General features: G+C 45.5%; 1 long non-coding RNA gene across 10 annotated transcripts; it reads right to left on the reverse strand.

Moving 5' to 3' along the window:
* Positions 1-39505: 39505 nt before the first annotated feature.
* On the reverse strand, positions 39506-45540 carry LOC123160456 (uncharacterized). 10 transcript variants are annotated; one of them, XR_006480226.1, is made up of 7 exons: positions 43406-45540; positions 43244-43291; positions 42616-43155; positions 42098-42240; positions 41775-41853; positions 40791-40932; positions 39506-39910 (listed from the first exon to the last, which is right to left on the reverse strand). It is a non-coding gene; the product is annotated as an uncharacterized lncRNA (long non-coding RNA). The 10 variants fall into 10 exon arrangements; XR_006480225.1 differs by having other exon boundaries at positions 40769-40932; XR_006480219.1 differs by having other exon boundaries at positions 39506-40670; positions 40769-40932.
* Between the last annotated feature and the right edge of the window lie 26549 nt (positions 45541-72089).

Here is a 72089-nt window from a genome sequence, read left to right on the forward strand (position 1 = left end):
GCAGGCGGCCACTCTGTGCCCACGCTCCAGCGCATCCACCAACGTGTCGCTCTGGGGGCCTTTCCAGGCGCGCGTGGCAGGAGGCTGTGCAGCCAGCGGTGCGCGGTGGCATGCGAAGCTGACAAGATCGCCATCGTGGCGAGCGGTGGCGCCCCTGACGGTCCTTTTTTGCACTGTTTGGGCTACACAGACGGGCATTTAATGCCCTTGTCCCCTGCCGTCAGGGTTAGGTAGGAAATACTGTACAAGTAACTGTACCAACCACCTCTCTTTTTACATTTGTACCCTTCTCTGCGTTGCCACCTGTCGGTGACCCCTTTAGCATATAAAAGGAGGCCCATGCGTAACGTAGAGGGGGTTCGGATCGTTCGGAAGCCAGAAAAACACTTAGCTCTCTCTCGAGCAAGAACACAATAGAATCAAACAAGCAGCAGTAGGAGTATTATCTCTCCGGAGAGCTCCGAAGCTGGGTAAACTGCTCGTGTTCTTCGCCTCGATCCGCTCTTCGTGCGACCTCCGCCCCTCGCCGAACCGAAAGGGGCCCGGTCCGCCGGCCCCATAGGTGTTCGTGGATCAGTTTCCCCGACATCTTTGGCGTGCCAGGTAGGGGGGCGTCGAGATTGCGTGAACCTGATCCGGCATTCACACGAGCTAGATCTTCATTTTCCTTCATCAACATGCCACCGAAGAAGAAGGCTTCAGAGGCAGCTGTTCCGTCCACGTCGATCCCACCGCCACCGGAGCAAACGGGTGGTGGGGTAGACATCGGCGGAAGGACGGACGTCGACGAGGAAGCTCACGACGCTGCCAGGTCCAAGGGCAAGGCGGCGCAGACCTCGACGTCCGCGCTTGTTCCGCGCCCATCTCAGGAGGCGCAGGACCGACAGCGTCATGGTACTCGCAGTACCATACGCTTGTTGGGCCAAGATCGAGCTGGTGGATCCCGGGGCGCTCAAGACCAGCATGTGCGCCAAAGATGTCGGGGAAACTGATCCACGAACACCTATGGAGCCATGGCGGAGGTGGTGGGGGAGGTCGACGGCGTTGGTGATGCTGGTGGCAATGGGGGGTGGAGCGCTGCTCTCTCTCGGCTTCGAGAAGAAGGGGGGAGCGGCGGAGGTTTACGAAGATGGAGTAGTAGCAACCAGCGGGGGGGGGGGAACGAACTGCCCCTGTTTCCCCTGCTTATAAAGAGGGAGGGGGCGGATGTTTCGCCCTTCCGAATAAAGAATCCACCCACGATCTCTCCCACGACGTCGCATTCGACGCGTGCTGTTGGGGAGGGCGCGGTGGATACGGAGTAAGATACGGCATGGCCCAGGCCGCGTGTGCCCGTGCCCTGTTTTGGGCCTGGCCCAACAGCGCTCGGCACCGTGTATGGCCCAGGCCCGGGGGCTCCTGTCGGTGTACTAGAATAGGGGTACCCTAGTACCCCGAACTTGTGCACGGGCAGTTGCAGCACCTCGCGGCAAGGCTTGCCGGGCGACCGCCAAGATCCTCCGTGGTTCCTTTGGAGCCATTCAATAACAAAGTATTTAAGCCCAGGAGACAAGGCCCCGGCAAGAGGAGCTTGCCGGGAAGGCCAACCAAGGCATTTCAAGGAACTTACCGCGACGCGCCGCGCGTCCCGGCAAGGCCCGGTGAGCGACAAGCTTCCGGACCCGACAAGGCAACGGCCGCGGCAAGGCGCTTGCCGCGGCAGGCGGCCACTCTGTGCCCACGCTCCAGCGCATCCACCAACGTGTCGCTCTGGGGGCCTTTCCAGGCGCGCGTGGCAGGAGGCTGTGCAGCCAGCGGTGCGCGGTGGCATGCGAAGCTGATAAGATCGCCATCATGGCGAGCGGTGGCGCCCCTGACGGTCCTTTTTTGCACTGTTTGGGCTACACAGACGGGCATTTAATGCCCTTGTCCCCTGCCGTCAGGGTTAGGTAGGAAATACTGTACAAGTAACTATACCAACCACCTCTCTTTTTACATTTGTACCCTTCTCTGCGTTGCCACCTGTCGGTGACCCCTTTAGCATATTAAAGGAGGCCCATGCGTAACATAGAGGGGGTTCGGATCATTCGGAAGCCAGAAAAACACTTAGCTCTCTCTCGAGCAAGAACACAATAGAATCAAACAAGCAGCAGTACGAGTATTATCTCTCCGGAGAGCTCCGAAGCTGGGTAAACTGCTCGTGTGCTTCGCCTCGATCCGCTCTTCGTGCGACCTCCACCCCCCACCGAACAACTGATCCCCGAACACACACCTTCCCTTTTCATGCAAATTCAATGATAATAAAACCTTAGCTTCTTATGCTAATGGTGCATATGATTACTATGATGTGGAGCAAATAGAAGAATTTGTTGCTTTTATGGGTGCTTATGAGATTGAATCTATGTTTAAAGTGTTTGATGATTTTGATGATTCAGTTTATAGACCTGAAAATTTTTCTATACTTAAATATTGTTATAAGACTTATGAATACAATTACAATATTGATGCATTTATTGAGGAAGTCTCCGCTGTCCAAGAAAAGACTAATATTTTGTAGGAAGCTGTGGAAGAAGAAATTAATGAAACTGTGAGCTCATTGGATGAAAAAGATGATGAGGAGAGCAAAGAACAAAAGGAGGAAGAGCGGATTAGCTACCCGTGCCCACCTTCTAATGAGAGTAACCCTCCAACTCATACATTATTTAATGTGCCTTTGTTTTTAACCTTCATCATTATAGAGCATTGCCCCATAAAAAAAAGAAAAAAAAAAAGAGGCCAAAGAAGCCTAAATAAAAAAGGGGGCCAAAGAAGCCCACCCAAAGAAGCCCACACTTGTGCTTCAAAGTAGCACCATGTTCTTCATATAGAGAGTCTCCTATGTTGTCACTTTCATATACTAGTGGGAATTTTCATTATAGAACTTGGCTTGTTTATTCCAACGATGGGCTTCCTCAAATGCCCTAGGTCTTCATGAGCAAGCAAGTTGGATGCACACCCACTTAGTTTTCAGTTTGAGCTTTGATACACTTATAGCTCTAGTGTATCCGTTGCATGGCAATCCCTACTCCTTGCATTGACATCAATTGAGAGGCATCTCCATAGCCTGTTGATTAGCCGCGTCGATGTGAGACTTTCTCCCTTCTTGTCTTCTCCACATAACCCCCACCATCATATTCTATTCCACCTATAGTGCTATATCCATGTCTCACGCTCATGTATTGCGTGAGAGTTGAAAAAGTTTGAGAATGCTAAAGTATGAAACAATTGCTTGGCTGACACTGGGATAGGCATGAGGGGTACCTTGTGTTTAGAAAAGGGAGCATACAAGACTATATGATTTTGTAGGGATAACATTTCGAAGCATTGATATTTTGAAAGACATGATTGTTTGTTGGGATGCCCTAAGTATTATTGTTTTTATGTCAAATGATAGACCATTGCTTTGAATCACTCGTGTCTTAATATGCATGCCTTGATTAGACATATGGTCAACATTATGCTAGGTAGTATTCCACATCAAAAATTATCTTTTTTATCATTTACCTACTCGAGGACGAGCAGGAATTAAGCTTGGGGATGTTGATATGTCTCCGTCGTATCTATAATTTTTTATTGTTCCATGCCAATATTATTCAACTTTCATACACTTTTGGCAACTTTTTATATTATTTTTGGGACTAACATATTGATCCAGTGCCCAGTGCCAGTTCCTGTCTGTTGCATGTTTTATGTTTCACAGAAAACCCATATCAAACGGAGTACAAACGGGATAAAAACGGATGGAGAATTATTTTAGAATATTTGTGATTTTTGGGAAGTAAAATCAACGCGAGACGGTGCTCGAGGTGGCCACGAGACAGGGGCCCACGCCCACTCCAGGTGGGCACGCCCCCCACCCTCATGGGCCCCTCATAAGGCGGTTGATGCCCTTCTTTGGCCGCAAGAAAGCTAATTTTTGGAAAAAGATCCGGGTGAAGGTTTCAATCCAATCGGAGTTACGGATCTCCGGATATAAAAGAAACGGTGCCAGGGCAGAATCTTAGAACACAGAAATAGAGAGAGACAAAGAGATAGATCCAATCTCGGAGGGGCTCTTGCCCCTCCCACGCCATGGGAGCCAAGGACCAGAGGGGAAACCCTTCTCCCATCTAGGGAGGAGGTCAAGGAAGAAAAAGAAGAAGGGGGCTCTTGAGGGAGTCCTAGATTAGGGGGTATCTGGACAGCCGGACTATATGCATTGGTCGGACTGTTGGACCGTGAAGATACAACACTCAAGACATCATCCCGTGTCTGGATGGGACTCTCCTTTGCGTGGAAGACAAGCTTGGCGATTCAGATGTTAGATGTCCTTCTTTGTAACCGACTCTGTGTAACCCTAGCCTCCTCTGGTGTCTATATAAACCGGAGGGTTTAGTCCGTAGGACAGGAACAATCATAATCATCATAGGCTAGCTTCTAGGGTTTAGCCTCTACGATCGTGTGGTAGATCTACTCTTGTAATACTCATATCATCAAGATCAATCAAGCAGGAAGTAGGGTATTACCTCCAGCGAGAGGGCCCGAACCTGGGTAAAACATCGTGTCCGCTGCCTCCTGTGACCATTAGCCTTAGACGCACAGTTCGGGACCCTCTACCCGAGATCCGCCGGTTTTGACACCGACATTGGTGCTTTCATTGAGAGTTCCTCTGTGTCTCCATGAAGTTGTTCGCCAACTATTACTTCTACTACTATGGCTAACGGTTTAGCAATAAAGTAAAGTAATTACATGGCATTTATTCATTGACACGCAGGTCGTACAATAATTAAGACAACTCCTATGGCTCCTGCCGGTTGTCATACTCATCGACATGCAAATCGTGATTCCTATTACAAGAATATGATCTCATACATCACATATATATCATTCATCACAACCTTTTGGCCATATCACATCACAAGGCATATTCTGCAAAAACAAGTTAGACATCCTCTAATTGTTGTTGCATGTTTTTACGTGGCTGCCATAGGGTTCTAGCAAGAACTTTCTTACCTACGTAAAAGCCACAACATGATATGCCAATTTCTATTTACCCTCATAAGGACCCTTTTCATCGAATCCGATCCGACTAAAGTGGGAGAGACAGACACCCGCTAGCCACCTTATGCAACTAGTGCATGTTAGTCGGTGGAACCTGTCTCACGTAAGCGTATGTGTAAGTTTGATCCAGGCCGCTTCATCCCACGATGCCGCCGAAACAAGATAAGACTAGTAGTGGCAAGAAAATTGACAACATCTACGCCCACAAAAAATTTGTGTTCTACTCGTGCAAAGAAACTACGCATAGACCTAGCTCATGATGCCACTGTTGGGGAACGTTACAGAAAATAAAAAAATTATACGCTTCACCAAGATCAATCTATGGAGTCATCTAGCAACAAGAGAGAGGAGTGCATCTACATACCCTTGCATATCGCAAGCGGAAGCGTTCAAGAGAACGGGGTTGAGGGAGTCGTACTCGTCGTGATCCAAATCACCGAAGATCCTAGTGTTGAACGGACAGCACCTCCGCGTTCAACACACGTACGGTTGGGGAAGACGTCTCCTCCTTCTTGATACAGCAAGGGGGAAGGAGAGGTTGATGGAGATCCAGCAGCACGACGGCGTGGTGGTGGAAGTAGCGGCGATCTCGGCAGGGCTTCGCCAAGCTCAGCGAGAGGGAGAGGTGGTACGTGGGGAGAGGGAGGCGCCAGGGACTAGCGTGCGGCTGCCCTCCCTCCCCCCGCCTCTTTATATAGGGGCCCTAGGGGGTGCGCCGGCCCCTAGAGATCCCATCTCAAGGGGGGGGGGCGGCCTAGGGAGGGAACTTGCCCCCCAAGTCAAGTGGGGTGCCCCCCCACCCCTAGTGTTTCCAAGCCTAGGCACAGGGGAGGCCCAAGGGGGGCGCACTAGCCCACCAGGGGATGGTTCTCTTCCCACTTCAGCCCATGTGGCCCTCCGGGATAGGTGGCCCACCCGATGGACCCCCGGGACCCTTTCGGTGGTCCCGGTACAATACCGGTGAACCACGAAACTTTCCCGGTGGCCGAAACTGGACTTCCTATATATAGTTCTTCACCTCCGGACCATTCCGGAACTCCTCGTGATGTCCGGGATCTCATCCGGGACTTTGAAAAACTTTCGGGTTACCGCGTACTAATATCTCTACAACCCTAGCTTCACCGAACCTTAAGTGTGTAGACCCTACGGGTTCGGGAATCATACAGACATGACCGAGACAGCTCTCCGGCCAATAACCAACAGCGGGATCTGGATACCCATGTTAGCTCCCACATGTTCCACGATGATCTCATTGAATGAACCACGATGTCGAGGATTCAGGTAATCCCGTATACAATTCCCTTTTTCAATTGGTACGTTACTTGCCCGAGATTCGATCGTCGGTATCCCAATAGCTCGTTCAATCTCGTTACCGGCAAGTCACTTTACTCGTACCGTAATGCATGATACCGTGACCAACCACTTGGTCACATTGAGCTCATTATGATGATGCATTACCGAGTGGGCCCAGAGATACCTCTCCGTCATACGTAGTGACAAATCCCAGTCTTGATCAGTGTCAACCCAACAGATACTTTCGGGGATACCTGTAGTATACCTTTATAGTCACCCAGTTACGTTCTGACGTTTGGTACACCCAAAGCACTCCTACGGTATCCGGGAGTTACACGATCTCATGGTATAAGGAAATGATACTTGACATTGGAAAAGCTCTAGCAAACGAACTACACGATCTTGTGCTATGCTTAGGATTGGGTCTTGTCCATCACATCATTCTCCTAATGATGTGATCCCGTTATCAATGACATCCAATGTCCATAGTCAGGAAACCATGACTATATGTTGATCAACGAGCTAGTAAACTAGAGGCTCACTAGGGACATGTTGTGTTCTATGTATTCACACATGTATTATGATTTCCTGATAACACAATTATAGCATGAATAATAGACAATTATCATGAACAAGGAAATATAATAATCATTTTATTATTGCCTCTAGGGCATATTTCCAACAGCTATATAGTAGCCCCACCGTCAAACTCCTATGGCTAAGTGAAAGTGTTTAAGCTATATAGTCTGGTTGCCTAGTTTGACGTGCGATCACCTCCTTAATGGACCAAGAAGTTGGATCAAGTGTGATTACGCACATTTTTGCAAACACCCCCGCATTGTGTGTGTGGGGGCTGAAGCCAACTACTGCTAACTTTCAGGTTATATACACATCAAACGGCCGCACAGGAGGCACAATAACACTTTCGGGCGAAAGTATAAACATAGCCTCTATAATTAAAATACAATTGTTTTTACGATGAAAAGATTTGTCACTCGAACATGACACTCTTCGAGCACTGAGCCTATATTAAACAAGCACCTTCTGTTACCTGCTCCAAGTAGTGCTCGGCCGGATCCTGGCTCCCAGCCGGATTCTGGGTTGCAATGATGGTGGCCTCCATATCTGTCCAATATGTTTTAACACGGGCAAGAACCATCAGCGCACCCTCTATGCACGCCGATCTCTTCATGGCATCGATTCACGATACGGCACCAAGGAATTGTTGCACTAAACCAAAATAACTATCCGGCTTCGGCCCCTTCAGCCATAGATGCTCTATTACAGACCTCATTGCAAGACCGGACAACCTATGGAGCTCGGCCACAGCGGCCATCCTTTCACTCAATGGAAACGGGCGCGTTGGAGCACTAAATTGCGACCAGAACAACCTTTCTACTTCACTATATTTTTGATCCTCGAAAAACTTGGTCGCATCAGCCGTAATTTTTGCCAGATCCACATACGCGTCTGCAGTGCTCCAACGCCGATCTAGAGGAGCGTACTTTGGATCCAAGAACTTCATTCGCAACAAAAAGGGGCTTCCAGCCATGATTTCTCCAGCCTGTCGAAGCTCCTCCCGCGCATCCCTAATTTCGGAACGCATCTCCTTTGCCGCATCAAGGGCCTTCTTCAGGTCAGACGACGTTGCCTGATTCTCCTTTTCAAGGAGCTCATACCGGTCGGCGGTGTTTTTCAGCTCCACAGCCATCTCGGCTATTTTATCTTCGCTTCGGCGATGAGCAGCCTATTCGGCTCTCAAATCTTCGGTCACCTTTAGGGCAGCCGCATTGCTAGCCCGAGCTTGTTCCTTGGCCAGGGCAAGCTCCGCCCTCAGGGCCTCCATGGCAGCAGCTCCACCTACAGTCGAAGCATATCACATTAACATTATGCTCCTCTTAATATTTCCTATAAAAACAAGGAAAACAGAGCATATACTCTATGACTCGTTAAGCCGCTCATTCACAAGCATGATGTCGGCATCCACAACTTCAATCTGTCGCCTCAGTTCGACGACTTCAGCGGACCGGTCGGCCGCCGGACCCTTAGCCACCTACGCATGAATATAGTGTGACCATTACTTAAGAATGTGATCCTCCGTTCGCCGCCTAGGTCTGGCAACCAGAGTCTCAGGGGCTACTATCTATATGGAGCACACCTAGCGTGTGCACCACAACCAAAAAAAATCGTATTTCATTATATACCTCAAAGCCTTTGAGAAGGCTCGTAAAAGCTTCATTCAACCCGCTTGTGGCGGATGAAATCTTCTCAAGCACCGTGCTCAGTAATGAACAGTGATATGCTTGGACTTGTTACTTTAATATGTTGCCAAGAACTTGTTAGTTTTACTAGTTTATGTGTAATTAAATACGTTGCCAAAACTGGTTAGTTTTACTAGTTTGATGTTAGTTTCTTATGGCCCTTGCAACACTTTATTTATGATTGCTAACAGTCAAGTTTGTAGGATCCAACTGAAACACCGTTGGCACAACAGGTATGTTTTCAGAAACTTCCTTGCTTACCTGGTTTGCTTGTGTAACTTGTTGCTGTAATCATCTTACCAACTTCAAGTTTTCAGGATCCAATTGGAAGTCCAATTGCACAACAGGTACATTTTCAAAAATATATTTGTGTAATATGTTTGCTGCTGTAACTTGTTGCTCTAATCAAGCTACGGACTAGTCAACTTTTCAGGATTCAAGAGAAACTCCAATGCCCCAATAGGTTCCTTTTGCAAAATTTGTTTGTTTAACTGCTTTGCTGCGGCAACCAGTTGCTCTAATCAGATTACTGCTACTCAAGTTTTCAGGATCCAAGAGAAATTCCAATGCCACAATAGGTACCTTTTGCAAAACTTGTTTGTTTAACTGCTTTGCTGCTGCAACCGGTTACAATGATGTTAATAACTACTTTTCAGCATCCAATCGAAACTCTTTAATTCCTTGTTTGTTTAACTGGTTTGCTGTTATAACTCCCAGTTGAGATGTTTTGCTAGCTTCAACTTTTCGGAATCCAATAAGAACTTTAATGGCAAAATAGGTTAGCCCAAGATCAAGAGCGAGGTCCCCATGGATGTTGTATCATCCCACAGCAGTGGCACCGGCCAAATCGTGCATCATGAATTGCTAACAACTGATGCTCTAGAGGCTAAACTATCGGCAGAAAGAGATTCTGCTTCTGCACCTAGAGATGAAGTTGACATATTGAGGAAGCAAATAGCGCAATCACAAGCAGTACTCAAGACAACCATTAAATATTTGGTGGATTTCCAAATGAAGCAAGCTGAGACTGACCGCATTGTTAAGGTCCTGAAGGAAAAAAGGAAATTAATTTACCACTTGGTAAATCATATGTGAAATGTTTTTTCCATCATTGAATAACCTTTGTGTTGTTTGTTCATGTTATCGATCAAACCATTTGTTTTAGAGATCATGTAACAATTGTTTTTTGTTTTTTGGTTTGTAATTTTTTTCTAGCAGAAGTCTATATTAATTGATAAGACTCTGAGACATTTCATTTTGATAGTTGTGCCAGACCTACAAATATGCCAATCGGGCTGAATGTGCACTCAGGAATAATAGTAGTATAGATGGTCCTTAAGTGGCACACATCTGAAAGGGCCAAGATGTTGTACTAGCTTCACTAAAAAATGATGCTCTTCTAGCAAAAAAAAGTACAGCAGCCTCGCTTATGTATGTTAGTTGATATTATTGATCCATATACTCTATAAGTGTTTATATGTCTATTAGTTTTGTATAGTATTTGTTGTTTGACTCAGTATATTTGAATCTTGAGACATCGCTTGTGTACCTATCTAAATGGGAGTACACATTATGTTGCGTCACTCATACATGTTACACTTGAGTTGGACATAAAGTGGTTTCAAATATTCGAATTCACCTTAAACTGGATTCTAGCTTCTGAATTCGAGTATCGACATTTGTAATCTTATTCATATATGACAGTGGAATATATCTTTTTTGTTATTTTCAAGATATATAAAAAATATAGAATGATTTGCAAAGATTCGTATAAGAATACAATACGGATTTGAATTTAGTTGCCAGGGTAAACATGGATGCTTATTGTCCCAAAATTGCAAAGAAGCAGCAAAATATCCACTCCCTCGTTAGCTGCCCAAAGCCAGTGTTTGCGAGATGGAAATTACTGTCTACACCTTACACGGACAATCCATCGGCCCGATTTCCACTCCTCTCAATAGGGGTAGGTTAGTAACTTCAATTAGACGTGACACGACTGCTCTGAGCCCATTCAGACACGGTGGGAGCCAAACATGGGCGGCAAAACACATTTGATTCAAGCTCATCAGAAAGACCTCTGTCTCTCCCTCCATTTATCCATTCAGACACGGTGGGTGGCAAAACAAACTCGGCTCGGCCAAAAATCGATGTAGGCAAATATTTTCAATAGGGGCAGGTATGTAACTTCACTCAGATGTGACACAACCACCCTACATGTCAGCCCCGTTGATACACTGTGGGCGCCAACTGTGGGTGCCAAAACACCCTCTCCTCGCCCGAAATTGCTCTAGGAAAATATTGGGGAGACGCAAGATTACTGTCCTATCCCCAACCGATGAGACGTCCAAATTTTAAACATGGGCTAAGTTCATAACTTTCCCATAATTCATACATGAGCGTCCCAAAGACATGGTTCCCCGTACCTCTCCCTCTATTTTCTCATTCATACATCGTCTGCGCTAGAACACCATCCCCACACTAGCTTCCTTCGTCCGCCACCCCATCCATTGCAGCTGTCCTCCACCCCATTCATCACCGTCATTCTCCACCATGCTGGAGCACCTACCAAGACCGCGTGGTCCAATGTAGCAACCCGACCCAAAATGGATCGAAGCTTCTGTGCTTAAGTATCATCCCTGGATCAGTATGCTGACACACACAATACTCGAGGAATTATAACAGAGTTCAATCACACACTTATTACATAGAGGTCCTCAAAAGAGTATTTATTACATAAATATGGAAGACCAACTAAATAAAATAACTGCGGAAGCTCCAAACGTATATGAGTCCATCCAACTCCACGACAAACTAAGTGTAGAACAATGACCTATCGCACCTTAATCCTCGTCGGAAAAGTCTCCAAATGAGATGTTCCATCCATGTAGGTCAGCACATAGAATATGCTGGCAATTTCACACCATAGAGTAATAATAAAAAAACTATCTCTATATGCAAATTTAGCTGGTGGAGGCTCTAAGTTCAATTTTGCATAAAGCTAATTTTTCCCTACAACAAGGAATACATTTTTATTTACTACTAAGATAAAATGCCATTATGGAGAAGCTTCCTCCAACTCAATCCCAAAATTCCCAAGTCATTAGTAATCCAATAATTTCATTAAAAAGAGTGATGCGATCAACCAACAATTCACTTCTAGATACTCAAATTTGACCATAACCAGGGACACGGCTAATCATGATTAGTTTGTACACTCTGCAGAGGTTTGTGCACTTTTCCCCACAAGACTCCACCACCTCCATGAGTGGAAGATCGATACATAGCCTGCCTGAAGTATTTCCTCTAAACCCTAGGTAGACCGGTATACCTACTTTCCCCTACATCAGCTAGTCTACCATAGAAAGAGGTCACACAACTTACTCAACTATGACAGAGTCCATAATGGCTTGTGGCTGCACATGGAAGTTTATAGGCATGAAATATCATATGATCCCTTTGAGCCTGGGTGGCGGACCTAGGGTAATCACATGGGTACTCCAGGATCCCCTTGGGTAAGCACTAGTTTCTCCAGGTGCCCCAAACATTCCACCCAGATGTGTATTAAAGTTGCCACCTTATGTTCTCCCAAAATTATTATCTCTTGCAACTTGCATGGATCACACATACCAATCCTCCTCCATCTTCTTCATCAACGGCCTCAGGGAAGGGTTGGTGATCTTCTCAGAGAGTGCTACGTCTTGAGCTTGCATTGGTTTTCCCCGAAGAGGAGAGGGTGATGCAGCAAGTGTAGCGTAAGTATTTCCCTTAGTTTTGAGAACCAAGGTATCAATCCAGTAGGAGGCTCCTCAAAAGTCCCATACACCTACACAAACAAACTAAGAACTCGCAACCAACGCGATAAAGGGGTTGTCAATCCCTTCACGGCCACTTGCGAAAGTGAGATCTGATAGAGATAGTATGATAAGATAAGTATATTTTTGGTATTTTATAATATAGGTGCAAAAAGTAAAGATGCAAATAAAAGTAGATTGGAAGCAAATATGATAAGAGATGGACCCGGGGGCCATAGGTTTCACTAGAGGCTTCTCTCGAGATAACATAAGTATTACGGTGGGTGAACAAATTACTGTCGAGCAATTGATAGAAAAGCGAATAATTATGAGATTATCTAGGCATGATCATGTATATAGGCATCACGTCCATAACAAGTAGACCGACTCCTGCCTGCATCTACTACTATTACTCCACACATCGACCAACTCCTGCCTGCATCTAGAGTATTAAGTTTATAAGAACAGAGTAACGCTTTAAGCAAGATGACATGATGTAGAGGGATAAACTCATGCAATATGATATAAACCCAATCTTTTTATCCTCGATGGCAACAATACAATACGTGTCTTGCAACCCTTTCTGTCACTGGGTAAGAACACCACAAGATTGAACCCAAAGCTAAGCACTTCTCCCATGGCAAGAAAGATCAATCTAGTAGGCCAAACCAAACCGATAATTTGAAGAGACTTGCAAAGATAACTCAATCATATAAAAAAATTCAGAGAAGATTCAATTATTATCCATAGATAAACTTGATCATAAACCCACAATTCATCGGATCTCGACAAACACACCGCAAAAAGAGATCACATCGAATAGATCTCCACAAAAGAGGGGGAGAACATTGTATTGAGATCCAAAAAGAGAGAAGAAGCCATCTAGCTAATAACTATGGACCCGTAGGTCTATGGTAAACTACTCACAACTCATCGGAAGGGCTATGGTGTTGATGTAGAAGCCCTCCATGGTCGATTTCCCCTCCGGAAGAACACCGGCGAAGGCTCCAAGATGGGATCTCGCGGATACAGAAGGTTACGGCGGTGGAAATTGTGTTTCTGGTGCTCCCCGGATGTTTTCGGGGTATGTAGGTATATATAGGAGGAAGAAGTACATCGGTGGCCACCCGAGGGGCCCACGAGACAGGGGGGCGCACCCTACAGGGGGTGGGGCGCCCTACTATCTCGTGGCCACCTCGGCTGCTTCTTGGCTTGCACTCCAAGTCCCCCGGATCACGTTCGTTCCAAAAATCACGCTCCTGAAGGTTTCATTCCGTTTGGACTCCGTTTGATATTCCTTTTCTTCGAAATACTGAAATAGGCAAAAAAACAGCAATACGGGTTGGGCCTCCCGTTAGTAGGTTAGTCCCAAAAATGATATAAATGTGTAAAATAAAGCCCATAAACATCCAAAAGGGGTAATATAATAGCATGGAACAATCAAAAATTATAGATACGTTGGAGACGTATCAAGCATCCCCAAGCTTAATTCTTGCTCGTCCTCGAGTAGGTAAATGATAAAAAGAAATTTTTGATGTGGAATGCTACCTAGCATAATTCTCAATGTAATTTTCTTTATTGTGGCATGAATGTTCAGATCCAAATGATTCAAAATAAAAGCTTATAAAACATAAAAATAATAATGCTTCAAAGCATACTAACAAATAATCATGTCCTATCAAAATAGCATAGCCAAAGAAAGCTTGTCCCTACAAAATCATATAGTTAGGCCATGCTTCATTTTCGTTACACAAAATACTCCCATCATGCACAACCCCGATGACGAGCCGAGCAATTGTTTCATACTTTTTAACGCGCTTCAGCTTTTTCAACTCTTACACAATACATGAGCGTAAGCCATGGACATAGCACTATGGTGGTATATGGTGGTTGTGAGGACAAAAACGGAGAAGATGGTCTCACGTCAACTAGGCGTATTAACGGGCTATATGGAGATGCCTATTAATAGATATCAATGTGAGTGAGTAGGGATTGCCATGCAACGGATGCACTAGAGCTATAAATAAATGAAAGCTCAACAAAGGAAACTAAGTGGGTGTGCATCCAACTTGCTTGCTCAGGAAGACCTAGGGCATTTTGAGGAAGCCCATCATTGGAATATACAAGCCAAGTTCTATAATGAAAAATTCCCACTTAGTATATAAAAAATGACAACATAGGAGACTCTCTATCATGAAGATCATGGTGCTACTTTGAAGCACAAGTGTGAAAAAAGAGATAGTAGAATTGTCCCTTCTCTCTTTTTCTCTCATTTCATTTTTTTTCTCTTTTCTCTTTTTTTCTTTTTTTCTTTTTTTTCTTTGGCCTCTTTTTTCTTTTTGTCCTTTTTTTGTAAAGTCCGAAGTCTCATCCCGACTTGTGGGGGAATCATAGCCTTCATCATCCTTTCCTCACTAGGACAATGCTCTAATAATGAAGATCATCACACTTATATGGATTTACAACTCAAGAATTACAACTCAAAGCTAGAACAAGATATGACTCTATATGAATGCCTCCGACGGTGTACCAGGATATGCAATGAATCAAGAGCGACATGTATGAAAATTATGAAGGTGTCCTTGCCACAAATACGATGTCAACTACATGATCATGCAAAAGAGCAATATGACAATGATGGAACGTGTCATAATAAATGGAACGGTGGAAAGTTGCATGGCAATATATCTCGGAATGGCTATGGAAATGCCATAATAGGTAGGTATGGTGGCTGTTTTGAGGAAGTTAAATAAAGGGTTTATGATACCGGCGAAAGTTGCGCGGTAATAATAAAGGCTAGCAAAGTGAAAGGATGAGTGTGCATATATCCATGGACTCACATTAGTCAAAAAAGAAGTCATATACTTATTGCAAAAGTCTACTTAGCCCTCGAAGCAAAGTACTACTACGCATGCCCCAAGAGGGGTAGATTGGTATGAAAAGACCATCGCTCATCCCTGACTGCCACTCATAAGGAAGACAATCAAAAGAGCACCTCATGCAACAAATTTGTCACACAACTTTTACTATACGTGCATGCTACGGGACTTGCCAACTTCAACAAAAGTATTTCTCAATTTCATAATTACCCACTAGCATGACCCTAACATTACTACCTTTATATCTCAAAACAATTATCAAGCATCAAGTTGATCATAGCATCCAATTCTTTTTCTATGATAGTTTTTATTATACCCAACTTGGATGCTCGTCATTCTAGGACCAAATTATAACCATAGAAAATACCATGCTGTTCTAAAAGACTCTCAAAATAATATAAGTGAAGCATGAGAGACTAGAGATTTCTTCAAAATTAAGACACCACCGTGCTCTAAAAGATATAAGTGAAGCACTAGAGCAAAAACTATCAAGCTCAAAAGATATAAGTGAAGCACATAGAGTATTCTAGCAAATCCTAATCAAATAGGCTTCTCCCAAAAGGTGTGTACAGCAAGGATGATTGTGGTGAACTAAAAAGCAAAGACTAATATAATACACAATGCTCCAAGCAAAACACATATCATGTAGCGAATAAAAATATAGCTCCAAGTAAAGTTACCAATGAACGAAGACGAAAGAGGGGATGCCTTCCCGGGGCATCCCCAAGCTTAGGCTTTTGGCTAACCTTGAATATCTTGGGGTGCCATAGGCATCCACAATCTTAGGCTCTTGCCACTCCTTATTCCATTGTCCATAAAATCTTTACCCAAAACTTGAAAACTTCACAACACAAAACTCAACAGGAAATCTTATAAGCTCCGTTAGTGAAAGAAAACAAAACCACCACATAAGGTACTGTAATGAACTCATTCTTTATTTATTTTGGTGTTAAACCTACTGTATTCCAACTTCTCTATGGTTTATAAACTATTTTACTAGCCATAGATGCATCAAAATAAGCAAACAACACACGAAAAACAGAATCTGTCAAAAACAGAACAGTCTGTAGCAATCTGTAACTAACGCAAACTTCTGGAACTCTAAAAATCCTACCAAAATATGAAGTACTGGAAAACTTTTCTATTGACCAGAAGAAAAATGAATCAATGCAAAAGCACGTTTCTGTGATTTATTGAATTTTTTCTCGTGAGCACAAAGCTTCTGTTTTTCAGCAGAATCAAATCAACTATCATCATAGTTTATCCTATAGGTTCTACTTGGCACAAACACTAATTAAAAGATAAAAACACATCTAAACAGAGAGTAGATGCAAGATTTATTACTAAACAGGAGCAAAAGCAAAAAAACATAAAGAAAAATTGGGTTGCCTCCCAACTAGCGCTATCGTTTAACGCCCCTAGCTAGGCATAAAAGCGAAGAAAGATCTAACGAGTGCCATCTTTGGCACTTGATTCATAAGTAGCACGCATGATAGATTCATAAGGTAATTTGACTTTCTTCCTTGGAAAGTGCTCCATGCCTTTCTTTAAAGGGAATTGGAATGTAATATTCCCTTCCTTCATATCAATAATCGCACCAATCATTCTAAGAAAAGGTCTACCAAGAATAATAGGGCAAGAAAGATTGCAATCTATATCAAGAACGATAAAATCTACGGGCACCAAATTTCTATTTGCAACAATAAGAACATCATTGATCCTTCCCATAGGCTTTTTAATGGTGGAATCCACAAGGTGCAAATTTAACGAGCAATCATCAAGATCATGGAAATCTAGAATATCACATAAATTTTTCGGAATCGTGGAAACACTAGCACCCAAATCACACAAAGCAAAACACTCATAATCTTTAATTCTAATCTTTATAGTAGGTTCCCACTCATCATTAAGTTTTCTAGGTATAGAAACTTCCAAATTAAGTTTTTCATCATAAGATTGCAACAAAGCATCAATGATATGTTTGGTAAAAGCTTTACTTTGACTATAAGCACGAGGAGAGTTAACAACGGATTGCAACAAGGAAATACAACCTTTTAAAGAGCAATTATCATAATCAAATTCTTTGAAATCCGAGATGGTAGGTTCAATGTTATTTGAAGTTGTGACCTCTCCAATCTCACTTTTACCAAATTTAGCATCAAGATCTAAAGACTCCGAATTTTTGGGACGCCTTCTAGGCAAAGTTGATTCATCATCAGTCCCATAATCATGAAAATTCATATGGCAAAACATAGGTCTAATAACTTTAAGATCTTCATTATTATTTTGATGTAACTTTTCTGGTTTAGCGGCCATCTTATTGACTAAGGTGGCTTGCTTATCAGAAATTTTGGCTATAGTATTTTCAAGACGGGTGATTTGAGCATTAACCCCATAAAATTCTTTATTCATATCATCAAGCTCTTTGTTCATAAACGCCAAAAAATCTTTTTGTTCCTTAAGCTCTTTTCTAAAGAAATTATTATGCTCAAATTGCAAATTCATAAAGCTTCTAATACTTGATTCAATCTCTTCCATCCTTTTGAGAAGGTGGTCAGGATCCTTAGGCGAAGTCATAAGGACAAACGGGCACACAAGCAAATAGAAAAGGCAAGCGGAAAGATAGGAGGAGATTGGGAAAGAGAGGGCGAATAAAACGGCAAGGGTGAAGTGGGGGAGAGGAAAACGAGAGGCAAATGGCAAATAATATAAACGCAAGGGAGATGGGTTTGTGATGGGTACTTGGTATGTCTTGACTTGAGCAAAGACCTCCCCGGCAACGGTGCCAGAAATCCTTCTTGCTACGTCTTGAGCTTGCGTTGGTTTTCCCCGAAGAGGAGAGGGTGATGCAGCAAGTGTAGCGTAAGTATTTCCCTCAGTTTTGAGAACCAAGGTATCAATCCAGTAGGAGGCTCCTCAAAAGTCCCACGCACCTACACAAACAAACTGAGAACTCGCAACCAACATGATAAAGGGGTTGGCAATCCCTTCACGGCCACTTGCGAAAGAGAGATCTGATAGAGATAGTATGATAAGATAAATATATTTTTGGTACTTTATAATATAGATGCAAAAAGTAAAGATGCAAATAAAAGTAGATTGGAAGCAAATATGATAAGAGATAGACCCGGGGGCCATAGGTTTCACTAGAGGCTTCTCTCGAGATAGCATAAGTATTACGGTGGGTGAACAAATTACTGTCGAGCAACTGATAGAAAAGTGAATAATTATGAGATTATCTAGGCATGATCATGTATATAGGCATCACATCCATAACAAGTAGACCGACTCCTGCCTGCATCTACTACTATTACTCCACACATCGACCGACTCTTGCCTGCATCTAGAGTATTAAGTTCATAAGAACAGAGTAAGGCTTTAAGCAAGATGACATGATGTAGAGGGATAAACTCATGCAATATGATATAAACCCCATCTTTTTATCCTCGATGGCAATAATACAATACGTGTCTTGCAACCCTTTCTGTCACTGGGTAAGAACACCGCAAGATTGAACCCAAAGTTAAGCACTTCTCCCATGGCAAGAAAGATCAATCTAGTAGGCCAAACCAAACCGATAATTCGAAGAGACTTGCAAAGATAACTCAATCATATAAAAGAATTCAGAGAAGATTCAATTATTATCCATAGATAAACTTGATCATAAACCCACAATTCATCGGATCTCGACAAACAAACCGCAAAAAGAGATTACATCGAATAGATCTCCACAAGAGACGGGGAGAACATTGTATTGAGATCCAAAAAGAGAGAAGAAGCCAACTAGCTAATAACTATGGACCCGTAGGTCTGTGGTAAACTACTCACAACTCATCGGAAGGGCTATGGTGTTGATGTAGAAGCCCTCCGTGGTCGATTCCCCCTCCGGCAGAACGCCGGTGAAGGCTCCAAGATGGGATCTCGCGGATACAGAAGGTTACGGCGGTGGAAATTGTGTTTCGGTTGCTCCCCGGATGTTTTCGGGGTACGTAGATATATATAGGAGGAAGAAGTACGTCAGTGGCTGCCCGAGGGGCCCAGGAGACAGGGGGCGCGCCCTACAGGGGGGGGGGGGCCGCCTATCTCGTGGACACCTCGGCTGCTTGGCTTGCACTCCTAGTCCTCTGGATCACGTTCGTTCCAAAAATCCCACCCCCGAAGGTTTCATTCCGTTTGGACTCCGTTTGATATTCCTTTTCCCCAAAATACTGAAATAGGCAAAAAAAAACAGCAATACGGGCTGGGCCTCCTGTTAGTAGGTTAGTCCCAAAAATGTTATAAATGTGTAAAATAAAGCCCATAAACATCCAAAAGGGGTAATATAATAGCATGGAACAATCAAAAATTATAGATACATTGGAGACGTATCAGAGAGCCACCCCTTCTCGAACAAGGGGAACTCGGTCGGCAGCTCCAGCAAGTCCTGCGAGCACTTGGCATCCATCAGAACCAACCTTTTTAGGGCATCCTCCACCTTCTTCCCGGCGCGGGAGATCACGTTACCGCCCCGGGCTGCAACGAAGCCGACGCACCCAGCAGGATCGTCACCGCCCATGCGGAGGAAGAAGAAGTGGCGCAACATGGTGATGGAGGGTATCACCCCCATGAATGCCTCGCAGTAGATGGCAAAGATGGACAGGAGGAGGATGGAGTTGGGATGAATATGGAGCACGTGGAGGCCATAATGGTGAAGAACGACATAGAAAAAGTGGGAGAATGCGGGCACCAGCCCTGAGTAGACGTTGTGCAAGAAGAAAGGGTAGAAGGTACTGCTCGCGGGTTCCGATGCAGCGGCGGTGACCCGGAGCACCGTATCCTTCCACTCATTGTCCCTGCTCACTGTCAGGAGAAGCGCGTTCTGGAGCTTCTCCTCGGTGACGGAGGGCCCAAACAGCACCGGCTCATACCAGGCGAAGCCAGCAGTCGAGGCTGAGGCCTTAGTCTTCTCAGCAGCCATTGGGCGGAAGATTGGAGGTGAAAATCGGCAGATCTGGTGAGTTCTTTCGGAGTTGGGAGAAGGGGATCTGGAGCAAGACGAAGAGGAGGGAATGAAAGCCCGGTAGAAGATGGCAACCCTTTTATCAGACGGAAACAGTTGTCGAGGCAGCATGGGTAAGTGGAGACGCCCATGTCCCATCAATCGCCACGCGTCATCAAGCTACCGCAGGCGGTTAGGGCCTGCGGCGCTCTGCACTTGCCCTTTGACTTCGCCTGGAAGCCAAGTCCGAGCGCACCTTGGGCCCGGGGGCTACTGTCGGCGTTCTGGATATGGAGGTATCCATACTTGACTGCCTACAGCCCACCGGGTGGCTCCACCGATGGCCTGGTATGACCCAACTTCGACATCAACAGTTCAAGACCCTCGCGAGGGGCCAAGCCTCGCGAGGCGAGCGACGCCAAGACCCTCGAGGGGATCGGCCTCTTCATGCTGGCTCCCGAGGGGCGGAGAGTTCTATGCAAGGCATACCTCACGAGGCTCAGCTGACGTGAGCCATGATTACCAAGGCCAGGTGGGCGCCAGTTTCCTCTTTGGTGCAAGGGAGGCAAGCCACAGGCGCGGAGTCCCGAGGAATCAGCCAAAGGTTTCCATTCTGGTGCAACAAGACCAAGACCGCCGGGATGGTAGGACGGAGGTCATCACCGAGCCCACCGCAGTGTCATGACCAGGGGCTTTTCGCAGGCGAAGACTACTTTTGTCAGGATAAGCTCTACTACTTGTCCCCTTTCAAATCTGGCCGTTGTGGGATCCCTTCCCACCGACATTTGGGAAAAGGACCAAGGCCACTATAAATGGGACTTAGCCACCAACCTAGAGGGCGATCAGATCCATTCTCACCCGACCACCTCACCAGCCCTCCTGAGCTCAAGAATACCTCACCTCCTGAGGCTAGTTCATCCACTATACTAGTTCATCCTTAGCCCTTTGAGGAAATCCATCAAAACGCTGGAGTAGGGTATTACACTGCAAGGTGGCCCGAACTAGGATAAACTGCTGTGTCTCTTTGTCTCTTCAAGCTCGATGTGCTAGGCTTAGGAGTATCGTGAGTAGGCAGGCTGGGTAGGTTGAGATTTCCGCACGCACCCCAGAGTTTGAACCTTTCAAGGGTTGGAGGATCCCGTAATCCAACAGACTATGTGGGATGTACTTACGATCGGAACCGATTAGGCCTATATAATCGTATTTGATCGCTCGCCCGTCGCACACGACCTTATTTTGCCGAGCGTGTGTGCCATGACAGCCTATCCCCGACGGTGTTTGGGTCATGTGGGAAGGAGCCCCCCCTATCGCCCACACTCACTAGGCGACAGTTTAAAATGCCGTCACGGAAAGGGGTTAAAACCCGTTTGTATATCACCTCGCTGTACCAGTGGGTGAAGGGAGGAACCATGGCTATCAGCAAGCGCCAAAACTCAAGCCTACGTGTATAGTGATGATTTTTATTTTTTGCTCCATACCAACCATTTTAATAAATTGTATAACGCACATTGAAAAACGGAACCCGTACCCCGCTAAAAATGTATTTTTAAACATCACAGCTCAGTCAGTACCGAGCCACCACTCCCATGTCATTCACTTGTGGTCCCCGCTCAATACCTACGGATCAAATTATGATGCATTCACTTGTGGTCCCCGCTCAATACCTACGGATCAAATTATGATGCGAGCTAACTCTTCATACAAAAGTGCGCTCCATCATGTACCCGGTATGCACACATGCAGAAATAATGCAGCTACTGGTTTATTTGTCTTGGTGCATTACGTAACTCTCTTGTGTGCGAGACAGCCAGCGACCGACTGTGTGTGCACCTCTTCTCTTCATTACTCCAACGTTTGTGTGATGTCCAAAAAATAATAATAATACTACAATGTTCATGTGGGGCCTGTTAGATCGTTGAGCAAACAAACACAGGTAGAGGTGGTAAAAAATTGCGGAAAACCCCTTAAAGAGTCTCATAATTTCGCTCAGGTCCAGATATTTGATCCACGATCCAACGGCTGGAGAGCAGTCGTATCATGGGAGCATGGGAAGCCTTGGAGCACCAGATTTTTCATACAGGGGATTGTCCTATAGACAAATGGTGTGTGCGAGTGGGAGCCGACATAGAGAAAGAGAGTAACCTAGATGGAGAGAGAGAGAGAGAGAGTGCATACGAGCGATCGACCACGAGATAGATCTTGGGTGTGTGGGAGAGAGAGAGAGAGAAAAGAGAGGGGGGAGGGAGTGCGTGTGTGATAAAGACATGAAGAGTGTGTGTGAGAGGTATCGACATAAAGAGAGGCTATAGTGTGTGTGTGTGTCTACACGATCAAGGGAAATAGAGGTACACAAAAGATCGAGGAACATACAGATACATTGGAGTATGCCTGTGTGTGAGAGGTATTAAATAAAGCTTGATGATCGATTGAGTGCGTGTGTGTGCGATAGAGACAGAATGAGAGAAGTCATATGGATTACACATGATGGTTAGGGAGCGAGATACATTGTGTGCATTGGAGGCCCAGAGAGTAGGGTGTGTGAAATGAAGGGGCCTACAAATTATATGCGAGAAAGACCTAGAGAGGGCGCGGGAGAAAGAGTGTTGAGTGCGTGTGTACTTGTGATAGGGAGAAGAGAGTTCTTACACAAAGGAATAGGGATTGAGGGAGAGACTACAAGATAGGTCGTGTTTCAAGCAGAGACAAGATATCTACATAGATACAAGGAGCGCGAGAGAGACCTATAAGAGAGAGGGGAAGCGAGAGTGTGCGATAGATGAATAAACCTAGCTAGAGGCTGGTCGATCAATGTTAGTGAGAGAGACAAATGTCACGGGTGCGAAAGTGACAGTTGTGTGTGTTTGTTTAAAAAAGAGATGGGAGTCGGGAGGGGGCAAAAGCAAGAGTTGTGTGTGTGTGTGTGTGTGTGTGTGAGAGAGAGAGAGAGAGAGAGAGAATTTGTCTTATCAATAAACAGAGGAATAATGTCAGTTTTGGAATAGCGATGAAGAGGGAAAGGAGGTCCCGACAGATGGTGTGTCTGGGAGAGAGAGAATTTTTAGTGGTAGGAGTCATATCTAGAAAGATATAGGGTGTGTGAGACCCCTAGAGAGAGAGGGAGAGAGAGAGAGGCAAAGTGAAAGCCCAGTGAGAGAGTGTGTGTGGAAGGGAAAAAGAATGGCAGATAGCTAGAGAGATACCAGAGCACGATAGAGACATGAGAGATAGTGAAAGCCAAGTGATCTATAAACATGTAGTGAGTGTGCGGGTGAGATGAAGAAAAGAGAGTGATAGCTATATGATAGATCACGTGAGAGAGACCTAGAGACAGATGGGCATGACAGGTGATTCAAATATTTGAGTTGCGTGTATAAAACATGTCGACATAAATTGATTTCAAATACTAGAGTTGAACATAAATTGGTTTCAAATACTTGAATTCAACCTTATGAATTTGAAATCATTGCATTCAAAATCATATTTATATATAAAGGAGCGGAATTATTTGTTGTGGTTTTGAATGTACATATATACATATATATATATATATTCATATTCATATTCAAACGCAAAATGGATCCTGCCCCAAAAATAATAAAGTTTGAATTGAGTTGGCACGGTAAACGTGCAAGCTTATTCTCCAAAAATTTGAACAAAGCGACGAAACACCCAGTCCCTCCTTGGACGTAACCGCCTAAAACCAAATTTTGGGTGATGGAAATTACTGTCTATCCCTGACTGGCAAAACTTCTGGGCTCGATTTCTATAGATGTTGAGAGGGGCAGGGTTGTAATTTCACTTAAACATGACACAGCCGCCTCTTACCCGGATTCATACTTGGTGGACACCAAAACACAGTCTCTCCTCGGGCGAAATCGCCTCTCACCCCGATTCATACACGGTGGGTGTCGGTGTCAAAACCGGCGGATCTCGGATAGGGGGTCCCGAACTGTGCGTCTAGGCGGATGGTAACAGGAGACAAGGGACACGATGTTTTTACCCAGGTTCGGGCCCTCCCGATGGAGGTAAAACCCTACTCCTGCTTGATTAATATTGACGATATGGGTAGTACAAGAGTAGATCTACCACGAGGTCAGAGAGGCTAAACCCTAGAAGCTAGCCTATGGTCTGATTGTCGTTCGTCCTACGGACTAAAACTCTCCGGTTTATATAGACACCGGAGAGGGTTAGGGTTACACAGAGTCAGTTACAATGGGAGGAGATCTACATATCCGTATCGCCAAGCTTGCCTTCCACGCCAAGGAAAGTCCTATCCGGACATGGGACGAAGTCTTCAATCTTGTATCTTCATAGTCCGGGAGTCCGGCCAAAGATCATAGTCCGGCCATCCAGACACCCCCTAATCCAGGACTCCCTCAGTAGCCCCTGAACCAAGCTTCAATGACGACGAGTCCGGCGCGCAAATTGTCTTCGGCATTGAAAGGCGGGTTCCTCCTCCGAATACTACATAGAAGATGTTTGAACACAAGGATAGTGTCCGGCTCTGCAAAATAAGTTCCACATACCACCGTAGAGAGAATAATATTTGTACAAATCTAATCTGCTGACGTACTCCGTAGCGTGAGATCATGCCACAGCCAAGCCTTTATTCGAATCGTTTTACTATCCCACCTCAGCGCGTTTAGTGAGGCGGTTTCCTTGGCACGTCTTGTCAAAGCAGAGATCATGTCCCCTTATTCCGGGATTCTCATCAATACGGGCATGGGTAACCCAACCGCGCCATTAATCATGGCGCTTGGGAGATAAGCGAGTTTTACTAGGCTGGTGGGGGCACATAGTTTCGACCGCCCATATAAGGGGATAAGGATCCACCCTTTCCATCTACGCCTTCCTCCTCCTTCGCTTATCCATTCCTGCGCACTCGAGCTCCAGCGCCCAAGTACGCACTTCCCACCTCGACCTTCTCCAACAATGTCCGGAGCGGGGGCAGGTGGATGGCCTCCTCCGTCATGGAGAGGCACATCAAAAAGTTGAGGAAGGCCGGATACCTATCTTACGACATCGCTCACCGGCTCCCAGATGAGGGGCAGCGCATCCCCACCCCCAGTCCCCATGAGAGGGTGGTGTTCCTCCCCCATTTCCTCCGCGGACTGGGCTTCCCTCTTCACCCATTTGTCCGGAGGCTCATGTTCTACTACGGCCTGGATTTCCACGATCTGGCCCCGAACTTCATCCTCAACATCTCGGCGTTTATCTTCGTGTGCGAGGTCTTCCTCCGCATCAAACCCCACTGCGGCTTATCGCTAAAGACCTTCAATGTCAAGCCGAAGTTTGTGGGTGGCCAGCAAGCGGAGTGCGGAGGCGCCATGGTGGGCAAGATGGCCAACATCACATGGCTCGAGGGCTCCTTTGTGGAAACCATCAAAGGGTGGCAATCGGGGTGGTTCTACATCACCGAGCCGTGTGACCCTGAATGGGCAGCGGCCCCCGAGTTTCGATCTGGCATCCCCACACGGCTCACCTCATGGAAAGAGACGGCCCTGTCGTGGGGTAATCCAGAAGAGGCGACCGGACTCCAAACCTGCGTCCAGAACCTGATGGACAAGAAGGTTAAACTCGTCAACGTAGTCCAGGTCATGCTCTTCCGCAGGATCCTCCCGTGTCAACGGCGGGCTTTTAATCTGTGGGAATTCGACTCGGCCCAGCACCAAACTCTGTCCAGGCTCTTCAACACAACGCACGAAGATGCTTGGAAGGTGCTTTTCAAGAGCTCCGAGGTTCACCCTCCCACTACCGAGGATTGCGGATTCTGCGCGAAGCGCCAAGCCAGCGCGGTAAGCTTAGTTTACCCATTACAGGGTACTTGTTTTTCATAGTTTGACTCTATGCGGGATCTAAGCTCCCATTCCTTTAACAGGACTGGCAGGAGAAGTCCGGACAGATCGACTGTCCGACTCCTTTGCCTGAAGGCCCAGCAGACGCCCGCTTGGCAAAGCTGCTGGTTCTGGCACCTCACGTGGTGCCGGAGAAGAAGGCCAAGAAGAAGGCCACGGGAACTCGAAGGAGCTCCCGGCGCCTGGTGGTGTCGGACTCATCGCCCGACGACCCCAAAGCGCCCTCCTCCTCCGAAGACGAGGAGGAGGAAGAAGAAGCCTCTCCCCCTCCAGCGGGTGGAGGAAAGAAAAGGAAGGCCGCCCCAACTGGGGAGGCCGGAGGGTCCAAGAAGGGGAAGACCCTTCTCCCGGACTACGCCTCTAACACCGACGACGGCGGAGAGGAATGGCCGTCCAGGGCCAAGCCCCTGGCCAAATCGTAATTATCCGGATACCAGAATAATTCATGGTGTTCCTTTATTTGCACAGTACCTTCTGACGCCAAATATAATCATGCAGTCCGCCCAAGGCTCAGCTCGACAATTCGTCGAGTGGCTCCATGGATTCGTCGGATGTGAATAGTCTTTCACTCCCGAAAGATACCTTCCCCTGCCCTATGGACGACGCCGAGGTGGAGTCCCAAAAGATGCTAAACCAGGAGGAGGTGGTCCTGGAGGCGCCGCAAGGTGACCTCCCGGACTCCAGGCCCAAAGGGGATAAAACCCCGGAGGGATCTAAGTCCGGCCTTGGGCCGGACACCGCACCGGAACCTTCAGTGGTTCCGGAGTCCGGCAGGCGGCCCCCTCACAAGAAGGGTGAGCCTACGACGCTGGCGGCCTCCGTCCAACCGAAGGCGCCGGAAAATTTGCTGGAGGTGCTTAACGGCGCCTCCATCGACGAGGAGGACGGCACTGTTATGAGTGCGGTGATCTAGAAGGTTCAGTCCGCCAAGAGCGGACTGACAGAAGCCTGTGACAGTCTTCTAACAGGCTTCGAGGTATGTATTTAAAACATGTAAAAATGTTACTGCATAGACAGTATCCCCTGATGCTCAGTTTGGTGTTCAGAAAGAAAATCCGGACTGAGGATCTAAAAAGATATACGCAAGAGTCTAACATAAAAATGTCAATATGGGAATGCAGGCCACGCTGCTGACCTCTTCCGCATTGACTGCGGAGGTCAATGCATTGAAACAGAGACTCGAGCGGTCCGAGAGCGAGCTCGGCCTTGCCAAGAAGCAGCTCGAGGACAAGGAAGGTAGGTAGTACCTTATGTAAGTGTATATAAAAATACATGGTTGCAAATAGTTACAGGACCAACGTGAATGTGACAGGGGCCACAACCGAGGTGGCGACCCTAAAGGAAGCGTTGTCCAAGGCCGAAGATAATGCGGCCATGGAGCGCACCGAGCGAGAGAAACAAGAGGCGTGGGTGGCGGAGGTGCGGCAAGAGCTCAATGCTCTCGTGAAGAAACATGAGAGTTTAGAGCTTGACTCAAAGACGCGAGAGTCCGAACTTGCCTCGGCACTTGAAAGCGCCAAATCTGCCAAGGCCGAAACCCAAAAAGCCCTCCAGGAGATTGAGGCGATGAAAAAGATAGCGGCGGGTAAGGCATTCTTTATGCAAAGCAAGCATGTGAAAGTGAATTACGTGTTACTTACCCGAATCTGGAGCTCTCCAGGAGCATTCGCAGATCTGCCCCGCAGTGTATCCGATGCCGCCGCATTCTACCAAGCCGAAGAAGGGAGCTCGACGGAGAAGGTGTTCTGGTCCCAGTATGCTGAGGCCGGACACCCGGTGCCCTTGAGCGACCAGCTGAAGCAGCTGGTCGAGCTCCATAAGGTGGCCGAACAGGCCATGAAGGGCTTTATAGGCCGGCTGTGGCCAGGGGAGGCAATCGGACTTATAATGCTTTATCACTCTCACTTAGCCATAGAATTCTATAATTTTAAATTTCGGTGAAGCCCCTAGTATTCGGAAGACCGAGTTCGGGGCGCTATCCACGCCTAGGCCGGACAAAGCCAGCTCCTCTCTCTAAGCGGCATAAGTCTTTAGGGACTCGAAAAACCTCTCGAACAGCGACCGACTCTCGCCCTATCATGACGGTCAGTTTTAGCTTTCTCTACTGAGGTGTTAACCCAGCTCAACTGGGGCACAATCGCAGTAGTTCTCCCAGCGCTACCTTAGCCAATATAGCGGAACGTAAGGTACCAAAACATGGGAGCCGGGCAAACCCAACTATTGACCCAAGACATGATTCGGAGTTGATGCATATAATGCTATAAGTTCGGGGTGCCGCACTCATGAGAGTGTTTGGTCTTCTCACGCCGTATTTTGGGGTACTTAAGCCCTTGGTGTATTGGCCGTACCAAAGTGTACGGTTGCATAATATCATAACTGGACGTATAAAATGAATGCAATAATAGACAAGAGCTATGTATTGTTTAATAAAGGGCTACTATGAAAGCAGAACGATACAAATAGTGCGATAAGCAAGAGATGGGATTATTTGACATGTCCCCCTCCAGGGGCAAGCTGCGAGACTTTAAGTAAGATAGGTATTTAGCTCGTTATAGAGACCACCTGGACATTCGACGTGGCTTGCTGTCTCCCTTGCTGTTGCATCTTGTGTTCGGCGATTGTACTGCCGAACAGGCCTTCCTGAAAGTGGAGTCCTAAAAATAAGAAAAGAGAAATTACAAAATCGGGAGCCCCTAGTGCGGTCGAGCCGCATTCTGGGCATGCTGTGGTTGTGCCCCTCCCCTTATGCCCATGGTATTTCCAGAGCGTAATTATGTATGCGTGGTACTGGTTCCGTGAGTTTGCGAGGGCTGGGGTTGGGGCCGCACTTCTATGCTAGCTCGGAACATGCCAGACAGTCTTGTTGTAGGTTACTCCGGGCATGCTTGACAGTGTCCGGACGCTTAACAGCCGGACTAGAGAGTTGCCTTGAGAGGCTAGTTTGTACTTCCGCCGCGAGAGTCGCCCTGTGCTCCTCTGTTCGGAGAGAGCGTTCGGTGTTTCCATTGACCGTAATGACTCCTCGAGGGCCTGACATTTTGAGCTTGAGATATGCGTAGTGCAGCACCTCATTGAACTTTGCAAATGCGGTTCGCCCGAGCAGGGCGTGATAGCCACTGCGGAACGGGACTATGTCGAAGATTAACTCCCTACTTCGGAAAATTATCCGGGAATCCGAAGACCACTTCGAGTGTAACTGAGCCTATACAGCTGGCCTCTACACCTAGTATGACGCCTTTAAAGGTCGTCTTTGTGGGTTTAATCCTTGAGGGATCTATGCCCATTTTTTGCATTGTATCCTGATAAAGCAGGTTCAGGCTGCTGCCGCCGTCCATGAGGACTCTAGTGAGGTGAAATCCGTCAATGATTGGGTCTAGAACCAATGCGGCGAATCCGCCGTGACGAATGCTAGTGGGGTGGTCCCTTCGATCAAAAATGATCGGGCAGGAGGACCATGGGTTGAACTTTGGGGCGACTGGCTCCAACGCATATACGTCCCTGAGCGCACGCTTCCGTTCCCTTTTGGGGATGTGGGTTGCGTATATCATGTTCACCGTCCGCACTTGTGGGGAAAGCCCTTCTGTCCTCTATTGTTCGGCGGCTGGGGCTCCTCCTCATCATCGCTATGCAGCCCCTTGTCTCTGTTTTCGGCACTTAACTTGCCTGCCTGCTTGAACACCCAAGAATCCCTATTGGTGTGATTGGCTGGTTGTTCACGGGTGCCGTGTATCTGGCACGAGCGATCGAGTATCCGGTCTAAACTGGACGGGCCCGAAGTATTTCTTTTGAATGGATTTTCTGCTGACTGGGTTTAGAGCCTCTGAATCCGGAATTAACTACCGTATCCTCAGTATTGTCGCCGTTAATGCGGCGCTTGTGCTTGTTGCGACGCGACCTGCCATTGTTGTCCTTGGTATCTGAATTACCAGGGATCTTGGTCATGTTATTGCTACGAGCTAGCCAGTTGTCTTCTCCCGCGCAAAAGCGGGTCATGAGTGTCGTGAGGGCTGCCATGGATTTCGGCTTTTCCTGTCCTAGGTGCCAGGCAAGCCATTCATCTCGGATCTTATGCTTGAAGGCTGCGAGGGGCCTCTGCGTCCGGACAGTCGACTATTTGATTTTTCTTGGTTAGGAACCGTGTCCAGAATTGTCTAGCCGATTCCTCTGGCTGCTGAATTATGTAGCTTAGGTCATCGGCGTCTGGTGGTCGCACATAGGTGCCCTGGAAATTGTCAAGGAATGCGGATTCCAGGTCCTCCCAGCAACCAATTGACTCTGCTGGGAAGCTGTTAAGCCAATTCCGAGCTGGTCCTTTAAGCTTGAGTGGGAGGTATTTGATAGCGTGTAGATCATCACTGCGGGCCATGTGGATATGAAGGAGATAATCCTCGATCCATACCGTGGGATCTGTTGTACCATCGTATGATTCGATGTTTATGGGTTTAAAACCCTCGGGGATTTGATGATCCATTACTTCATCTATGAAGCATAGTGGGTGTGCGGCGCCTCTGTACTGGGCTATATCACGACGTAGCTCGGATGAGCTTTGTCTGTTGTGTTCGGCCTGGCCATATTTGCCATATCCGGCGTGACGGTTACCGTCACGTCTCGTGGGGCGCCCACGCGATCCGTAGATCGATATTGTTTTCCTTGCCTTGTCCTCCAATATGTCTTGCAGGTCTGGCGCGTTTCCCCATGCCTTGGTACTTTTTGAGCGGCGCCGGGATGCGGCTTGAGCCGATGGCCGAAAGGCCTCTCTGTCACGGCCACGGGGTGGCCGGTCGGCCGCATCATACGCTGGTGATGTAGGTTTAGTATCTTCCTCCTCTAATTGGGGTAGCAGTCTGCGCTTTGGGTAACTGTTGGAGGGGCCTTCGATTTTGTACTCTTCGGCAGCGAGGACTTCAGTCCATCTGCCAGCTAGCAAGTCTTGGTCAGCTCTAAGCTACTGCTGTTTTCTCTTGAGGCTGCTTGCCGTGGCCATAAACCTGCATTTGAAACGCTTTTGTTCGATGGGGTCCTCAGGCACGACAAATTCGTCATCGAGGCTTGCTTCGTCTTCGGAGGGAGGCATGTAATTATCGTCCTCGACCTCTCTGTCTGCCGCTCTCTCATGAGGGCTGGCTTCTCCATCCTCCTACGATGAATCCTGCTGTAGGGGGTTGTCTTCGGCACTGTCCAGGGTGTTATTGTCTCCGGTGCCGGAATCGCCCTTTTTTGCTTTGGCGGGATTTAGAGTGGCGCCGCTGACGCCGGTGCTTAGGCTGTTTCTTGGAGGGGTCATCCTCCGTTGTTCCATCGCCATCCCCTTCTTTTGGGGTGTCCACCATGTATATGTCATATGACGAGGTGGCTTTCCAGTGCCCTATAGGCGCTGGTTCTTGGTCGTCTCCGTCGGCGTCCATACCGTCGATGTCTTTGGAGTTGAAGTCGAGCATGTCGGTTAAATCGTTGACAGTGGCTACAAAGTGGGTGGTGGGTGGGCTTTGAATTTCTTCGTCGTCCGCATCCAAACCTTGCTGACCATAGTCCGGCCAGGGCTCTCCTGATAAAGAGAGAGACTTTAGTGAATTCAGGATGTCGCCAAAGGGCGAGTGTTGAAAGATGTCCACGTCGGTGAACTCCATGATCAGAGCGCAATTGGGTTCGATCGGGAGGGGTGCGTAAGATTCAGAGTCCGGATCGGAGTCCGGCACCTTGGAGTCATGAGCTTCGCGAAGGACAAGACTAGTGTTCGGCTCGATCGCCGTAGAGATTGCAGCCCCCGAGGCACCGTCCAGCCACCAGTCCTTGATCAGCGCAGTTGGCTCCGAGCTAAGGGTCGGAGCGGACACCTGAGCGGCCCTCTGGGCACTGTCCGGCGGTAGAGCTAGATCATGCCCATCGCGAGAGTGCGGCGCGCTCGGCTATGGCTCGAATCTGTCGAAGATCAAGTCTCCGCGGATGTCAGCCGTGTAGTTCAAACTTCCAAATCTGACCTGATGGCCAGGGGCATAGCTTTTGATCTGCTCCAGATGGCCAAGTGAATTGGCCCGAAGTGCAAAGCTGCCGAATACGAAGATCTGTCCGGGGAGAAAAGTCTCACCCTGGACCGCGTCGTTGTTGATGATCGAAGAAGCCATCGGGCCTAAAGGTGATGACACAAAGGAACTCTCAATGAAAGCACCAATGTCGGTGTCAAAACCGGCGGATCTCGGGTAGGGGGTCCCGAACTGTGCGTCTAGGCGGATGGTAACAGGAGACAAGGGACACGATGTTTTTACCTAGGTTCGGGCCTCTCGATGGAGGTAAAACCCTACTCCTGCTTGATTAATATTGATGATATGGGTAGTACAAGAGTAGATCTACCACGAGATCAGAGAGGCTAAACCCTAGAAGCTAGCCTATGGTCTGATTGTCGTTCGCCCTACGGACTAAAACTCTCCGGTTTATATAGACACCGGAAAGGGTTAGGGTTACACATAGTCAGTTACAATGGGAGGAGATCTACATATCCGTATCGCCAAGCTTGCCTTCCACGCGAAGGAAAGTCCTATCCGGACACGGGACGAAGTCTTCAATCTTGTATCTTCATAGTCCGGGAGTCCGGCCAAAGGTCATAGTCCGGCCATTCGGACACCCCCTAATCGAGGACTCCCTCAGTGGGCGCCAACAATGGGTGCTAAAACAAACTCTCCTCAGCCAAAATCGCCCACGAAACATATCCGGTGTATGCACTACAAAAAAAAAGACACATCCATGACATTTTGGGCCGAACGAAATTTTTTCTGTCATGCTTATGACACTTCTATGACGATAATTGTGACAAAACCCGGTATCATCATAGATGTGGTGGGCTCCTACTTCTATGACAAAAAATCATGACAAAAAATGGGCTTTTCGTCTTGGGCGGTCCGGAGATGCACCTGCATGACATTCTTTGGGCCATCCATGACAGAAAAAAATCATGGTAGAAGCGAGGGCGAGGAAAATTTCGGGGAGTTCTGGTTACGGTGGGTGGTCGTGGCCGAGTGATGCATGGAGGTTTGAGCGTTTCTCTCATACACGTACACGCGCATGTGCGAGGCGTTGTGCTCTAACCGAACCCAAGCGAGGCATTGGGCTCTAACAGAACCCGAGCGATTGCACTAGCTACGTTAGTGAACCCTGATCGATCCCTTGTTGTTAACTGAACCCGAGTGATTCCTTCGCTATTGCTGCTAACTGAAGCCGATCAAAGCTGCCTCTTGATGAATAGTTCCTGGTAGGAGTTGGATGAACAGTTCCGGGTGGGGGTTGGATGAACAGGATCCTGTGGTAGTAGAGGTCGTTGCCGCTGGATGAATAGGACCCCGATCGAGGAGGTGGGGGTGGATGAACAGTGGCCGGTGGAGGGACCCCGTGGAGGGCTGGTTGAATAGGACCCCGTGGAGGGCTTGGTTAAATAGGACCCCATGGAGGGCTGGTTGAATAGTAGCCAGTGGAGGCTGGATGAATAGGACCCCGTGGAGAGCTGGATGAACAGTAGCCAGTGGAGGATGGATGAATAGGACCCCCGTGGATGAACAGTAGCTGGTGGAGGCTGGAGAAAGTCGACGGTGGATGAAAAGTTGCCCATGGAGTCCCGTTTTGCGGTCGCCACACCCTTCCCGGTTAACAGGACCCCCATTTCGATCGTAGGAGGTCGAAGGGAGGTCCATTTCTCTATTTTACGGTACGCCACAACCCTCCCGGTCAACAGGACCCCGTTTCGACCATAGGAGCTTGAACAGAAGCCTGTTTCCACCATTTTGCGATATGCCAGAGCCTTCCCTATGAAGAGGAACCCGTTTCGACCGTACGTGGTCAAACAAAAGGCCCGTTTCCTCCGTTCTGCGGTATGCTAGACCTCGTTTCAGCTGTTCCGTCCAAGCCGGTTGGCTGACGATGAACACGATGTATTCCATTGCCTCCGATGAATACAATGCATTATGTTGCCTCCCCATGAACACGACACAGTTTCTCCTTTCCGACCCAGCTGGTTGGCTTCATATGAATAGGATGCTATTGCTACCATCCGTTGCCTCTCCATGGACACGAGCCCTGGTCATACAAATGTGCGAGTAGGCGTTCAAGACCCCGCCCGTATGTATGTATGTGGCCGTATTTTTTGGCATCTGGCTATATGTACATGTAGACGGTTTGACTGGACTGCCTGAACTTCTACGTCGGGGCCTCTACTACTACACGTGCCGCTGCTTGCTCGACCATGGTTCATCATTGCAGAGAGACCGATCGACCAGTATGTACGTACACGTTCGCAACCAGAATGACAACGCTACGAACTTCGACCAGGTGGGTCCCGACTATCAGGGTGGATAAGGAGGCACTTCCTTGCGTGCAAAGTTATTGATGGTGGGTTCCAGCAGTCAGGAGGAGAATCATTTTTTGCCCATAATATGGATGCACTTCCTTGCGTGCGAAGATGTAGCTGGTAGGTCCCAACTATCAAGGGTGAAACATTTTTTTTGCAAAATACAGAGTCCCTTCCGATGGGTCCCCGTTGTCAGGTGGAGGAACAATGATTTTACGTGTAATAAGGTTGCACTTCCTTTCCGCGGCCGTGGACCCAGCTATCAGCCTCTCCACGTACAGTCCTCTTCCGATGGAAGTCGTTCCTTGACCATGTTGACCACGGCACGCCGAGAGCACCAAGGCGGTGGACGACGGCGAGCTCTGGAAGGGGACGATGCAGAGCCGAGGAAGACGTGGCAGTGGATACCCATGCAGAGAGGGGTACGAAGGTTGACTGGTTCGGCTGCGGTGTGAGACTGCCATCGCTACATAATAACACGGGTTGTGGGCGAGTAGACAGTAGAGGGATGGCCTAGCAAGCGATGGGAGTAGGGTGGGGCGGTGAGGCCTACGCGGCAGCACGACCGACCACTGGAGGCAGAAGTAGGCGGTCTCACCGGAGCTGGTTTGGGCGGCTGGTGCAAGAAGAGCAGCAATTGAAGAAGCAACATCACCGTTCGATTAAAATCCAACGGTCATTGGTGCTAGAATCGTTTGTTGACTAAGTTGACAAAGCCTTGCGTACGCGTCAACTTAGTAGGCCCACAGGTCAGCCTCCGAACCGGTGATCCCCAGTTGTCAGTGGGAGGAATCATTTTTTTCACGTAATAAGGAGGCAATTGCTTGCCTGCGGCCATGGAACATGGGGTCCCTACAGTCAGCTCTCCACGTACATCCCTATTCAGATGGTCGTCGTTTGTTGAATGTTGAGCACGCCGCGCCTAGAGCACCAACACGATGGACGACGATGAGGCCTAGGAATGGAACGACCCAGAGCCGGGGAAGACACATCAGTGGATTGATACGTCTCCATCGTATCTACTTTTCCAAACTCTTTTACCCTTGTTTTGGACTCTAATTTGCATGATTTTGAATGGAACTAACCCGGACTAACGTTGTTTTCAGCAGAATTGACATGGTGTTATTTTTGTGCAGAAATAAAAGTACTCGGAATGACCTGAAACTTCACGGAGATAACTTTTGTAATTAATAAAAAATATTGGTGAACGAATCAACCAAAGGGGGCCCACACCCTAGTGACAAGGGTGGAGGGCCTGCCCACCCCCCTGGGGAACGCCCTCTGTCCTTGTGGGGCCCTTGGACCTCCACCGACCTCAACTCCAACTCCATATATTCACGTTCGGGGAGAAAAAAATTGAAGAGAAGGATTCATCACGTTTATGATATGGAGCTGCCCCCAAGCCCTGTTCTTCCTTAGGAGGGCAGATCCAGGGTCCGTTCGGGGCTCCAGAGAGGGGAAATCGTCGCCGTCGTCATCATCAACCATCCTCCATCACCAATTTCATGATGCTCACCGCCCTGTGTGAGTAATCCCGTTGTAGGCTTTGTTGGAAGGTGATGGGTTGGATGAGATTTACCATGTAATCGAGTTAGTTTTGTTAGGGTTTGATCCCTAGTATCCATTATGTTCTAAGATTGATGTTGCTATGACTTTGCTATGCTTAATGCTTGTCACTAGGGCCTGAGTGCCATGATTTCAGATCTGAACCTATTATTTTTTCATGAATATACATGATTTCTTGATCCTATCTTGCAAGTTATAGTCACCTACTACGTGTTATGATCTGGCAACCTCGAAGTGACAATAGTCGGGACACTTTCGAGTGATGACCGTAGTTTGAGGAGTTCATATATTCACTAAGTGCTAATCCTTCGGTCCGATACTCTATTAAAAGGAGGCCTTAATATCCCTTAGTATCCAATAGGACCCCGCTACCACGGGAGGGTAGGACAAAAGATGTCATGCAAGTTCTTTTCCATAAGCACGTATGACTATATTTGGAATACATGCCTACATTATATTGATGAACTAGAGCTAGTTCTGTGTCACCCTATGTTATAACTGTTGCATGATGAATACCATCCGACATAATTATTGATCATTGATCCATTGCCTACGAGCTCGTTTCATATTGATCTTTGCTAAGTTACTTTTCCGTTGCTACTGTTATGATTGCTACAAAACTGCTACTGTTACTTTCACTACCGTTACTGTTAGGGATATGACTATTGGGTATGACCCGCCCAGGAGGGGCCGGGTCATGCCACAGGAAGTTCATAATGAGGAGGCCCAAGAATATGTTGAAGATGGCAGTTCATAAAGCAAGCTCACTGAAGGCCCAAGACCGGAGGAGACTTGAGGCCCACTGGCGTAAACCGCCATATGTTTAACTTGTATGATAAGGAAAGTTTAGTTCAGTCACCAAGCCGTACACGTTTGTATGAGCCGGCCAGGACTCTGTAAGCCGCCGAGCATCAGCCTGTGTATATAAAGGGGTGACCCGGTGGCGGGTTAAGGAAGAAAACAACAAGTTGAGAACTTGGACAAGCATATTCGCTACCTGTTAATCAAAACCCAAGTAATACAACCTAAAGCAGGAGTAGGCCTTTACCTCATTGTGAGGGGCCGAACCTGGGTAAACTCTTTGTGTCCCTTGTCCTGTTTAACCCCTTCAAGTTAACCTCGTAGCGATGGCTCCACACCTAAGTCCTCATGCTAGGGCATCTGCCGTGACAATTCCACGACAGTTACCGTTACTTCCAGACTACTTTGCTACAGATATTAAGTCTTTCAGGTGTGGTTGAATTGACAACTCAGCTAGTAATACTTGAGAATATCTTTGGCTCCCCTTGTGTCGAATCAATAAATTTGGGTTGAATACTCTACCCTCGAAAACTGTTGCGATCCCCTATACTTGTGGGTTATCAAGACCTTTTTCTGGCGCTGTTGCCGGGGAGGATAACTCTATTCTCTGAGTCACTTGAGATTTATATCTGTTTATCACTATGAGTAATTTGAAAGATCAAAGAACCAAGATTTTTCCCTCAACTACCAGGGGAGGTAAGGAACTGCCATCTAGCTCTGCACTTGATTCACCTTCTGTTTTGAGTAAACTTGCAACACCTACACCTGCTATTGATTCTGATATGTCGCATGTTATTGATGATGCCACTTCTGCTACGCATGATGCTTATGATGATACTACTTCTTTGCTTGACAATACTGTGGCACTAGGTCAATTTCTTAATGAACAACTTGCTAGGGTTAGAGAGAATGAAATTACTGAAATTGATGATATTATTGAAACTTAAGATTATGATTCTCCCCTAGATATGAACTGCCTGTTGTACCTAAGGGTTATATTATGGATGAGGAAACTGCTAGAGACTCTCTTGCTTGCAATGATAGAGATGATGTTAAGAAACTCTTAGCTAAGATGAATGAAAAGTCTTTGAATGCTAGAATGCAATATGATCCTAAGTTTGCTACTTCACCTATTTGTCTTACTAATAAGGACTAGTATAATGCCCGTGCGTTGCCACGGGCCAAAAAAAATTATATACAGAGATAGTACCATTAAAATAAATTGTAATTCATCACGTGGATGTTGCATGCGACTTATGATTGTATTGCAATAAATATCTATTCTTCTAATACATCTTTTATCATCCCATATATGGAGAGGGGGTGAAGTGAAGCTGCTGCCACTCACGATGGCGATGTTTGATGATGGTTTTGCGACGGGATTTTTTTGTACAAACTCAATTGTTCTAATAAGAAATGTTTATTGAACTTGACATAATATGGTTTTAATTCACAGTGACAAGTATTCACTCTCACTTGCTTCTTTTTAGAGCAAAAGGCCCGAACCCAGTTCCTCCTAGAAAATGAGACCAAGTGTGACAAGGATACCCTTTATAGCCCCTAACAGTGCAACAATGTGATGTGGAAGAACTAAAATTAAAATGCTAAAAGCATGATTTACTAAGGATAACCATTCACATACCTAAACATAGTTCGTCGATGTCGGCGCTTGATGATTCACAACCGAAGTGACAAGGCACGACAGAATAGCATAATAGACAATTAGTAATTGTAGCGTCAAAAGAAATTGGAGCGATTCGAAGTGAAACAAGCGCTTGGTTAAACTAAGGCATCACGATGTCCAGGAATCGCGGGCCATCTAGGTGCCCTTCTTTTCCTTTTAATTAAGCAGGAGGAGCGGATGTGTGCACAATGACGTAATGTGCCTAGCAGCTACGTGGACATGCTAATGTGGGGCCATTGGCTAATGAATGTTACTCCCTCCGTCCAGAAATACTTATCCTAAAAATGGATAAAACAGATGTATCTATAACTAAAACAAGTCTAGATACAACCAATTGTAGGACAAGAATTTCCGGACGGAGGGAGTAAGACTCAAAGATTATCATCAATTGTGCACTATATATCTGATCTTTACAATGCAACAAGACCATGACTCATTTTTAATACAGCAAATAGAACATTAAATTAGAAACTGCGGGGTTGTTTGGCTGGAGGGACAGTAATTAGGGAGGGGCGGTGGGGTGGATTATGATTTGAGGGTTGAACTCCCACCGTTTTAGAAAGTTTAATATACCTTAGCACTTCATGATGATTCATCACGGGATGCATTTCAAGATACAAATCAGCCACTCACAGTTTCTGTCTGTCTTACCAAACATGGAAGTGAAACTAAAACCAGAATTCACATGCCTAATCCCACCATGATCGCCCACCCTGTCCCTATTGATGCCAAAGCCAAACATGTGAGAGAAGATATATAGAGCAATGCAATGTTGGACAAAAACTATCTTACATGAATAGTCCATTGTCATTCTCTAATAGCTAGCTTCTGGTTAGGATCACCAAAAGTACTACCGGAGAATCAGACTACTAAGATCAATGCAGAGAGAAACTACGCATTTGAAAAGTAGGCAATGATAAAAATAATAATTTAGAACCTCATCATTTGTTGACACCATATAGCAATAAAAAACACAGAAGATATGTGACTGCTAATTACTCAACAAATGCATTATGGAAGCTTAAGATCCATCTGTAATACCTACAATGTTAGGAGTCATCTTAGCCCAAATAGGCATCATGGCCTTCTCATTTATCCAACCAGAAACCTCCTCTAACAAGGCATGGTCCTGTCAAAGGGTGGCACATTTTTCGCTCGGGCATGCCATGTTGGCATGAGAAATAATCTCAAGAGCATCCTATTTAACCAAAAATGTTTCCATTCCAAATTACTCAACGCATTCAATAATCTCATGACATGCAACTTTGTTGCATCCTACGCAAATATTCTGTCTTCGGTTGCTAGAACTCATTAAGATTTGTCTCGAGTGTCCGATCACTGATATGTTCAATGTTCTGTGCCCTGAACTGATTGGACTCCTGGTTGCTCCATTAGTTTCTCTGCGCCCTGAACTGTGCATATAGCAGGGAGTTAGGTTAACAAAATTTACAGCATCGAAGGACAGCTACCAGCCATAATTTAAACCAAACAGTTAGCCATAATGTCACATTACAAGACAGACCATTTGTGACATTGGTAAAATTGATGATTGTGTAGGTCCAATGCAGAGTGGTATCATCGATAGTCTTGTGCAGAATGGGACCAATGATGATGAACGACTTCAAAGAAAATGATGCCTCAAAATGTGTGCCAACACATCTAAAAAATATGTAAACTACAAAGATGACACGACGTGGTTTAGCTTTGCAATGGGAGAAAGATATCACACGTCCCTAGTCCAATAAGCAACCCACTGTAAAAATAGTAGCTAGTCCATAGTTATTTAGTAAAATACTATCTGGCCAATTCCTTTGCAAAGAAAGTAACATGTTAATTCTTCATATCTTGTTAATACTTCTGAGCTACAAAGAAAACATGTTGCACTTGTTTTCAGCATGAAGTTACGTACCGATACAAAGCACCCCTATGCATGTGCCAAAAGAATACTGCCCTATGGAGACATGGGAAATAACATGCGCCATAATGTAATTTACTTAATAATTAAGCACACAAGTCATCAGGGCATCAAAGAGAAGGCAAGAGAGATTTTTAGCTTATCTGCATCAGTACAGCTACACTAAAAGTGGCAACAACGAAGTATTTCAGCATTTAGGTTAGTATCTTGAAAAAGGCCTTGCTCTTGACCTGGTGCTCCAATGCGTCTTTCATGGACTAAAAGAAACAAGAAGCCCATGATGGAAACACCCATCAACACACAACTATTAAAGGGCCTATGGACTGATTCATAGAAGAGCAAATGTTGGACGTACTTTGTTTCCATGAGGGCCCTACCGAATCAGCAAATGTCGGACGTATTGCAGGAGAAGCGAACTCTGGCTGAGCGCACCGTTGAACACCATCTCCATTGTCTCCATGAGGGCCGTGCCGAATCAGAATTCTTGCAGTATCTCCAACCATGAGAATTCAACAGAAGCTGTGATGCAGATCCATCAACATCTAACTGAGTGGTTGAGGATTCGACATGTCATGATGATTTCTTATGGACATCATGATGATAAATAGTGATATCCATGCTATCGGTTAACAGTAGAAAAATATATTTTGAACCAAATACCTGCAATTATAAGAAAATTTGACCATGTTTAATAGAACAAATAAACAACTTCCAAAAATTTCTCAAAATTGTGGTCAATTAAATTCTGGGCATATGCTACCCCAACTAAATTCTATGCCCAAATGCAAGTGCAGAATTGATGAAACAAATTAATTCCTACATTTTCACCACTAAATAAATCACAATTAGTCACACTGATCTCACTCATACCCCTAGGTAGCTATCCAAATTGAATCCCCGGTCAGTTAATCACCAGAATTTACCAATTAAGAATTCCAAACACACTCACGCTCTCATTACTCCATGTTTGACGTGTAATAATAGTCATGATAAAAGACTTGGAATTTGCAGAGTAACATATTTCCCTTCTCGCCTCCAAACACACTCATCCAAGAATTAATAGCTTAAATACAAAAATGGGACTACTCAAGCTAGCTAGTTTGCTCTAGTTTGTTAGCTAATCATGGAGTGTGCGTAGACCTAGCTGGTCTAATTGATGGGCTGAAGCCAAATGCCAGTGCGTTGACACAAAATCATAAAATATAGACACAATGATCAAATTATTCTTTTAATTCAAAAATATGCCGTAAGCATGATGGCATCTGGTTTCCATCATACAACGACAAATACGTGTGCATTGGTATAGGTCTTCAATAAATAAAGCATTAGTAAGATAACACAAGTTATTGCATGTCTTCTACCTTTCACTCTCTTTGTCTATCACTTGGCTTCCATTCTCCCTTTCTCTTTCTCCCTCTCCACCTGCTCCTTGACACAATGCTATCACCATTGGTGAAGCTATGAATTAGGGATGAGTGCAACCAGAAAAATTATATTATAATTAAGGGTTAATTGCAGAGTTAAACTGAATTCTGATTTCTAAATCATCAAATACAGAGTTGATTACAAGGTGAGCAAACAAAAAACAATTACAAAGAGAAAAAATCTAAAAGATATACAGGAGTAGCTAAATGTAACATCAGGAACCAATTCTCAAAAAGAGATTTAAGCTGCATTTTGGTACCTATGAGATCACAGGAGCAGGCCATCAGCGCTGACAGTTTCGTTTTCATGGTTGAAGATCATAGCATTGCGTCACTTTGAGAAATCCGTACATTCCTCGAGAAATGATCCCAGGAAATGAATAACAAGATGGAGCATCAACTTCTATAATAGAAAAATAATACAAAAGAATAAAGCTCTGAAAAAAATCTTACTTGCTCACATCGAGAGATAAAACGATAGTGTGCTGCTACTGTCCAGGCTGACAATTATAGACTCATCAATAGCAAGTGTAGTCTTAATTTATAGAAGGACAATATAAATCTTCTATATATAACTCATTCAATAGGTTAAGTAGCCTAAATGTAAGAACATGTATTGACATATTTTTAGTATTATAAATGAAGATAATTTTATGGCGTATTGACGCCATTTGATAAATTAAAAAGAAGGTTCTTACCTGCCACTGGGATGTGAACTATTTTCTAGAATTTTAGATAACCATGCACAGTATTTGGTCGAGTATCGGTGTGAACTCACACATGCACACACACACAAACAAAGAAGCCCCCGTCCAACCCGGAAAGGAAATCCTGCACACACACTCCACAGGCGAGCTCGTCCAATCTCAATGCCACTCCATCTCCCTGGCTGCCGTCCTCCGCCTCCATCCCTCGCCTCTCCACCTCCCCCATCCCCATGCTGCTTTCATCAACAACCACCCATTGTCGCTGCCTTCGATGTGGTTACCTTCACCACTGCCACCGCATCACCATGCCTCGCCATAATCTCCATGCCCTCATTGGTCACGTCCACAGATCAAATAGTAGGACCTATAAACTGGTTATACGCCCAAAAACTGAGCATGCAATAAGATCAATGTAAAACCAAACAAGATTGTGCAAACTGAACCACATATAACTCCCATGCAAAGAAGGGTACTCTGCATCAGTTCCATAGTCACATGATAGACAATATATATTGATTTCCTGAGTAGACAATGTTGCGAACCTCCCCATCCGATTCTGCAAAGGGTTACAAAATCGTGGAAGGAAATTTGGGGAAACAATTGAACTCCTCCTAGAAAGGACAGAAATGACGAGTTAAATTATTTATTCTCAAGGGAAAGAATTCAGTATGCTAATTAATACGTGCAATGGGCAATTACATTTTCTTTTCTTCTAAGGCACTCATTTGCTTCAGACAAGATCTCTTCCTGCAAAATTATTCAGTGTACTATTAGGAATAGTCAATTTTATATCTGAATAAATTTATGTGAGAAAATTTATGAATAGATAATATGATCAAATTTATTTTGTTAAGAGTATACCGTCCTCTAGAGACCAGTGAGATGAAGAAGCATCTGTTGTGTCTGCAATCATGAAAATGATCAACATTTTGTGTCGTAACATATCGAGGACGACACAACCAAATTATCCCTAGCTTTTACGATGCATTAATTGCATTACGGAATCAATACGTCTAATGCAAAATTTTCCAGTCCTAGAATAATGACGTTAAATCAAAGACATGAAGCTAAAAACTACATATAATTCAATAGAGATGTAGTGTACAAAGCAGCTCACTTACCTGAGATGTGTTTTCATTGAAAAAAAACTAAGCTATATTTGCAGCATGAGGAGACTCTGTTTTGTTTATTGTTTGAATAGGGCACACACCTTGCTCAATTTTACTTAAAAACGAGCCAAGACAAAAATAGGTGTAATCTACCTACAACACTGGTCAAAAGTGATCATGAAACCCTGCATCTAACAGCATAATATTGCCTATGATTAACAAAGTAGAAATAGGCAGGACAAAGTAACAATTTGTACCGTTTTCTATAGATAATAAAAGAGCTAGTGCTCCTTCTTCTAAATCATGATTGTACGGAAAGAAATCAATTAGTCTTGTGGATCTTATGTACCTTGAGGATGAATCAAGTTGCTTTTCAAGCAGCTTTGGCTCTTTGATGCCAAGTGACACGAGGCGTTCGCCAAGCAAATTTTTGTAATTCTTATTGAGTTAAAAGATCACTGTAAGTAGGTACATTAGTTAACATATTAAAACTAAGCTACATGCATTGTTTAACTTCACTACAATACATGTTCAGATTTCATTTTCGGATAGAAAGTGTGTCTGATTGCTCCAGGTTACAAAATACCCCTATAACACTATGAGAAATGCAACAATTAGATAAAAACTTGCATAGAGAAAGTATCAAGTGAAAACTTTCTTCATGGGTCATTAGATCTATAACAAACCACACAGATCAAAGGTTGTATATCAAACCAACACTTAAACGCTAATGAGCTAATTATGTCCTCACTCTGCCTTAATGTCACGACGACTTTGCTACCTCTGCTCTCATAGCCCCTCAAGACTTCGATGCTGAAGCAGGATGAGTTGTACTGAATGAATGTGGCAGTTTGGTTGTCGTACATGTTTTAGTGCAGGCAATTTATACCTAACACATTGATGTATCATGTACTCCCTCCGTCTCAAAATAAATGTCTCAACTTTGTACCAAGTTTAGTATAAAATTGTACTAAGTTTAGTATGATACTCAATGGTGGAGAACAACCTGATTTCAAGGATGCATCACGTGATTAAAGACTTTGAGAAGCATAATTAGATGCTTGTGATCGTCACAATGTAGAAAACTGATGCTTTTGTTCAAGTGCGTCAACTGAAGAATTGCAAATTAATGGATTTCGTATGTGTTGATGATGTGCTACTTTTGCATGTGGTCGTGTAATGGCAAAACTGATGCTTTTAGTTGCTTCCATCCCAGCATGCTGTTGATCTCCTGAAGCACACTATGGTAGCAAGCATCAGCACCGAATCATGAGACCCAGCTGGCGGAGAGTAAGGGATGGGTTCAACAAGGGCATCAGATCAGACCTCAGGGAGACCTCGGAAGGCATTCAACCACGAGATCATGACCGAGGGCAGCCCGAGCACGACCTGGTCGAGGACGTACCTGGAGACGGTGGTGTCGCTCCTATCCCTACGGTGATGCGCTGAACTACACAGTAGGGCAAGCTGAGCACCTACCTGGAGCCGCCACCTGCTTTCCTCCATGGACTCCGCTCCTCCTCCACCCTCTGCTTCTCCCTTGCGGGCCTCTGCGTCAAAGTCTCCGACCCAGATCTAGGAAGCGGAGACGCCCCTACCGAGGCATCCGACGAGTATGGCCGGTCGGCCGCTACCAGATCCAACGAGGCACTCCTGAGGTGGGGGTGAATGGTGGGAGCTTCAGCCCCCCACCTCCTCCCCGGCTCCCGGCGCTACCCGCCCCCCATCTCCTCCCCCGATCCCTCTGCTTCTAGGGTTCTCGGGTTCACCACCGCCACTGCTCCTCCGCTTCTAGGGTTCGGCAAAGGGACGAAGGGCGGGGGAGGGAGAACGAGGGCAGAGATTCGTGCGTGCGAGTGTTTCTCGTTCGAGGGCAGGAGACCTAGCGCTACGTGCGGGCGATTGGTTCCGGATTTTTTTTCGCTGGTTAATTTTCGCTGGTTAATTTTCGTCGGTTAATTTTCGTAGATTTTTTTGGTTTGTCTGTCTTGGTGCGACGGGATGTTCAGGGCCTGGAGTGCGTGGGGGCAGGCAGGGGACTCGGCTTGAGGTTTTTTTTGGTTCTATGCGGCTTAGCGTGAGGTGGGAGGAGGTACCAAAATAAACCATGGTAGGTGTGAAGAAAATAAACCCGGAACGCGACCTACCAACTGAGACATTAGGAGTAGAGATTATGAATTCTTTGTCGACCCTGAGTTAATTACTTTGGTTGAATCTGATCCTTTCCATGGTTATGAATCTGAAACTGTTGTGGCACATCTTACTAAATTGAATGATATAGCCACCCTGTTTGCTCATGAGGAAAAAATTAACTATCACTATATTCTTAAGTTATTTAATTTCTAATTAAAAGGACATGCTAAGATATGGTTTGATTCTCTTGCTCCTGGTATGAGAAGATTTACTACTTCTCTGCAAAATATTTCCCTGCTCATAAGAAACAAGCTGCCTTACAGGAAATATTTAACTTTGTGCAAATTGAAGAAGAGAGTTTCCCACAAGCTTGGGGGAGGCTTCTCAAATTACTTAATGCTTTTCCTAATCATCCTCTGAAGAAAAATCAAATACTTGATATATTTTATAATTGACTAACCGATGCTGCTAGGGACCACCTAGATAGTTGTGTTGGTTGTGTTTTCAGGGAAAGAACAATTGAGCAATCTGAATTGATATTGAATAATATATTGAGTAATGATAATGATTTTACACTTCCTGAACCAACTGCTAAGCCAACTCCGAAGAAAAGAGGTATTCTATTTCTCAGTCATGAAGATATGCAAGAGCGAAAGAAATCTACGAAAGAAAAAGGTACTAAAACTGAAGATGTTAAGAATCTACTACCTATTGAACACATACATGGTCTTGATAACCCGACATATGTAGTAGAGGTAAATTCTCTCTATAGATTTGATGAAGGTGATATCCCTCATAATAAGTATGGTGGTCAATGCTTGGATGAGTTTCATAAGTTTATTGTTAAACAAGAAAACTTCAATGCTTATGTTGGTAGACAATTGAAACGTAATGCTTATATGGTTGACCACTTGAGTGATTATATGTCTAAGTGTTAAAATGAGCTTAAGATTATTAGTAAACATGCTTCCATGGTTACAACTCAAGTAAAACAAGTAATTAAGTCACAAGATGATTTGCTCAATGAGTTAAATAATAAGAACAATGACAATGCTGTTAGGGTTATGACTAGAGGTGGTAAAATGATCTAGGAACCTTTGTATCCTGAGGGCCATCCTAAGAGAGTTGAGCAAGATTCTTGGAGAATTAATAATGATGCACCTAGTCCTACTAATAAAAAGAGAAAGAACACTCATAGGACTTTGCATGCTTCTAGTGAACCTGTTATGGACATACCTGAAAATCCGAATGATATTTCTATTTCTGATGCTAAGACACAATCTGGTGATGAACATGAACCTAGTGATAATGTTCATGATGATGTTCATGATGATGCTCAACCTAGTAATGATAATGATGTAAGAGAGACTTTGTTGCTAGGAAGCACGATAAAGAAAGAGAACCATGGTGTTGGTGTCAAAACCGGCGGATCTCGGGTAGGGGGTCCCGAACTATGCGTCTAGGCGGATGGTAACAGGAGACAAGGGACACGATGTTTTACTCAGGTTCGGACCCTCTTGATGGAGGTAAAACCCTACGTCCTGCTTGATTAATATTGATGATTTGTGTTGGAAGAGTAGATCTACCACGAGATCAAGGAGGCTAAACCCTAGAAGCTAGCCTATGGTATGATTGTTTTTCGTCCTATGGACTAAAGCCATCCGGTTTATATAGACACCGGAGAGGGCTAGGGTTACACAAAGTCGGTTACAATGGTAGGAGATCTACATATCCGTATCGTCAAGCTTGCCTTCCACGCCAAGGAAAGTCCCATCCAGACACGGGACGAAGTCTTCAATCTTGTATCTTCATAATCTTGGAGTCCGGCCGACCATGATAGTTCGGCTATCCGGACACCCCCTAGTCCGGGACTCCCTCAGTAGCCCCCGAACCGGGCTTCAGCGACGACGAGTCTGGCGCGTATATTGTCTTCGGCGTTGCAAGGCGGGTTCTACTTCAAACTTCATGTTCCTGTCAAATAGTGTCCCGCTTCCTTATAAATGTTGCGCTCCTTGGCTTCTACGCCCAATAATGGCCTTCTTCCACGTGTCGTATGAATGCGAAAAGCTAGGGTATTTTTACATTTTACCCACTAGCCGTGCGAACGAGCCGCCTATAAGAGAGGTGAGGAACTAGATCCAGCTCACACCATCCTCCATCCGCAAGTTCTCATTGAAGCGCCTCTGACAAAAATCCATTCTATCATGGATAGTCGACGCGGCTCCTCCTCTCGCGCTCCTAGCCCTAAGCCAGGAGATTGGGGGAGATGCTCAGTTCCACACAGCGAGCTAGTGGCGCTCCAAACCGAGGGATATCTTCCCCCGGCTTTCATGGTTCCGGTTCGAGCCGGACTGGCCACCTTCAAGGGTGGAAAGCAGGCGGAGAGCATCCCCAACCCTTCCAAAGGAGAGCGGGTATGCTTCGTCCCTTATCTAATAAGGGGACTCGGATTTCCCATACATCCGTTTCTCCGGGGGCTCCTGGAGTTCTACGGACTCCAGCTTCACCACCTCACACCTGCCTCCATTTTGCACATCGCGGGCTTTGTAGCTCTTTGCGAGCTGTTCCTGGGCATCGAGCCCCATTTTACGCTGTGGAAGAGATTGTTTTCCCTCGTACCCCGTTCTTATGAGGGGTCGATATATCAAGTGGGCGGAGCCGAAATATGGCGCATCGCCGGGACCGGATATCTATCCGGCACCCCGAAGAAGGCGTCCGAAGACTGGCCTTCGGAATGGTTCTACATGGAGGACGCCCTTCTGCTGGATCCAGTTCGGATCGGCCTCCCGGAGTTCAGCAATGCTCCCTTGAAGAAACGCCTGAGTTGGCGCCCGCGGAGCCCTCAACGGGAGGATGATGGGAGCGTCCATTATCTGATGGGCCGGATTAGGTTATTGGCCCACTCCGGATTGACCATGATTGGAATCATGGCCGCGTGCATTATGCGAGGGTTGCAGCCACTCCAATATAGGGGCCACCCTATGTGGGATTTCAATGGGGAAGACGACGCCACCCGTCATGGCCGCAGAGGGCCGGGCTCGGCAGTCGATCTAGCAAAGATCTTGTCCGGCTTGTACAAGGGGGAGGAGGAGGACTTTCTCCGCACGAATCCATTGAACGGATTCTCCATGAATAACCCTCGGAGCTGGGTAAGCGGACGTTTATCTACCCAATCCATACTTCCAAAGTCAAGTATCTTACTCTGTGATTTCGACGCAGGAGCTGCGCCGGGACGTAGAGGGCATACGAAGCCTAACTCCACAGCCCGAGGATCTGGAACGATCCCTTGATCCGACCTCCGAAGAGGATCCGGACATAAAGGTGGAGCTGATTGACGGGGTGTTCCACCAACTTAGCATGGACAATGCCCTAGTCGCCATTACGGCTGACTACCCCGGTTTGTTTCCGGCCTCCCAGGTGACTATGACCGATGTCTTGACACCATCATTTGATCCGTGCTCAACTCTGACCATCCTATACTGATGGTGCATCGTAGGAGGTGCCTTTAAGGCAGGAAGCCGAACCTGCGGCGGCTAACCAGCAAGGGTTAGTTCGGCCCAGCAGGCGGAAGAGGAGTGCGACGTGAATCGAAACATTGCCGCAACGGTACGGCACACTGTTGTTTTTAGGGGAAGGATCCCTAGGAGGTATATTAATGTTCATAACTTTTTCCAGGAGAATGAGCGCTCACCGGACAGTGTCCGGAGAGGTTGCCAATCAAGCCTCCGCCAGCCATGCTCCATCGCGTGGTCCGGAAGTGGAGGCGAACACAAGGCAAGAGCCGGATGCTCCTCCGACGGAGGATGCCAACAGGCTGTCCGCCACCTGGTCTGAGGTGGAGAGCACCATGAATTACAGGCGTCGCCAAACAGTTCTTCGTGACGCGTGTTTCTCCCTGGAGGCGTTGAATGCCTTTGATGCGGGAAACGCGCACCTCCGTGCTGCTCAAGATGATTTAACCAGAGCTGCGGAGTAGTATGTGAAGGACATACGGGTAAGTAATTTTAATAGTTATATATGCTAGTAGCCCCCGAGACTTAAAATAGTTAAAATAACTGATTTAAGGATCATTTATTATGCAGGATCTTACGGAGAAGAATACCCACTTGTCCCAGGAGCTCCAAGAGTGCAAGGCCCAACTTGAGGCCGCACTAGCCACCACAGGGGGAGCCACAGAGACCCCCACTGGTAATACGCACTTCGAAAAGATAAGTAGTTAACAAAGTGCGGCGTGTGCGTAAATCTGACAATAATATTGCAGAGGGCGCCGGACTAGATCCGGACAAGCAACAGCTACTGCATCAGCTAAACGCCGGCGAGAGGGTGCTTATGAAGGTGCAGCAGGAGAGAAACAAGCTCCAAGATGCCCACACCCAGCTAGGAGAAGAGCTGAAAGGTGTTCGGGCCCAGCTGTCTTGCTCCGTGAAGGAGAATCAGCAGCTTCGACGAGGCATTTATAGTAAGTGCTTGAGCAAATTCCTTTGAAAATAAGAATTCGGCGAGGAAGTCGATTGACAGAAATGTGTTGATAGAGGCGGGGGTGTCCCGATCTTTCGATGAGATGATAACTATCGATTTGGTGGAGACGACTTTGACGATCCGACTACAAACGTGCACGACGTTGCGCCTTACCAATCGCTAAACCAATCTCCTGAGGTTACTGACGAGGCCGGAAGCACGGTCAGCCTGACCACGAAGGTCTATTCCTGCAAGCAATCGAAGAATGAGCAAGAATATGATAAAGCAATCTGAATATTGCAAATATATATGAGGTATTGATAATGGTGGGGATCCGGAAGCGGTCTTGGTCTGGTCGTTGGACACAAACGAAGTACACAAAGTTGCAATGGCTAACTTTTAACTAAACAAATCCCAAGGAAAAGCTACTAGATGGATCTACTTATATAGGAGCAAGGGGTGGCGGCCAAGGAGGTGGGAGGACGTCCCAAGGCAGCCTAAAACTAAATCTAGGTCGTACAAGGCCAATGGGCCCAAGTGGAGGTGATGTAAAACCTTTGGACTTGTAGTTTGACTCGGATTCTGCTGCAGCATCAGATTGTTTCGTCCACAACTCAACGCTCCGGACGAATTTGAATGTGATTCCAATTGGGTTGGAAAGTGCACGAAATCTAGTTTTCAACGAAAAAAGAATCACCCAATTCGGAGTCCGTATGAAAAACTTGTGTCCGTTTTGAGTCAGGTGTGTCTGTGCAGTCCGAATCTGAATCCAGAACGTGAGAGACTTGGACTCTATCTTTTCTTGGGCCAAAAGTGACGTGAGAGAACTTTTTGGACAGCAAATAAACATTTCTTTCTTCCTTATCTTCATATGTGGATTGTACAAATGTCCCATACACCTGCAATTAGACAAAACACAAAAGTGTGTGAAGTATTTTTGTTCTGGATAACATAAATAGATTATTGAATAGTTTGCACTAGAAATCACCTGACAAATATGCATATATGCAATATTTTTGGTCATATCCAAGGTAGTCATGTCCTCATCATCCTCCCCTTCTTGAAAATAAAGCCGTCCTCGGCGTTGGTTAATCTGAAATGTGGCTAACAAAAGAGACAAGGTGTACATGTTGTATATGTATATGTCATCCATTTTTACTTCCCTTGATTTTTGCATATATGACACATGAATAGATGAGTAACTTGCATAGTTCATAAAATCTAAAGCCAAAAAATTAGCACAAGAAGTAGAAGGCATGAAAATATTGCAACTCAGTTTGCACATATAAGTGAAGCTCTTATTCATTTCAAAAGATTGACAATGTTCATCATTAAACCATCCCAACATTGGTGAATAAACCTTACTTGCATCAAATTTACATGCTACAACATGCTTAAATAAGCAAACATGCAATAAGTCATTCAACACAGAATCATCACCAAGATTAGAGGTCATATCAAAATGATTAAACATTGGTTCTTTTGCATCAATCGTTAATTCAATGGGTGCACTCAAAATTGTTGGTATTTCAGTTGTTTGATCACATGGCAAAGTCAAATTATCAACGTAGTCCTCTAAAATAGGTGGTGTGATCAAAGTAGTGGGTAGCTCATCAGATGGTGCATTCAAATTGACAAGGCATTCATCATTCTCATGTAGAGATGGAAGATCAGTACCTTTGTCATTACCTCTTATGATCAACTCAGATGATGTAGCCACTCTCGGGGGCGATGTGTCACATGGTGGAGGTGATGTAGTCCTGACAACAATGGATGTGGTTGTCATAGTATGCCTAGTAGTTGAAGGAACAATCATATCAACTCTTGGAATGTGCACCGTGCGCTTGTTCTCCTCGTGGCCAACACGTCGTTTTATTTCCTGTTCAGCTTTGCAAGCAAGATGAAACAAATGGTTCATAGGATAACACTCTTCATGAATTAGTATCTCTTGAATATCACGGTTTAATCCTCCCCAAAATCTATCCATAAAATCATCTTCACTTTCTTCTAAAGAGGAATGCAACAAGGTAGTTTGTAAATCATCATAATATTTTGTTACAGTTTCACTACCTTGTTTTAAGTGTTGCAACTTCTTAATCATGTCACGAGTATAATAAGTAGGGACGAAAGTATGTCGCATGGCAAGTTTCAAATCATCCCAAGTAGTAGGTATATAATCAGGGTGTAACCGACAATATTCACTCCACCAAACCAAAGCATAACCAGTGAAAGAACCAACCACAACCTTAACCTTTTTATGTTCATCGAAATTATGGGAAGCAAATATATTTTTTATGTCGAACTCCCATTCAATATATAAAGCAGGTTTAAAACGGCCATTAAATGGTGGTATAGATACATTAACCTGATCATGTGCATTTGGATGTTTGTGCACCTCTCGTGACGGTTGTGGTATTTGCAAAGGTGGTGGCACGTCTCCCGCGATCGACAAAGCCCATGAATTGACTCTGGATCCTGTCATGATTAGTAGAACAAGAAACAAAACCCAAAACTAATGTTCCTATAACTACTAGGATGTGGTGGTAAAACGCTCACAGTAAAGCAAATATCAATGTCTTACAAGTTCTTACCATGCAGCAGGCGGTGATCGGCAACCAGCGATGTCAAGTAACTCCAAATATTGAGTAAAGCGATTGCCAGGGGAGCGTACGTATACACGGTGTAGAAATATGTGGAGCTGGGTTGGCTATATATGGTAGCAAAAGATTAGCAATAATCAATTCAAAGATGCAATGTTGAATAAACGCTCAACGACGGTACTGTGCTGGTCCTAGGCTAGACCGAACTAGAGACGCGAGCCTAGAACACTAATGAGGTCACGTCGTAGCACAACCAGCATCAATGAAGGATACAAAGTAGCTCTGGACAGCAAGATATAAGTGAAGATCACAACGGCAGTAAAGATAATGATGTGAAACAATAGCCAAGTTGTTTTACTGAATAGTGCACAAAACAGATTCCAATCCGAATTCAGGTACGAGATTGATTCTAGATAGATCCAATTTTTTTTCTTCTCTCTTTTTTTCTCACGCTTTTTTTTCTTTTTCTTCTCCCTCTTTTTCTTTTTTTTCTTTCCTTTTTTCTCCCTTTTTTTTCTTTATCTTCTTTTTCTCCCTCTTTCCAAGACAAACTAGATAAGATGCAGATTCAATCAGGCGAAGATGTGAGTGACCTCAACTATGATTATGACAATAAACAGTGCGTAGCACGTGGTGGAAATTGGTGGATTGGATGGTGGACAGCGGATGGGATAATGATGCAGCGGCTGCGTGACTAATGTGAACAGAACTCGAAACTCTAAAGGAACTAGACACTAAGACCAGCAACTCGACACGACGATGCAACCGATAATTCAACTATGCAAGCAATGAAAAGAAAATTGCAAAGGCTCAGACTGGCTAGGACAAAGGATGAATAGATCTAACTTTTGTTTTGTGGCTTTTTCTTGGACAATAGGTAAGAAAATAAATCTAATCTAGGAAAAACTTGAAATTCTCACCGAGCAACCTGAAAACTGATACCACTTGATAGAGGCGGGGGTGTCCCGATCTTTCGATGAGATGATAACTATCGATTTGGTGGAGACGACTTTGACGATCCGACTACAAACGTGCACGACGTTGCGCCTTACCAATCGCTAAACCAATCTCCTGAGGTTACTGACGAGGCCGGAAGCACGGTCAGCCTGACCACGAAGGTCTATTCCTGCAAGCAATCGAAGAACGAGCAAGAATATGATAAAGCAATCTGAATATTGCAAATATATATGAGGTATTGATAATGGTGGGGATCCGGAAGCGGTCTTGGTCTGGTCGTTGGACACAAACGAAGTACACGAAGTTGCAATGGCTAACTTTTAACTAAACAAATCCCAAGGAAAAGCTACTAGATGGATCTACTTATATAGGAGCAAGGGGTGGCGGCCAAGGAGGTGGGAGGACGTCCCAAGGCAGCCTAAAACTAAATCTAGGTCGTACAAGGCCAATGGGCCCAAGTGGAGGTGATGTAACACCTTTGGACTTGTAGTTTGACTCGGATTCTGCTGCAGCATCAGATTGTTTCGTCCACAACTCAACGCTCCGGACGAATTTGAAGGTGATTCCAATTGGGTTGGAAAGTGCACGAAATCTAGTTTTCAACGAAAAAAGAATCACCCAATTCGGAGTCCGTATGAAAAACTTGTGTCCGTTTTGAGTCAGGTGTGTCTGTGCAGTCCGAATCTGAATCCAGAACGTGAGAGACTTCGACTCTATCTTTTCTTGGGCCAAAAGTGACGTGAGAGAACTTTTTGGACAGCAAATAAACATTTCTTTCTTCCTTATCTTCATATGTGGATTGTACAAATGTCCCATACACCTGCAATTAGACAAAACACAAAAGTGTGTGAAGTATTTTTGTTCTGGATAACATAAATAGATTATTGAATAGTTTGCACTAGAAATCACCTGACAAATATGCATATATGCAATATTTTTGGTCATATCCAAGGTAGTCATGTCCTCATAATGTGTCTTTAGGTGTGCTCACAGGTCGCCCTGCGGAGGAAATGCCTGGTTCAACGGGTGACCAACTTCCCGAGCTGGTGCAACTGCTCGAACGTATTCGGCAGGCGATGAGTGGCGTCGTTCAGGCCTTATGGCCTTCCGTCTCCCTACCCAAGGGCCTTGGAGGGCTTGCTAAGAAGCTTCAGGGAGCACGGCGACGCCTCCTTCTGTGGAAGATATCGGCCTGCCGTCAAGGCGCCAGGGAGGCCTGGGCCATGGTGAAGACGCGGTACCCAAAGGCTGACCCAAACCACATGGCCGAGGTCAGACCTACGGGGCCTGATAGGAAGGAGATCCCTGTGAGCTTGATGTACGGACAAGTAGAGCTGGCCGCGAAATATTCCCAATAGGACTGTAAATTAGACAACCTGTTAGATGGGATTGAAGAGGACTACAATCAGTCAGTTTGACGATGTAATTTGAAATGACATGTAAAATGCCTTCTAGCCGGATTGTAGATCGTTTGTCTTTGCGGACCTTTTCGCTTCAACCTCGGGACCCAACAGTCCGGAGTGTCTCCAAATACCCTTATGGTTATAGAAGCACCGGGGCATGCATGGATACAAGGCGTCGGGGTCATAATTGCTTTATCAGACAAGTGCCCAACTAGCTATGTTATATTACATGGTTAGTAAGAAACATCTTCCAGGGAGAATAGTTCCGTTAAGGGTTCCTTTCCCTGGGAGGCATGCCCTAAAGTGCATGTCCGGACTGCGAAAATAGCAGAAAAAGCATCTGGGGGCAAATAAATAAGTAAGTAATAAATCGTCTTTCAAGTCACCGACCGAATATTCTCTTAAGAACGCTAGCTTTCGGCTTCACCCAGTCTGAGGTACACATCCGGCTGACCCGGCAGTAACAATCGCAGAGGTGCTCCCTTTACCTCCTAGCCGAACAATCGGGAACGTAGGGGTAAGCACAGGAGCCAGGCAACCCAGCTTGGCCAAAACTTAAGTCATATCGATGCATATAATGGTGAATAAAAGGTACATGCGGAAGTATGACACATGTGTTGGGCATGAAGCCCGTATAAATAAGCTTCTGATAAAAGAAGCCCCCAGGTATAATGAGTGCTAGGAGCACATCAAGTGTGTGCGAACAATGCGCAAATCAGCCTATCAAAGGTATTGAAAAAAAAGTGGGAAGAAGGAGGGGGACAAGAGATAGTAAAAATGTAAAAAGGTGGACAGAGGAGTGAGACGAACTCTGAGTCCGGCGTTAGGCGTAGAATCTTCGGAGATGGGCTGCATTCCATGGGTTCGGCTCGAGTTGGTTGTCGGATGCGTTACGTAGACGGTATGCTCTGCCGGTCAGGACTTGGTCGATGATGAAGGGACCTTCCCACTTGGGCTTAAGTTTGTCCTTTTTCTTGTCTGGCAGGCGTAGAACAAGTTCGCCAACATTGTAAGCTTTGGCCCGTACTTCTCTGCTTTGATATCTTTGAGCCTGCTGTTGATAAAATGCGGAACGAGCTTTTGCCATGTCCCGCTCCTCCTCTAAGGCGTCCAAACTGTCCTGCCGATCCAGCTCGGCTTCTCTTTCTTCATACATGCGCACGCGAGGTGAGTCATGAATTATATCGCAGGGCAGAAATGCCTCTGCGCCGTACACCATAAAAATGGTGTGAATCCGGTAGTTCGGTTTGGCATGGTCCGCAGCCCCCAGAGTACGGAGTCGAGCTCCTCTACCCAGTGCGTGTTATATTCCTTGAGGGACCGCACTAGTCTGGGTTTGATGCCGCTCATGATTAGACCATTTGCTCGCTCGACTTGACCGTTAGTTTGGGGGTGATAGACTGAAGCGTAGTCGAGCTTGATTCCCATATTTTTGCACCGGAGTTTAACCTCGTCGGCCGTGAAATTTGTGCCGTTATCAGTGATGATGCTGTGGGGGACGCCAAAACGGTGTACTACCCCGGATATGAAATCTATCATAGGTCCGGATTCTGCCGTTTTAACCGGCTTGGCTTCAATCCATTTGGTGAATTTGTCCACCATGACCAATAAGTATTTGTGCTTGTGGGTTCCCCCTTTAAGGGGTCCAACCATGTCAAGCCCCCAGACCGCGAACGGCCAGGTGATGGGTATAGTTTTGAGGGTGGTGGGTGGCATGTGGCTCTGATTAGCAAAGAGCTGGCAACCGACGCATCGTTGGACTAAGTCCTGAGCATCTGCACAGGCTGTCGGCCAATAAAATTCTGTACGGAAGGCCTTGCCTACAAGGGCCCGGGCTGCAGCGTGGTGCCAGCCGAGTCCGGCGTGAATTTCAGCCAGGAGATTTCTCCCTTCCTCTTCGGAGATACACCTTTGAAGGACTCCGGTTGTGCTTTTCTTATAAAGTTCTCCCTCATGGACCTTGTAGGCTTTAGATCGCCGAACTATGCAGCGGGCCTCATTTTGGTCTTCGGGAAGTTCCTGCCTAATTAAGTAGCCTAGGAATGGTTCCATCCACGGGGCAATTACTGCCATTATTTCGTGGGCTGAAGGTGTTATTTCATTGGCTGAGCCGCCGATTGTGTCAGAATTGTCTGAGTTAGGTGCTGCAGCTGGCTCTGGATTGTTATTTCCGGACTCCTCTTCCCATAATACGGATGGCTTAAAGATCCTTTCCAGGAAGATGTTTGGAGGGACGGCGTCGCGTTTTGCGCCGATGCGTGCTAACACGTCTGCTGCCTGGTTATTATCCCGGGCTACATGGTGGAATTCGAGTCCTTCGAACCGAGCTGACATTTTTAGGACGGCGTTGCGATAAGCTGCCATTTTCAGATCTTTGGCGTCAAAGTCTCCATTTACTTGGGATATTGCGAGGTTTGAATCCCCGCGCACCTCTAGGCGTTGAATGCCCACGGAGATTGCCATCCGGAGGCCGTGTAGAAGGGCCTCGTATTCAGCTGCGTTGTTGGAGTCCATGTACATTATTTGAAGTACGTATTGGACTGTGTCTCCAGTTGGGGACGTCAAGACGACGCCAGCCCCCAAGCCAGCCAACATTTTGGATCTGTCGAAATGCATGATCCAATTGGAGTACGCTCCGTACTCTTTAGGGAGTTCGGCTTGGGTCCATTCGGCAACGAAGTCAGCCAGGACTTGCGATTTTATAGCTCGTCGTGGTTTGTAGGTTATGTCAAATTGTAAGAGCTCAATGGCCCATTTTGCAATCCTGCCCGTTGCGTCGTGATTGTTTATAATATCGTTGAGAGGTACTTCAGAGGCCACCGTTATGGAACACTCTTGAAAGTAGTGTCGCAGCTTCCGGGATGCCATGAACACCGCATACGCTATCTTTTGATAATGTGGGTACCGGGACTTGCATGGAGTTAAGACAGTGGATACGTAGTACACTGGTTTTTGAAGAGGGAATCTGTGCCTTTTTGTTTCTCGTTCGACGACGAGTACCGCGCTGACAACTTGATGTGTTGCTGCGATATATAATAACATAGGTTCGCCCAGGTTGGGCGCGGCTAGGACAGGATTTGTTGCCAGTATGGCCCTGATTTCTTCGAGCCCGGCCGTGGCAGCATCCATCCATTCGAAGTGTTCAGTGCGCCGAAGGAGGCGATAGAGGGGCAGAGCCTTTTCTCCAAAACGGGAGATGAAGCGGCTTAGAGCCGCTACGCACCCAGTTAGTTTTTGTATTTGCTTGAGGTCTTTTGGGATATCCAATTGTGACAGAGCTCGGATCTTGGCTGGGTTTGCTTCAATTCCTCTACCGGATACAATGAAGCCCAAAAGCTTTCCGGCTGGTACTCCGCAGACACATTTTTCCGGGTTGAGCTTAATGTCATATGCTCGGAGGTTGTCGAATGTCACCCTCAAGTCGTCTACTAGAGTTTCGATGTGTTTGGTCTTGACGACCACATCGTCTACGTATGCCTCTACTGTTTTGCCTATCTGGGTAGCCAGACATGTCTGAATCATGCGCTGATATGCTGCGCCGGCGTTTTTGGGTCCGAAGGGCATTGTGTTGAGGCAGAATGGCCCATATGGAGTAATGAATGCCGTTGCGGCCTGGTCTTTTTCTGCCATCTTGATTTGATGGTATCTGGAGTATGCGTCGAGGAAGCACAATGAATCGTGCCCTGCGGTAGCATCGATGATTTGGTCGATGCGAGGGAGAGGGAAAGGGTCCTCTGGACAGGCCTTGTTAAGGTCTTTGAAATCGACGCAAAGGCGCCATGATTTGTCCTTTTTTGGTACCATTACTAGGTTGGCTAGCCAGTCCGGATGTTTTATATCTCTGATGAATCCGGCTTCTAAGAGTTTTGCTAGCTCCTCTCCCATTGCCTGTCTTTTGGGTTTGGAAAATCGCCGAAGAGCTTGTTTGACTGGCTTGAATCCTTTTAGGATATTTAGGCTGTGCTCTGCCAGCCTGTGTGGGATTCCTGGCATGTCTGAAGGGTGCCAAGCAAAAATGTCCCAATTTCCCGAAGGAATTCTCGTAGTGCGGCTTCTACATCAGGATTTAATTGTGCCCCAATGGACGCCCTCTTTGTGGGGTCTATTGGATGGACCTGAAATTTGACTATTTCGTCTGCTGGTTTAAAAGAGGTGGACTTGGACCTCTTATCGAGTATCACATCGTCCCTATCCACCGTGGAGCGCAGCGCAGTTAGTTCCTCTGCCGCTAGGGCTTCGGATAATGCCTCTAGGGCCAGTGCGGCTGTCTTATTTTCAGCGCGGAGTGTTGTATCTGGATCACTGGCGAGAGTGATTATTCCATTGGGTCCGGGCATTTTGAGCTTCATGTACCTGTAACGGGGTACAGCTTGGAAGATTGTGAATGCCTCTCGCCCTAACAAAGCGTGATATCCGCTGCCGAATGGGGCCACTTGGAGCATGACCTCTTCGGACCTATAATTGTCCGGTGAGCCGAATACTACATCTAGTGTGATTTTTCCTATGCAGCATACTTCTCGACTAGGGATTATTCCCCTGAAGATTGTGCTGCTTCGCTCAATGCGGCTCCAATCAATTTCCATTTTTTGAAGGGTTTCCTCGTAGATGAGGTTTAATCCGCTGCCGCCATCCATGAGTACCTTGGTAAGACGAAAGCCGTCCACTATCAGACTGAGGACCAATGCGGCTGGTGCTCTAGTTGTTCGGAATTTAGGTTCGTCGCTGGCATTGAAGGTGATAGCCGTGTTGCTCCATGGATTTGTTGTTGCTACTTGGTAGACTTCGTCAAGGCTGCGGATTGTTCGTTTCCACATGTTATTTGATGTGAAAGTCTCGAAGACTGTTAATACCGTACTGGTACTGCTGGGCTGGTTGCCCGGGGCTAAAAAGCCTTCGCCACTTTTGGCCACCTGCCGTAATATCCAACATGCTCGAAGGCTATGTGTTGGAGTGGCGCCCTCCGTACTATGGATTTTGCAGGGTCCGTTGAGCCATCCCTCCAGTACGGTTCCGTACCCTTTAGGGGGTTTTAGCTTTTTGGTTTTTAACCCAGGTGCTTGAGTATAACGCACCTTTTATTTCGGACTGGGGTTGTATTCAGGGCGGATTGTCCCAAAACCTAGTTTCGGTTTTCCAGGCACTCTCCATCGCGCAGTATTTTTGTACAATGGTCGCTAGGTCGGCGAAGCGTGTAACTTTGCGACGACTGATGGCGTTTATGATTCCCTTGTCCGTGCAATTGTTGCAGAAGATTGAAATCACGCTTTCTTCACGACAGTCCTTTATCTTGTTCATAACCAGGAGGAATCTGGCCCAGTAATGATGTACTGTTTCATCGGGCTCTTGCCGTATTTGAGATAGATCGCTTATGTTTGGGTGGGCGGGTGGAATTAAGTTCGGAACCCCGCCCGATCTGAGGCTCAAAGGCCAAGAAGCTTCCGGATTCGGAAGCTTGGTTTGCTGGACGCTTTCCAACAAATCTGGTTCGATGCCTGACTTTAGGTTCAGTATTTGATTAGCGTCCGACCCTCCGCGGGAATCCGGCATGGAGGGATCGGGAATCCGGACATAGTTGGTTTTTAACATAGAAGAAGAGTCACCGCATTGTTCCTCTACCACAACAACATGGTGGGTAACCTGGGGAGAGTTAATTTCTCTCAGATCGGTTTTAAGCCCAATCTGATCGTAGTCGGTAGCGACTCCCAGGGTGGCGATGCGATCCAAGAGCTCGTATACGGAGGAGAGCTCAATCGGATCCAGCTACTCGGCGAATTCCGAGCTGACGTGAAGATTGCTTTCAATGACCTGAGAGGTCATTGTCGGAGCGGTGGCCGAACAGGCGGTCATAAGAAAACCGCCTAGCCGGATAGTCTGGCCGGCGGCCAAAGCTCCCTTGACGACAGTGCCATCTTTAAAGACGGGAAAAGGCATCCTTCCTGATGGTGACGGCACAGAGGAACTCTCAATGAAAGCATCAATGTCGGTGTCAAAACCGGCGGATCTCGGGTAGGGGGTCCCGAACTGTGCGTCTAGGCGGATGGTAACAGGAGACAAGGGACACGATGTTTTACCCAGGTTCGGGCCCTCTTGATGGAGGTAAAACCCTACGTCCTGCTTGATTAATATTGATGATGTGTGTTAGAAGAGTAGATCTACCACGAGATCAAGGAGGCTAAACCCTAGAAGCTAGCCTATGGTATGATTGTTTTTCGTCCTATGGACTAAAGCCATCCGGTTTATATAGACACCGGAGAGGGCTAGGGTTACACAAAGTTGGTTACAATGGTAGGAGATCTACATATCCGTATCACCAAGCTTGCCTTCCACGCCAAGGAAAGTCCCATCCGGACACGGGACGAAGTCTTCAATCTTGTATCTTCATAATCTTGGAGTCTGGCCGACCATGATAGTTCGGCTATCCGGACACCCCCTAGTCCGGGACTCCCTCACATGGGTTCAGAAACCCATGCTCTTTCCTCCTAAGCCATCCAAGAAAAAGGATGACGAGGATTTTGAGCGCTTTGCTGAAATGATTAGAACTATCTTTTGTGTATGCGTTTGACCGATATGCTTAAAATGCCTCCTTATGCTAAGTATATGAAAGATATTGTCACTAATAAAATAAAGATACCGGAAGCTAAAATTTCCACCATGCTTGCTAATTGTACCTTTTAGGGTGGAATACCAAAGAAACTTGGAGATCCAGGAGTACCAACTATACCATGCTCCATTAAAAGAAACTATGTTAAAACTGCTTTATGTGATCTTGGAGCCGGTGTTAGTGTTATGCCTTTCTCTTTATATCATAGACTTTATTTGAATAAGTTGACACCTACTGAAATTTCTTTGCACGTGGCTGATAAATCAACTGCTATACCGATCCAGGCGCGCGCCCCCTATCTTGTTGCTCCCCTCCACTTATTGCAGCACCCATCCACTTCGTCTTCCTCCAGAAAAAATCGTCCCGTAGCTCAAACTCGTGTTCTTGCTCATTTTGCTACCATTTTCGATCTCCTTGCTCAAAGCTCCATTCACAAAACTGCTTTGGGGGATTGTTCTTCAGTATGTGACTCCTCCAATGGTCCAACTAGTTTTTGTTCTAGTGCTTTATCTATTACAAATTTTGCTGCTGTGGTGACCCTGTTCTTGAGCTTGCCTGCCAAATTTATATGGACCAAAGTAGTTTTGATGCATGATATAGCCTCTAGGCTCTTGTAGGAGTAGCTGCTACCAATTCTATTGAGTTTGGTTCACTTTTATTTTGAGTTACTAAAAATTTCAGAAATTTTTAGAGGGTGAAAATGATAAGGAGATTGTTGAGAGGCTCCTTGAGCGGGGTTCGAAGGAGAAAGGAAATGAAGAGAAGGAAAAGCCCAAGTAGAACCTTCCATGCACCGCGGAGGTTCGGCCGTGTGAATGGCCAAGTGATGCATACTTGGAGGCATCCGGAATTTATGAGGATTTCTATTATTTCGCTGGGAATGCAGGCATCACCGACTTCCTCCACGACAAGTGTGATCAGTATCTCCTACTCACTAATAGTTTGATGCAAAATTTTCATTTGCGTGCTAGGAGATCACCACCTGCGGTAGAGTTATATATATATGATGAATATAAAGAGATGACGCTTTATGATTTTTGTAAGGTTTGCAAATTACCTTTTGAGGGCAGCGTCGAGGAACCATGCCCTAGTGATGTGGAAGATTTTATTAAAGATGTTACCGTAGGGGAAAGAAGAGAAGTGTCGGAGGGTAGAGTATCTAGTATACATTTTCCTGTCCTGCGCTACTACTCGTTATTTGCTAGTAGTTGTTTAATTGGTCGCCGGGACAGTGGAGGCCTTAGTTCTCGTGACCTTTCCATTTTGCGTCATGCTTTACTTTGTGATAGAACTTTCAGTTTAGGCGCTATTGTTGCTAAACGGTTAAGTCTAAACGGTATGAAGGGTCCCATTTTCGGAGGTATCTTCGCCTCCTGCCTTGCTAGACGCTTCGAGATACCCATTAGGCACAATGAAAAAGAGGAGAAGTTGCTACCCACTATATACTTAGAATATGAAAGCATGGTAGCACATAAGTTTATTCGCCATGATAAGGAAAAGAGACTAATTTATAACCTGGTATTTAGTGAGGATACTTTTCAGATTATTACCTTGCCTACACCTACTTTGTTCGATATTCATTCAGGCAGGTACTTTGTTTTGCCTGCGGACATTCACGCATACTGGGAGGGGACGTGATCCTCAGATCCTAAGCCAGAGCCATCACCTGATCCTTATTAGGAGTCTATTTATCAGTGGGAGCCGCAGGAGCTTGCTAACCAGTGGAACCCCCAGGATCCTCCTCAGTACACTGGAGAGGGCTACTTTGATCCATGGGCTTAGACCAACTTAGGCCAGAATCCTAAGCTTGGGGGAGTATGTATTTCTCACTAACATTACATTCATGTTGACACACTCATTCTAGTTGTCGGTGTTCTTACTTTTTCATTGTATTGTCCATGCTAGTTTATTTTCTTTTTCTCGCTTTCTTCTTGTGTGTTTGAAAAACTTTGAGAAAAACCAAAAAAAATTGTTGTAGCTTCTAGCTAGTTTACTTTTCATGTTTACATGGTAGTAGTATTAAAAGGAAAACCCAAAAAGATTTCTCGTTCTTCTTTTGCTTGTTGGGAGCTTTCCCGTGTAAATAGTTTTTCTCGTTCTTGTTTTATTTTCTACAGAAAAACAAAAACTCCAAAAACATTTCAGTGTGTTTCTTTGAAATTATTTTCTTTTCTTTGGGGGTCGAGAGGAGAAGACCACGATGAAAATGATGAGTGGCTCTCATATGCATTATTGTTGATCTAACAAAGAGCCCATATTACCTTGTCTTCTCCATTGAATAAATGTTTGCAGGTTCCATCTTAGTCCAATGCACATGCACTATTATTATTATCCACACCATTCGGTCGTGCACGTGAATGGCAATAATGAGGAAAAGCTGGTATGAACTCGACCTATCTTGTTTTTGTAAATATGATTAGTTCATCGTTCCTGATTCAGCCCGTTATGAATGAAACATGTTTGCAATAACAATTAGAAATTATAGTTACTCATGCCAAGCTTAATTAGCTAGGAGTTTATAATGGTTTACCTTGAGTGCCAACATGCTTTTAAAATGGTTGTGATGTAGAATAATAGGATGGTATCCTCTTTTGAATGATTCGAGTGACTTGACTTGGCACATGTTCACGCATGTAGTTGAAACAAAATCAACATAGCCTCCACGATATTTATGTTCATGGTGATTTATATCCCACTCATGCTTGCACTCAGTGTTGGTTAATCTCAATGCATGTTTATGACTGTGTCGCTCTCTAGTTGGTCGCTTCCCATTCTCTTTCTAGCCTTCACTTGTACTAAGCGCGAATACTGCTTGTGCATCCATTTCCATAAACCCCAAAGTTGTTCCATATGAGTCCACCAAACCTACCTATATGCGGTATTTACCTGCCCTTCCAAGTAAATTTGCATGTGCCAAACTCTAAACCTTCAAATGAAATTTTGTTTTATATGCTCGAATCGCTCATGTAGCAACTAGGGCTGTCTATATCTTCCATGTTAGGTGGTTTATTCTCACGGTGAGTGGACCCCGCTCACCATTCACGAGAAAATGGCTGGAAATCGGGATGCCCATTCCCATGCTCAAATCAAATCAAAATAATTGCAAACAAAACTCCCCCCAAGATTGTTGTTAGTTGGACGACACCCATTGTTTTGGACCACCGTGGAGTGTGCTTGTTAGTGGTGGGGGAGTATAAACTTTACCATTTTGTTTGGGAACCGCCTATAATATATGTAGCATGGTTTTTATGTTGACAATGAAAGCATACCGCTCAAAATATTATTTATCTCTATTTCAAAAACTCGAGCTCTCGCACCTCTGCAAATCCCTGCTTCCCTCTGCGAAGGGCCTATCTCTTTACTTTTATGTTGAGTCATCATCCTCTTATCAAAAGCACCAGTTAGAGAGCACCACTGTCATTTGTATGTGTTGTTATTAATTGATATTGAGTATGACTGTGACTGGGTCTTTTTCACCATGAATTACAATGTCTAGTTGGTCCTTGATCTTCAGGGCTGCTTTGCATTTATGTTTTGCAATCTCAGAAAGGGCTAGCGAGATACCATCTTGTTATATCATATCATGATTGTTTTGAGAAAGTGGTGTCTTCCGAGATTTACTATTATTACTTGCTACTTCCTCTGTCCGGGTTTATTAGGCCTAAAGACAACTTCTCTTAGACCAAGACACATAGTAACTTGCTCACATTAATTCTTCCATTCCACTCCCAATGCACTCTCTCACATGCATTGCATCCAATGAAAAAGCACGAATGAAGTGTATTAATTTTCCAGCCATGGCACCAACAACAATGGTTTTCAATGCAACCAATGAAATGGTTGCATGCATGCACCTTTTCAAAGCAGGGCCTTATAAAAGGGGACATGCTTGTGATGCTGAGAGGCCTAATAAACCCGGACGGAGGGAGTAGTTGATTATGCCATTGATATGAGTAAACATGAGCCCTAAATATTACTGTGAATATGGTTAGTTCATAGTCTTTGCTGAAAACTTGAATGTTGGCTTTACATATTTGCAACAACAAGATCCAACAGAGTTTCTAAAAGTTTTTCTTTATCACTTTCAGTTTATCAACTGAATTGCTTGAGGACAAGCAAGGGTTAAGCTTGGGGAGTTGATACGTCTCCATCGTATCTACTTTTTGATACTCTTTTGCCCTTGTTTTGGACTCTAATTTGCATGATTTGAATGGAACTAACCCGGACTGACGTTGTTTTTAGCAGAATTGCCATGGTGTTATTTTTGTGCATAAATAGAAGTTCTCGTAATGACCTGAAACTTCAAGGAGATAACTTTTGGAATAAATAAAAAATATTGGCAAAAGAATCAACCGAAGGGGGCCCACACCCTGGCCACAAGGGTGGAGGGCGTGCCCTCTGTCCTTGTGGGCCCCCTAGACCTCCATCGACCTCAACTGCAACTCCATATATTCACATTTGGGGAGAAAAAAATAGAAGAGAAGGATTCATTGCGTTTAACGATACGGAGCCACCTCCAAGCCCCGTTCTTCCTCAGGAGGGCATATCTGGAGTCCGTTCGGGGCTCCAGAGAGGGGAAATCATCATCATCATCATCAACCATCCCCCATCACCAATTTCATGATGCTCACCGTCGTGTGTGAGTAATCCCATCGTAAGCTTGCTGGACGGTGATGGGTTGGATGAGATTTACCATGTAATTGAGTTAGTTTTGTTAGGGTTTGATCCCTAGTATCCATTATGTTCTAAGATTGATGTTGCTAGGACATTGGTATGCTTAATGCTTGTTACTAGGGCCCGAGTGACATGATTTCAGATCTGAACCTATTATATTTTCATGAATATATGTGAGTTTTTGATCATATCTTGCAAGTTATAGTCACCTACTACGTGTTATGATCTGGCAACCCCGGAATGACAATAGTCGGGACACTTCCCGATGATGACTGTAGTTTGTGGATTTCATGTATTCACTAAGTGCTAATGCTTTGGTCCGGTACTCTATTTGAAGGAGGCCTTTATTATCCCTTAGTTTCCAATAGGACCCCGCTACCACGGGAGGGTAGGACAAAAATGACATGAAAGTTCTTTTCCATAAGCATGTATGACTATATTCGGAATACATGCCTACATTATATTGATGAACTGGAGCTAGTTTTATGTCACCTATGTTATAACTGTTGCATGATGAATGCAATCCAATATAATTATCCATCATTGATCCATTTCCTATGAGCTCGTTTCATATTGATCTTTGCTAAGTTACTTTTCCGTTGCTACTGTTACGATTGCTACAAAACTGCTACTGTTACTTTTGCAACCTTTACCGTTACTTCCATACTACTTTGCTACTAAATACTTTTCTATGGATATTAAGTCTTATAGGTGTGGTTGATTTGACAACTCAGCTGCTAATACTTTGGAATATTCTTTGGCTCCCCTTGTGTCAAATCAATAAATTTGGTTTGAATACTCTACCCTTGAAAACTATTGTGATCCCCTATACTTGTGGTTTATCATCGATGCTCACACTAAGGAGAGTATGATGGTTGACTGGTTCAGCTGTGGCGTGAGGCTACCATCACCGAAGAATAACAGGAGGTGCAGGTGGGTAGAGGCATGGCTAGGCCAGCGAAGGGAGTGAGGTGGGCCGGTAAAGCCTGTGCGACATCACAGCCGGCCACAAGAGGAGGGAGCAGACAGTCCTGCTAGTGCTGGTTTAGGCGGCTGGAGCAGGAAGATCAGAGATTGAAGAAGCACGTTGGCCATTGGATGGATATCCAACAGTCACTGCTGCTAGAATCGTGTGTTGAATGACAAACCCTTGCGTAAACAAGTCAGCCTTGAAATTTGTGGTGTGTACAACCCATTTGCTATTATTTTTGTAATTTACTGCCCATTTGCTAATTCATATGGAATTTATTGCAGCCCATTTTTCATTTTTAGAATTGCTGGCCATTTTCTGGTCAGTGCCAGAGTTAAACTTTTGTACTGAAAATGTGCGAAATTTTAAAAATTCGCATATTTCTATTGGGTAACAAAATATTCTTAATCCAAAAATAACTAACCATACTAAAATAAATTTTAAAAAAAGTAGTACTATGTCATGTTAAAATCCAATGAAATATAAAATATCAGTGAAGAAAAAAAGAAAAAAGAAACTAATTGCCCATTTGTTATAATTTTTTTGGAATTTGCAACCCTTTCATATTACTTTTAAGATATACTACCCATACTCTTTGGCCAGGCCGGAATGCATCCCTCCTCGTCTTGAAAGATTTTAGCCCAATAAGTTAGAGAAAACAAATAGGCCTAGCTTTGGGTATTCTTCAAGAAGAAATAGTGGGCTACCTATTTTCCGAAAGAAAAAACTGCTGGGCTGGTCATTTTGTTAGACGGGCCATAGTGACCGCACAACCAAGTTTATGGCCTGCTCCTCCGAACAAATCCTCAAAAAAAAAGTTGTGCAATTCTATCGTTAATTGACTATACATTGACAGTGACGTGGGTCCTAGATATCAGCCGGGTGGATTAGGCTAAAAACGAGGGGTGCATCTGAGTAGTAAAAGAGGTGCTTGCTTGTGTTCGGGGGTGGACCTGGTGGGTCTGTACTGTCATACTCACAACTATAGTCCTCTCCTGATTCACTATGTTGACAGGGCTGGACGACGGTGCCGCGGCGAGCGCATCAAGGCAGAGGATAAAGTGGTGTCGCCAATGTGTTGGGCTGGGTTCGACATTTTTATCAAAAAATAATAATGGACCAGAACTATTTACGACGTTGACTACGATTTGCATGGGTCTGCTGGTTGTGGGAAGAAAATGGTGGGAGAAAAAAGACTGGTCGCTATCTTTGCCTAAGAATAATATCGACTGAATGAAATGACACTCTCATAGGAAATAATATCCTCCTGTTAACATTTGACTTTTCAAATCGTGAATTTAAAGAACTGGTGCATGAGCATTTAGCTTTATTTATTTATTTACTTATCTATGTTTTGGGGACCATGAGCATGTACATGGGGCAGATTCATGTGAGAGCCTCCCTTCTAGTTAATTATATATGGGCTCCTCTATTGGGCCTTCATCAGTGGGTTGCATGTTATTGACAAGTGGAAAATGTGTTCCGTACCAAAAATAGTATGCGCTATGTACGGTACGGGGCACTAAAAGATCGGAACATGCAACGAGTTCCAAAACAATGTGTTTTTCTTTCTAACAACACATTTATTCAACCAATAGACGAAATATACTACTCCCTCTATTTTAGTTTACAAGTCATGCGCATATACCGAGGTGGGCAATTTATCACCATAATGTAAACTACATAACACAAAAATTATATTGTTTGAAAATAGAACATCTGAAGTTTATGATGGTATGTTTTTTTGTAATATATGACTTCTATTAGGTTGATCAAGTTGACGACCTAGGGGTACGCGCACGCCTTATAAAATGAGACAGAGGGAGTACTGATTGTACATTGAAAAAAGTAGCAGCAACAACCAGGGCTGGGGATGCAACAGAAGCAGTAAGCAGGCCAGAAGAGTAAAAACGCAGCTCTCTCTTCCAAACCAAACATCAGCCATCATTACAAAAGGGCTACCAAAAATTAACAAGTGTATGCATCAAACTAAATAAATATCCTACTACACCAAGTGTACGCATCTAACTAGCTGGCTCAGTTAGACATTACTATTTATTAAGCTGTTGAGATTGGCTGGCGGCTTGAACCAGAAGGGTGCCTAACGGGGGAAACTCCATCCAGCAGGTGGAAGTTTGATACTTGCGACCCTCTCTCCTAGTTTGAGTTATAGAGCATGGCGACACATATCAGGGTATGGTGCATGGAGAGACGCATGGTACGTTGTGTACACACAGTTTTGCCTGATGAAAGAAACCGTGCTGCCATCATGATCATTGCCGTCGGTTATCTCCCACTTAATCGGATAATTCAGTCCGAGAAACAAAGAGCGTGTACCAATGCTACTTACTAGCCTCCAGTCAAAAATTCTTGAAGGCCCGGAGAAGCTGGGATCCTGCTCAAACACCTTGCGGTGACTATGATTGTATTCCGCGAAACAACACGTCCGGTATGTAGCGAACGATCATCAATCGTTCACCATCGTCTGATCCGAGCCAGGAAACCACCTCGCAACTGCCCATGCCGGCTATTTCTTTGAAAGGTTCTAGGATGAAGGAAGGCGTAGGGACCACCAGGCGGCCTACAACATCATATAATTTGGAGTCCAAATAAAAAAGGGGCTGCTGTTGGTAGTCAATCTTAAGAACAACATGTTCTGAGCATGAATATTTTTTCAGTAAATGTTGACAGTAATATAAGCAAGCCATCATGATATCATAGGAAATAAACATACTGCTGTAACACCATTTGTAGTGATGACTGGAGTAGGCCAGCAATCGTCCAACCATAGAAGGAGTCGTACGGCGTAAATGAGCCCTTGTGTTCAATGGCATCAGAGAACAATGGAGGATGTATGATCCTGCAATGGACATGCAGATTTATCCACTTACCGAAGTGACCTGTCAGATAGGGGAGACTGCGGTTGAAGAACACAATTAGCCTGAAGTCTTTATAATTCGCAGATCTTCTGCGCACTGGCAGATTACAAGTGTTGAGCAAATCAACTTGTATCATGTTGGCTACCATAAGATTCTGAGTTTCTGGGCCGCGGTGCCAAAGAAGTGCAGTGTTAATCAAAGGAAGGGGGATAAATCGCCGGGTGTAGACCTCCACGAGCATCTAGCCGCCGCGACTATTGACGAGCACCATCGAAGATGTGTTCATGCCGACCCAGTACATACCGTTAATGTAGTTGAGGGTGATGGGGATTGGTTCGCAATCGAGGGGGTTGATGCTCACCACCCTATGATCGTTATGCTGTGTGACATGTCGTTTCTGAAGATCGGGCGGCATCAGCAAGCAAGGAGCTGGCTTAAAAAGCCCCGGCTTGAGAGCTTTGAGTAAACGGGACAACCCCGACGAGCACGCGCCGAGCAGCATGGTATTGAGATTGTCCACACGCGAAACAATGAGCTTGATTACCTCTATGGGGAGAAAATTCCAGCCACTCTTTCGGTGAACGCTGCTCGTTTCTGCCATTGTTAGTGCTTGGGTTTCAGAAGAGGGGGGAGGCGCCTAGCGGGGATGGAAGATTGGTATGTGTGGACGAGGATGGAGAAGCGAATATGTGCTGCGGGAAGTGGACAGGTGATGATGACAATGTAGCAGCAGCATGCCGCTTGACTTATGAGACACATCCCAGCAGCTTAGGGTCATATCGATGACAGACAACTTGCTTGAGTGTTCACAGTACTAGTACAATAAACTACATTACCTACTACTAGGCCCTAGTTTTTTTGCATATAATGGAGTAGGACTCTCCTCTACTACTAGCACCAGAGGAGTAGTATATTGTAAAATAGTTACAAACTTCAACGCCCAAGCATGGAACGACTACGAGCCGCCATCGGTGCTAACTCCAATCCCCAGCAAACGTTCGCTGGGAGACATGGCATTTGCAAATACCCGTGATGCAGTTACAGTATGTGTGGAAGGGTGGCGGTTTTTTCAAATATTATGGATTAAAAACAAGCCACCGTCATATGGAAATCTGACGGTTATGTGGGATTTGCCAGGATTGGGCTCATGGCGAACAATTGCCAGATATCATTACTAAAAAAAGGTTAAAACACCTGGGGCTATAACTTGCACCAACTGACCACTAACGCCCGCGACGCACTTACAGTACTAACATAGTTGTAAAATGGTCAAAGAATGTGTCTACGTGGTGTTTGGAATTATATGCAAACTAGCAATATGCCAGTGCATTGCACGGAACATCAAGATGCATTTTTTACAAAACACTTGTTGTCATTGCCCCATGTAGAAGTAATCCCATGTGTAAAAACTAATGATATCTCGAGAATTTCATCGGAAAAATGGTATCTTGAGAATTTCATCGAAAAATGATATCTCGAGAAAGATGAGATATAAAGTCAGGAGGAGTGGGGCGTGGTGGTGATTGGTGGTCGGACTGGGCAGAGGCATGGGGATGGATGACACCGGCAACGGCCACCTTGCCAAATTGTTCGAGAGGCTTCCTTTTTTAATTACTCGGCAATGAGGTTGTGGGAGATAAGGACAAACGAAGCAAGGTGATACGGGGCTACCCCGGTGTAGGCCGATCTTTCACGATTGGAGTGGGCTCCCTTGAAGAACACGATGAACACGGGGAAGAACGGAGAGAAATCACAAGGGGA

The sequence above is a fragment of the Triticum aestivum genome, chromosome 7B (genome assembly GCF_018294505.1).
Source record: "Triticum aestivum cultivar Chinese Spring chromosome 7B, IWGSC CS RefSeq v2.1, whole genome shotgun sequence".
In the NCBI taxonomy this organism is placed as follows: Eukaryota; Viridiplantae; Streptophyta; class Magnoliopsida; order Poales; family Poaceae; genus Triticum; species Triticum aestivum.